This window comes from Vigna umbellata, chromosome 5, assembly GCF_029865625.1.
Source record: "Vigna umbellata cultivar VRB3 chromosome 5, Vumbellata_1.0, whole genome shotgun sequence".
Taxonomy (NCBI): Eukaryota; Viridiplantae; Streptophyta; class Magnoliopsida; order Fabales; family Fabaceae; genus Vigna; species Vigna umbellata.
The window spans coordinates 33,240,124-33,292,765 of NC_142169.1; the positions used below are offsets into that span (position 1 = coordinate 33,240,124).

At 29.6% G+C, this 52,642-nt stretch overlaps 4 protein-coding genes across 5 annotated transcripts; all 4 read left to right on the forward strand.

Moving 5' to 3' along the window:
- Positions 1-7,763: 7,763 nt before the first annotated feature.
- Positions 7,764-9,521, forward strand: LOC124834125 (nudix hydrolase 18, mitochondrial-like). The gene is made up of 5 exons (XM_047308739.2): positions 7,764-8,011; positions 8,357-8,468; positions 8,591-8,674; positions 8,770-8,898; positions 9,006-9,521. The coding sequence occupies exons 1-5, from the start codon at positions 7,914-7,916 to the stop codon at positions 9,162-9,164; spliced, it is 582 nt and encodes a 193-aa protein (XP_047164695.1). The 5' UTR covers positions 7,764-7,913; the 3' UTR covers positions 9,165-9,521.
- A 4,670-nt stretch (positions 9,522-14,191) lies between these two features.
- On the forward strand, positions 14,192-17,177 carry PDLP7 (plasmodesmata-located protein 7). 2 transcript variants are annotated; one of them, XM_047308709.2, is made up of 3 exons: positions 14,196-16,170; positions 16,493-16,606; positions 16,690-17,177. In XM_047308709.2, exons 1-3 carry the CDS (start codon positions 15,441-15,443, stop codon positions 16,695-16,697), a joined length of 852 nt encoding a protein of 283 aa, XP_047164665.1. In that variant the 5' UTR covers positions 14,196-15,440; the 3' UTR covers positions 16,698-17,177. The 2 variants fall into 2 exon arrangements, with proteins under 2 accessions (XP_047164667.1, XP_047164665.1); XM_047308711.2 differs by lacking the exon at positions 16,690-17,177 and having other exon boundaries at positions 14,192-16,170; positions 16,493-16,614.
- Positions 17,178-32,415: 15,238 nt separating this feature from the next.
- Positions 32,416-34,511, forward strand: LOC124834144 (transcription factor MYB20-like). The gene is made up of 3 exons (XM_047308771.2): positions 32,416-32,714; positions 32,964-33,093; positions 33,679-34,511. Exons 1-3 carry the CDS (start codon positions 32,582-32,584, stop codon positions 34,397-34,399), a joined length of 984 nt encoding a protein of 327 aa, XP_047164727.2. The 5' UTR covers positions 32,416-32,581; the 3' UTR covers positions 34,400-34,511.
- A 14,945-nt stretch (positions 34,512-49,456) lies between these two features.
- On the forward strand, positions 49,457-52,641 carry LOC124834140 (glucan endo-1,3-beta-glucosidase 2-like). The gene is made up of 4 exons (XM_047308762.2): positions 49,457-49,775; positions 50,764-52,017; positions 52,183-52,210; positions 52,296-52,641. The coding sequence occupies exons 1-4, from the start codon at positions 49,706-49,708 to the stop codon at positions 52,450-52,452; spliced, it is 1,509 nt and encodes a 502-aa protein (XP_047164718.1). The 5' UTR covers positions 49,457-49,705; the 3' UTR covers positions 52,453-52,641.
- Position 52,642: the final 1 nt, after the last annotated feature.

Sequence of the window (52,642 nt, forward strand, 5' to 3'; positions counted from 1 at the left end):
TACAAAGTAGAACGAGTCATGTGGTGAGAGATGCAAAAGATCTTGTCATTAACAATAGTTGCAAGGTTCTTATGACGATTAAAGGGACTAATCTAGTGTATGGTAGGGTGAAATCCATTGACAATGACTTTAGAGATAGTAGAGATCATCACAAGTGCAAAAACCATTGAGAACCATACATCAATGTTTAGATGTGATATGATATTTTTTATGAAAATATGATGAATGATAAATCTCTATGTTAATTTTACATCTCTATTTATTTTATAAATAATCTTTTTGCATATTAACTTACGTTTTTTTTGTTATTCTCTATGTTTGCAATGTTCACCTAAATGGTGTGAGTTAGGGATGACAACGGTTCGAGTCGGGTACGAATAATGTATACCCCTTTACTCGACCTGCAACAAAAAAATTCACCCGCTATCTATCCGCTACTCATGTGGATACCTGTTTTAAAATACTCGTGGGTATTTTAAAATCCGTAGGTATCCACAGATACCCGCGAATATTTAATAAAATATATTTTATAAATTTTAAAAATAAAATTACAAAAGATATATAAAATATAATATAAATTAAAATTTAATTTTAATTAAATTTAATTTGATACAATATAAATTAATTTTAGTATTAATTAAATTTTTATTTTTATTATTTGCGGGTAGCGAATACCCGTGGGTATGGATAGTATAATACTCGCATATGACCCATTTATAAGCGAATATTAAATACTTGTTATCCACGAATATTTATTCTCATATACCTACAAACATCAATACTTTTGTTATCTCTAGTATAAGTATATGATAAGATAGTGATTAATCCGTCTAAGATAGAAGTGATACCACAGTTTAATTATAGATTCATCTAGTCATAGTTATAATCTTATTTTTGAAAAACTTTGTCATTCTCTACATATAAATACATTGTATATATTTTTGGTATTATAAATATACTTTATGTAAATGTAATACTTTAAATATATGTGATATTTTAGTAGTGGTATGTTATTACTTAAATGTTTACAAGCAAAAAAAGAATAAAATATAATGAATAAATTTGAAAATTAAAAGACATTAATAGAATTAGTCAGTGTTGTAGAAATAAAAAATTAAAGTGTAATTTTGGCCTAAAATTGTGTATAAACAATATTAATAAGTAAAGATTATTTCTGACGTAGTTTTATTCAATGTCTTTAATAAATAAAAACTTTAAAATTATATTTTTTAATATAAATTTTATCAAAAATAATTAAAATGTAGATAATATTTAACACAGTTTTAAAATATTATAATTTATTCGTGAAAAAAAAAACCTAGTAACATGTAAATCATTTCAAATGTATACATATACATATTAAAAGTAAGTGATTTGAATGTGTTACATTAAGTAAAGATAAAAGATACGATTAATATATATAAGTACAAACTTTTAAACTCATTGGATTAAGGTTTGTAAGAAGTTTGGGGAGCCATACTCCTCTCTACCTACGAAGCTCTGTCGTCGGTTTCAATGTGATGTTTGTCCCAAAAACACTAGACAATGATTTGCCACCGCACAGGGTGGTTTCCGGTCGATTCTCTAACATTGCTCTGGTCTCCTTGGACAGCTGGCACGTAGATGAGCTCTTCATAGCCAACCCCACCCGCCAATGCAGTCTTTTCAGTGTTTGCTATACGTAACAGCAACAAATGTTATATCATCAAATTTCAATCCTTGTTGTACCATGTTTACGGGAACATTGGTTTTCTCACGTTGTTGGCTACAGAAGTAACTCAAGGATCAGATATGATTAGAACATAGGTCTATCTAATCATGTCTAATTGTTGTTAAATCCTCCAACGCTCTGTGCGTAACTGGCTCCAGATGAAGTCTGGGAACAGAGAAAGAAGAAAGAAGAAAGAAGAAGCTTTTTTACAGCACTAATTTATCTATTTTGTTTTCGGTATTCATTTTTTACAGTGTTAAAATTTTATAATTATATTAACTAATAAATAAATAAACGTGTATTGTTCTTATGTTAAAAAATAAAATTGTTTCCAGTATTTTTAGGTGAGTTAAGATTTTGTTTTGAGTTTTTTATTCTACGTTTTGTTTACTTTATTCTTTTTACTTTTTAGCCATTGATTATTATTTTTTAACTCGGGATAATTTTTCAAAAGAATATGATTACTTTATTGAGGCATTAAGATTTGTTTATTAAAAGTTTATACCAATATGAAATCAAACTTAATATCATCATATTATTAAATATTTAAAATACAACATTATTGTTCAAAGTAAGACCATGAAAAATATTTACTTTAATAGTAACAATTTTATTACTAGTAGTAATAAATTTTTTTTAATGGAAAATATAATAAGTTTATGTAAAAATAAAATGTGGAAAGCTAAATAAGAAATTTTGGTAGCTTAAATGGTAGAAAATTGTGGTGATTTCAAGAACATGAGTTCAAACTCTTTTCTACCTTTTTGTTTTAAAAAAAATTAAAATATTGGGAGGCTATTCTGCACAAAGAGAGGAAGAATCAAGTGAGAAATCTTGAGAAATAGAGAACAAAAGAGTTAGGAAGAAATTTTTAGTTGCAAGAAGAGTAGAGGTTTTGGAGGGTTTTCGGGGAAACAAATTCTAAGCAAGAGATTAAGTCTGGAATAGAGGTAGGGGAGCTAACCTTTCGAAGCTTTTATATTATGATTTAGTATTGTTTTATTATTATTCATGTCTTGAAATTCTGTGTAATATTGTTAATGAAAAACATATGTGCTTACTGTATATCTATCTATGTTGAATTTCCGTGTTAATATTATATGTTGTTGTTTTGAATCTGTAAATAAGAAATTTGTTAAAACTAGTTGAGGAACACTTTGGCTAAGGAAAGACTTGGTACTTAAGTTGTCCATTGTGACACACCTTTCTTTCCTGGAAGTCTACTCGACCAGTTTTTAACTTAAATCTTGTTGAACAGATTATGTACTGTTAAATTATTGTGCAATATATCTTGTTGGAATGAAAATTTCTGATGAATTCATGTTATTGTGGTAGATATGGAATTATGAATTATAATTGTGATGGTAGGATAGAAGAATCTTAAAAACTGGAGTTGGTACATCCTGATCATAGAGCAGCCCTGGTCAAATCCAGTAAGTTGTGACTAGTCATATGTACTGGCGTTTATGGTGACTTTGATTCGTCAAACATTTGATTCTTCTCCAATGACCATTTATGGGGATATTTTAGTATTGTTAATTTATTTTGTGATATATTCATTTTGTATGAATTCTGTGATGATTGTATTTTATTATATTGGATTTGAATTTATGCATCTGAACATGATATGAGTATTATGGGGAGATTTTGTAATGGTATAATATGAGTTGAGGAATATGAGCATGGTATGAGTCTCGTGGAGAGATTTTGTAAGGATATGATATTCGTGTATATGTTGATGTTGAGGGTCCTGTCGTTGGAGGTTATCCTGATACTCTAATAATCATCAAGTCTTAAGTAGAGAAGGATGAATTATGTGGTGAGAGGGGCAGGAGGTCCTGATCTATGTGCCGATTTTGGACATAGTATTGAGGACTAACCTTGTGGATGGTATGGAGTATTTTGGAAGTGTATTTGTAAGAAGAATTAGAAGTCATCACAAGTGCATAACCTCCCGTGACCGCTCATCAACGTATCATCCGAATGAGTGTCTATTGAGTATTGTGGGATGAGTGTCTATTGGGTATTGTGGGATGAGTGTCTATTGGAGATTGTGGGATGATGGGATGAGTATCTATGATGCGATTGTTGTATGATGGTATGAGGGTGTCTGACATAATTATTATATGAGGTTTGTTGAGTGTATCAAAATAATTATGCATGTTGTATAAATGATTGGTTGCATGTTAGCTCACCCTACTTGGGATGAGTGTCTATTAGGGATTGTGGTATGATGAGATGAATATCTATGATGCGATTGTTGTATGATGGTATGAGGGTGTCTGACATAATTATTATATGAGATTTGTTGAATGTATCAAAGTAATTATGCATGTTTGTGTTTCTGTATGTGCGATGATCTTACGGGAGCAGACGAATGAATGTCGTCTGATTCAGTGCCAATGAAAAAAGAGATAGAAGAATAAATTAGAAGAATTGGAGTTATAATTATGAGTTTGTAGTTGAAATCTGAGTTTAAAACATATATACATATCAACTATGAATTTTCAAGTATGAGATTATAGGATGTTACCTTAAATGTAATGCTACAATATATGAATTATGAAATCTTAAATGTAATGCTACAATATATGAATTATGAATTTTTAAACGTGAGATTATGAATGTTATTATCACATAATATTCATCTAACTAGTCCAACTCTTAAAAAGAAGTGAAGGTAGCATTCTCGGCCTAATAAAACAAATGAAAACAATAAAATATATTTATGGTCTATGTATCTATATCTATCTATTTACAATAATATAAAAATAATATTATTATAGTTATAAAGTATAAGAATGGTGTTTTTTTTTTCGAAAAAGAATTCATTGCAAAAATAAACAATGAAACATGAGTCTAATTTAAATAAAAGATTAATATCATCTTTTATCTTGTATATTGTTTAATATACATTTATATATCACAATAATAATATACACTTATTTGAAACTTCTTATTAAAAGGAAGATAATGGCTTTTTTAGAAACTTCATCGAAAAGATGAACATCAATAAAACTTTATTTTAATCACATAAAATATTAATACTACTTTCAACTCAAATATTTTTTCAATATAAGACTTAAAAAATATCATCAAAATTAAAAAATAATATATATATATATATATGTATATATGTATATATAATATTGAAAGTTTTCTTTTTTTAAATATTTCTTTTCATTTTATTTTCGTAAAGACATTATTTTAATATTTATAGAAAAAGAGGAAACATATGTAAACTAATTTAAATCATTTCACATAACTAAGACCAATCCTCTTTACTATTTACATTTAAATATATATAACAAAAAATTTGGAAGTTCAAACTTAAATATGACACCTATAATTTATCTCTAATATGTGTAAAAATAATAAACATATTTACTTTAGGTTATATATATATCTTTCCGCAACTTCTACCAATAAGATAATATTATATTATAACGAATATAGGTGCTCCCGTTTATGATCACATGATAGAATATCTTAGATTATTTGAGTGTAAGTAAAATTTATATTGAATCTCCTAACTTAATATTCACAACACACAATTAATTTAATAGTATTTATTAGTAACTACTAACTTTACATTTTTATCATTACAAATTACCTTAATATTCGCATTTTATCATATCATCACCACCACTGATTTTTTTAACACATAAATATCATTTTTAACAATTCATTTAAATAATTTACACGGAGGTTTTTTTATGGTAATAGATATAATTTGGATAAGCGTTCCTCACTTAAATAATATTTTTAGTAAGAAAGAAAATTAATTTACTTTTTTTCAAACAATAAACTATCACACAAACACAGCTTGTGAACGCTCGAGTGATATTTTAATAAAAGAGGAAAAAAATTATTTTATCTTTTTCATTCTTAAGTTATTAACCATCGGTGTGTTAACTTGAGAGAGTACATCGATTTCAGAGGTTTAAGAATAAATTATGTATTATTTTTTGGGTTAAATATGTTTTTAGTCCCTAAACTATTGGCCGTTTCTGGTTTTCGTCCCTCTTCCAAAGTAAGGTACAATTTGGTCCTCATTCTTTAGAAAAACGTTCGTTTTAGTCCTTAAAATTTTGTTTTTAGTCCTCGTTTTAGTCCTCAAAACGTTCGTTTTTTCGACTAAAACGAACGTTTTTTAAAGATTGAGGACTAAATTGTACCTTACTTTGGAAGAGGGACGAAAACCAGAAACGGTCAATAGCTTAGGGACTAAAAACATATTTAACCCTTATTTTTTTAAAGAAGGAGATTTCAGAATAAATTGTGTGTTATTTTTTTAAAGAAATTGAAAGTGATTGAAAAATGGATTTTGAGATAGTAAAAATTTAGGTAGGATTTAATCGATGTGATAAATAAATAAAATATATTTTAATTGATAGAAAATGAAGATTACGAAATTGTTCTTAGTTACTGATAATAGTACTATAAAAATTATATTTATAAATAACACATTTGTTGACAAAAAATATTTTAAGTAATAGAAAAAAATAAATTTTATTAAAATAATTAAAACGATATGTTATTTAAGTCAATTTTTTGTTTAAAATTTATTTTTTTAAATATAATTTAATCATAATGGGATTTGAAATTACTCATCAATGAAATCGGTTATGGACAATGAATACACTACTTAGAATCTGTATCACAGGTGAATATGAAATCGGTTACAACAGGATGAGTTACAATGATATGTGGAGTGAATTATGTTGTATTAGAATCAAATACACATTCATCCTCAACCTCTCATGAATATGAAAACGAGTTCCCTAACCCACCAGTAATTATTAGAGTACAACTCTCTGAATTTGTATAGTATATGAAATTCATTCAACCTCTTGTAATTGTACTATGAAATCTATTACAATTATTTGAAATTGATTACAACTATTTATGTTCTCAAAATTATAAAAATTATAGAAGAAAAAATAAGTAAAATTTAGTCTTAAATCAACTCAAATATAAGCATATCACCAATAATTAAGAAAAAAACACGTCTCTCGCAAGCCATTGCTTGCGTCACTTTAAATATCTCAAACCGAACACTTTAGTATTTACATATTTAGTGTTTAAGGTACATAATAGCAGATGAGAGAGGAATTTCCAACCAAATTAATTACATTGTGCTGGTAACTCTTACCCCATTAACTCATTTTTTAAGTGATATAAGTATATAGTAGTAATTCACAAAGTCAATGTAAAGCAACAGTTTTCTCAAATGTTACGAAATATTAAATTCATATTAAATTGTAGAAGTGTCTGTTTTTTTTATCATAGTTAAAGATTTATTAAATCATAAATATGCTATTTATTATTGTGATCCAAAAATACTAGAATAAAATCTTTCTCAGTTTCCATACAAACGTATATATTAAAATATAGTTATGTATGTGTCTAATGCAATTCCCCCAACTTGTCTCTATGTATAAAAGTTAAAATAAATGACCTTGATAATTAGCTTATTATTCATTATAATTTACTTTTCTATTAATATTTATATATAACAGTAAACTGTATTAACAACAAAAATGTTAGTTGCTAAGAAAAAAATTGTTCAACTAAAATTTTCCAGATACGGCGTCAATCACTATCAATCAAGTATGAAAAATCACAAAAATAGTCTTATATTTCAAGGAAAAAAAATGAAAATCTACCGAGCCAATGACAGCTTCTAGTAGCTCATATCAATTGCAGGTCTTCACATCTAGATAAACACTGCCGTTTTTTTCTTTTCTTTTTAAAATTTTTATAATTATTTTCAGAAGAAAATGGAAAGTGTTGCGAATTCCCTGCTAGCCAATGGATATTGACAGCCACGTAAGAAATTATTTGACACGTCATAGACACGTGTCGTAGCTTTGCATGCATTTGCGGCAGATCTGTTACTGAGTGAGGCCCAACTCCAATGTCACTACCTTTCTCTGTTTCTTTCTTTCATTTTTTTTATTTTTTAAAATAGTTTTAACATAAAATAAAACATTATTTTCTCTCTCCTACCAAGACACACACACTCTCTCTCTACGGGGTTACCACTATTAAAAGGCATCCCCTCCTGCACCTCCTCTCATGCTAGCTACTGAACACAATTTGCTTTTGTTTGTAGTTGTTTTTCTTTCTCTTTCTGTTCTTGTTCCTTAAACTCTTTGTTTAGAAATTTCCTTAAAAGGGTTAAACAGAAGAAAAAAAAATGGTGGCTGTGGTTGCCCAGGAAAATGTTGTGGCATTGGTTTCTCGTACCGGTAGAGAGTTGCAACGTTATAGAAAAGGTCGTCGCCAAGTTGTGGGGTTCGTGTCTTCTTAACCCTCTCTTGTTCTTTAATTTTGGGCAAATGGGGTTTCATATAATTCTTTTCCTGTCCAACTTTGTCGAAACTATTTTTTATTCCTTTAAACTTTGTTCTGATTTGGGTGAGTTGTGTTTACTGGTTAAGAGAAGAGTAAAGCAGTTGAAGGTTGCTGGTTTGTGGTTACTGGATACTAGGAATTTGAAAATGGGTTTTTAATGAGGGAATTGAAAGTAAATTAGTTTGGTGAATTGAGGATTGCATTGTTTCTGTAGAATTGTAGAATTTCATTTCAATCGTTACTAATTGTGTTTTTAATTTTGTGTGTGGAATCGTGTTCATGCAGATGCATACCGTACAGATTTAAGATTGGGCAGAAAACTTCTTTGGACGTTTCTGATGAATTGGAAGTTCTGGTTATCAGTTCTCAGAAGGGAAAAGGGATGCTATTTCCGAAGGTAGACCCATTATCAATTATTAGTCAATAATCAACACCAACACCAACACCCAAATGGGCCAAGTTACACATTATTTCGATTTATTTTATTCATTTATCATATTTTGGTTGACCGAATACCAGGGAGGCTGGGAATTGGACGAATCAAAAAAGGAGGCAGCTTTGAGAGAAACCATGGAGGAAGCTGGGGTGAGAGGCATTGTTGGGGTAAGCTATTTAATCATGATGTTGGCCAAAAATAATGATTACTAAAAAATGCTTAGTAAATTAACAAAAAGATGTTCCTTTTTGTGGTGGTGCAGGGTAAATTGGGTAAATGGAGTTTCAAGAGTAAGACTCATGACACTTTCTATGAAGGCTACATGTTCCCTTTACTTGTTGAAGAGCAATTGGAGTTCTGGCCTGAGCAAAACGTTCGTCAAAGAGTATGGGTAAGAAAGATGAACAAATTGAATGAATGTTGAAGCAGTATTTTATTATGGTGGGGTTGTACTTTTCTGAAAGGGTCACTGATTTTTGTTTGAAACTTTCCCTTTAGATGAGCGTCACCGAAGCAAGGGATGTTTGTCAACACTGGTGGATGAAGGAAGCTCTAGACAGATTAGTAAACCGTCTTGCTGGTCAAAAAGTCGGTCGTGATAATAAGCAAGTTCTTGGTTCTATGAACTGCACAAGAGATGCCAAATCTGACTTGTAAATAGAGTAGTAGCATCGTGAAGGGTAGAGTTCAACTTCTTTGAGTTTCGGCATAAAGTTGTGTAGGATCCAAAAGAATTGAGCCGAGTCATAGAATATAAATAATATAGTAGTAGTAGATCGCATAGAAATTAGTGATTCCCCAGTTTTTTTTTTTTTTCAAAGAAAAGGAATTTACATCTGTTTGTGGGAATTCACCTTATCTGTATTATTGAGAGACTTGTGGATATCAATTAGTCCACAATCGAATTGCTTTGTTTTTCAAGCAACAGAGTTGTGCTAATGTCAAGCAACGCAATCGATAAGGCTATCTTGAAAAGAAGAAAAAAAATGAGAAGCTGCAACTTGTTTTCTCTTATTTACTGCGCGAATTGATTGTCTTTTGTGGGGGGTTTAGTTCTCTTCCCTTTACTCGGAAGGCATGTTCTGTGCAGGACGAACAAAAATTTGATGTGATAATCGTTTATGGATTCTGTTAAGAAAAACTTTAGGGTTATTCCCTGCCGTCATTAGGTACAAATGTCATTATCAAGCGTGATTAAGTGTCATTATCAAGAGTGATTACTAGATCATGTTGCTTGGCCTATTGTTTGAGATCATACCATCTTGAATTTAAGTATATAGGGTCTTTTTATTTGTTACTCAGTTGTGGCAGCCTGTGTATCAGTTGTTATACCTAACAATATCCCTTGTTTAGTTGTACCTTCAAGAAGGTAGGAGTGTAGATGGAGATATTAAATAGTGTCCTTTTGTCTTTGCATTCTGGTAGACTTTTTCTTGGGGACCTTGGATCTGAAGATTTATGTGAACTTCGATCCTTAATCAGTACGGTTTAAAAGTTATGTCCATAATTCACACTGCTGCTTCAGCAATGGCAATTGATCTTTGTGGCTTGATATCAGAAAGTACCACAAAGTGGCTAATCTATGACCAAATGATCGAATAATTTTGTATTAACAATTCGAGGGAAACGTAGTGGAAAACTATTCATGAGCAAAGAAGCTTTGGCATGACAGAGTGCAGGGATTAACTGATTTTAGAGTCATGACATGTAACTGAAGAGGTTGTGGGGCATAGAGTTAGGCATTATATTTAGCAATGAAGTTGTGGTTGTAATAAGTGGAGAAAGATCGCTGGCATTAGCAAAAAGACCCCACGAAAAAGGTGTAGCTGTGTTGGGAAAACACTCAACACCCACTATAAGTTATGTGGAGGAGTATCAAAGGAAACTCTTGATATATACCAAAAGCCAGCTCAGGAAATGTACACTTTCAAATTTGAATATTCTCTCCTTTATGAAAATAAATAATCAATTAGGAGTTGACCGATTGGTTTAGAAGAATCAAATACGTCTCCCTGGGCCCAAAGGACTATAAACAGGCCCAATAACTTTTGGGACCATGTCATTGAAGAGTAAAGATGGTTCATTTTTCTGAGCCACATGTGATGAAGCAAGTTGTAAACGTGTTTACTGTTTACTTCAATGGACCATGAAATAACTTAGTCACTTACCTTAGCTAGACTGCCCCAGTTACAGCTTTAGCATTAAAAGGATATAAGAGCTTACAAGAGCCTCCATCACACATTGATGCAAAAGTACAACTCAGATAAAGTCGAGTTAGATAATTTGAGCTTCGGTCTTTTGCTATGGGGACTTTTTTTTGCAACACTATGTTTTCCTCCTGGACCACATCGACTTTGTGAAAGACAAAGACCACACGGAGTGTGTAAAAGACTAAATTAACCCTCAACATCCACTTGTGTCTGAATTGTGCAGTTCACAGATCATTTTTGGATTATAGGATCAGAAAGTTACTTTTAGATTATAGAATCTAAAAACCTATTTTAGATTGCACAAGTCTTCCTATAACAAGGACAAAGTAGGAGTTTTAACCTTTATGGTGTGCCGGGAGGAATTATTGAAGTGTAAAAAGAAATACCCGTTTGATATGTCATTCAGTATTAGGGTCCACCAACTGCTAACTGGACCCAGCCCAATAGCGTAGAGTCTAACAAAGAATTGAGTTTATGTTAGAGTATTGCTACTGAAACCCTCAATTTTCTATCAGACATCTAACCTTTTTCAAAACACTCCTACTACACGACGATTCGTTATATATCTCTCGATATAAATATATTTTTTCGCCAATATTTTTTTTGTTTAAACTTATAAATCAAACATGATTTTATAATTATCTAGGCATGATCTTATCAAATTTCAAAATAAAAAATGTTTTTCTGTGTATTATAACAGAATGTTCTCCAGATACATATAAACATATGTTTTTGTTTATGTATTTGGTCGAGATATATTTGGGGGTATTTAGTCGAAATGACTAAAATAGCTTTTTTTTTTAAATAAAATAAGTAAATCTTCCTGAAAACACGCATTGAATAATAACAAATACAGTTAATCTAACGCAACAAACTTAAAAAAAATTGTCTAGTTACGTAACATAACACAAGCCAATCCAAGTTGGCTCACACATTTTTCTGTATTGTGTTCGGCCATGGAGAGATATAACCACAAGTAAAAAAAGGTATATTTGAACAAAATTTTCCATAAAAAGAGAGAAAGTGATAAAAAAAATTAAATGAATTTTCGCTATTAGTTAAAATTATCTTGTACAAAAAAGTAAAAATGAATAATTTAAAGAAGTTATGTTAGAGAATTATTTTTATGCATGAGTTAATTTTAGCTTTTTCTTTTAAAAATGTTAATGAAGAAACTTGTTCAAAGAAATACACAAAAGACCCACTGATTTAAAATGTTGATCTTAGCCATACTGTATTCGGTTTTTAAGTGGAGATGAAGAAAGAAATGAAAATGTGAAGAGGAGGAAGAAGAAGGTTGTGTGATAATAGATGTTTGGATATAGAGGGTTTGGAGTCTTTTGGGCCCATTAATAGTCGTGGGCCGACCGATATGATGCAGTGAAAGACAGAATAAAGACAGTTGGGTCTCTTGTGGTGTAGTGGGGGCAAGACCTCACAATGCATTAATTTTCGAGTGTCTGCTTCTTAATTAACAATGTTACCTATTGATTAGGATTTGAGCCGAACGAAAAAGAGGGAACACCAATTGCAATGACATGAATAATTGCCATACTAAATGGCTTTTTCTTGTGATACTAACAGTTCAGTCTAGACAGAATTTTTGGCTATTTTCGTTACAATATTGTGTGACCTATTTGATTACATCATTTTCAACTTTAGTTGTTTTCCTCTGCTACTCCAAAACATCTTGTTTCGAGCTTAAAGTTACAAATTCATTTTGCACTTTTTAACAGGACAACTTACAGATTCTTTTGTTTGGATTCTCTTAATTACTGCAAATGTCAAGTTCTTGCGTGTACATGCATGATTTATTGGTGGTAAGGCCAAATTTTAGGTTGAAATAAAAAGAGTTATAGGTAAGTGTTTTTTAAAGACAATAATTTAAGACAAGCACACTTTTTGTTTCACATTGATTTATTTCATTTTTTTAAGTCGTGGGAATCGGAACTAGTTAGAAAATAAAAATATTTGTTATTTATTTAAACTTTAATACTAAATTTATAATCCATGATACTTACTTTTACATTTTCCTCTATCATCACGTTAAAAAAATTAAAAAGGAGGTGTGGTGCCCTGATATGTTGTCCATAAGAGTTGGTTAAACAATAGAAAAAAAATTATATATAAATCCATAAATAAAAAGGTGTGATAAACGAATAATATAATGATAGAGCTATATCCGATTATTTCGACCAATCTCTTAAATATTTGAAGTTAAAAATTGTGTATTGATGAACTTATTTATAATTTCATTTAAACATGGTGAAGTTGGTGAAGTGGAATTAGATGGTCACCTTAATTTTAATATCATGATAGAAAACTCCAATAATATCTATTAATTAAACACATTATAGTCAAATTCAAATAAATTCTTCATCTAAAAAAATGTTTCAAAATGAATTCACGTATGTGAGTTGAATTTGTAAATGAGACTCAATTTTATGAAACTACTCAAGAAAATAAAAAACCACTAAAACAACTTAATTAATGACAAAATAGAGGTAAGAGTTTTTGATTATGACAAAACAAATATAAATAATATCTTCAAATGCTTAAAAAAAATAATACTCTAGCATAAAGTTATATCTCAGTTAGAACAAAACATTATCAACATTTTTTCGTTTTCTTCTTTATCTCTTACATGAAATCACTTATCACATGATATTTTTATTAAACAAGTCAAGAAAGATTACCCAAAAGACAAAGACACGCAATAAGCGTAACTTTGAAGGAATACGTATTTATTTTCTCTCTTGATTCTCTTTTAGTAATGAGAGAAAAATATATCACTTTGTATGTTTATCCTTTTCTCTTTCTATTAATTTTTTTTATTTTTTAATTTCATGTTTGCCCCTCCTCCTTTTGTCCAATATATAGATGGGTACTGTACATATATATTACCAATTTGATTAGAAAAAAAAACAAGTATTAATGAGGGGATACGTATAGATTCAACATTATCTTGTTTTGGTTTGAAAGCATATTAAACCAGTGTTTGCAGCACTATCAAATATTGGTTTATTTAGGAACAATGCAAATGTGATAAGGTGCAGTTTATTTAGTTTGTCATCGACTTTCCATTCCTTCTCCTCTAATTAGGTCAAAACGTACAATTGAGAGTGTGAGTCTTATTCGCCTAATGGATCTAAACTTCTTGAGTATATGATCAGTTCCGAATATTGTTTAAGAAGAAGAAATTTCATATTAGTGGTTACTAAGGGACCTATTGTTTTGGTTGTACCTTTATATGCTGGAACAGTTAAAGGTGATATCACTAGGGGACCATTTTCAAACTAGAAACCCTAACTCACTAACTGCAATAGACATGAGGTTAAAACCCTTTTTGGGATTTTGCCACTATTCTAAACCTTCTCGTGACTTTCATGTAGTGTTCTCAACATTTATGCCATTATTTAAGGCCCACTACGTTTCTCTTTCAACTTCACACGAGAAACAACTTTCCATAAACTTTCATGCTGCTATATAAAAACTCAATGTTCAATGCTATATTGCAATGTCCGGTAATATTAGACCTGGCTATAGTATTGCAAACTGAACGTGAGATCGATGAAGATATGGTGTAGTGCGATGTCACAGTTGTACTCTTGCGTCTTCACTTGAAAAAAAAAGGTATCGTGTGCCAATAGGGCAAAAGGTGTTAAAAGCCCGTTCCTACGTGAGTGTATAGGCTTACTTTACGATCAATACATATATTAATGCATGATAAAGCCCCTTCTTATGAACTGTGTCGGTTTGTGTTCTTTTTGAGAGACTCTGGATTCGATACATGCCAATGGATCAATATATGGCATTCAATAAAATCATTTTTAATATTTGGCATTAGATTTTAGAAATTGATTTTAGTGCGTGCGTACGTGAGATCTTGGTAATAGTGAACCGACTTCATCCTTATTTCTTCTTGTTTTCTCAACCTTCCTTAGTAACGAGAAGTGTAAGTTATGTCTTACAGACTTTAATTTAAAATGATGATATCATTATTTATCATTCATCTCCAGCCATGCTGTGTTCGTCACTTTGTTTCTGGATACGTAACATGCACCTTTCCCTTTCGACTTTCGTTATCTTATACCATTAGTATATTCAAACTGAAACTGAGTATACTGATTGATACAGCAATAGCCACAATCATTAGGGTTACACTTAAAGCTACAAAAGGGTTTAGCATTATTCTTTTAATTCAAAAGAAAAGGGAAAAAAGTTCCTCGAGATTAAGTAATGGCACCAAAGTAGACGACGAACAGGATTAAGAGATGAAAAAAAAAACACAATACAACAATTATTTTACAATAATCAACAACCATTATCCGACATTTCATTTTGAAATAAATTTCATTATATTTGCCCACATTACATGACATGAAGATGATTCTTGAAAAGGTATATAGAGCCCACATGCTGGGCAGTAAATTAAGAAGGAAAAGTTGTGTTTTATTCAGCACGGAGATAACATGGCTATGGCGTGGCGTGCTTATTTAAAGCAACTCCATGTCCAAACTCGCAGGTCTTCCACTCTTCACTCCTCCACTCCCAAGCAATACCAACCCATCATTTATATCACCAAATCAAATCAAATCCCCCATGACATACACGCACATAACATCACCATCTCCTTCTGACATACACATGCATTAACTAAAACACATCTTCATCAACCTCGTACGTCAACCAAACCAACCCAGTAGTACTTCTCAGAAAACAAATGGCGAAAACGAAACAAACCCCTACTGTCTTGTTAACCTTATTCTCTCTGGCCACCTTCTTCGTTCTCTCTCTATCTTCTGCCGCGGATTTCTTCCTCTACGGCGGCTGCACGCAGCAACGGTACGCCTCCAACTCGCCCTACGAGTCAAACCTGAACTCTCTCCTCACCTCGCTGGTCAACTCGGCCACGTACTCCTCCTTCAACAAGCTCACCGTGGTGGGCTCCAGCCAGAGCGACGTCGTCCACGGCCTCTACCAGTGCCGTGGCGACCTCGCTATGCCGGAATGCGCTGCCTGCGTTACCCGGGCTGTCGCTCGAGCCGGCCAGCTCTGCCCTGCGGCGTGTGGCGGCGTGGTACAACTCGACGGGTGCCTCGTGAAGTACGACAACTCCACGTTCCTGGGCGTGGAGGACAAGACGGTGGTGCTGAAGAGGTGTGGGCCCTCCATGGGGTTGGGGTCGGGCACGACCGGCGAGAGGGATGCAGTACTGGGTGGCTTGGCGAGTTCGGGTGGGTATTTTCGGGTTGGCGGGTCGGGTGAGGTGAAGGGCGTGGCGCAGTGTTGTGGGGATTTGAGTTTTGCGGAGTGTCAGGATTGTGTGGGGGATGCGATCCGACGGCTGAGGAGTGAGTGTGCTGCTGCCGAATATGGGGATATGTTCTTGGGGAAATGTTACGTCAGGTTTTCGACAAATGGGGCTCATGCATACAACAATAAAGCCCATGGTAAGGCCCAACTCTTAAAAAAACGTAGAAACATTTTACAAACGCCAGAAGTAAATTTTTCAAAATTGCTTTTTTATTCATCCCGTTATTCTTTTGTTAAAAAAAAAACTTATTTGAATTGAAAAGGTTATTATTTTAAATGTTTAATATATTATATCATTTTTGAACTGTTAATTACTTTTCTCTACGATGTTCATCTAAGAAAATAAAATGAAAAATTTATTGATTATGGTGGATCTATATAAAAAGTATCATTAAGATTTGTTTACTAAAATAGTACAGTAAGGTAGGTAATTTAGTTTGTTGGATTGGTGTTGAGCAGGAAAATCAGACAACGAAGGTGAAAAAACATTTGCAATAATTGTTGGATTATTAGCTGGAGTGGCCATACTCATTATTTTCCTTGCTTTCTTGAGAAGGATGTGTGAGGGACACGGTAAATAACTAGTCATTTTTATCTAACGTTTCTCTTTTATTTAATTAATAATTGACACGATTTATTTTATTTTTGTCATGCAGGTAAATAAATTAATAAAATGAGTGGGACGACACTGAGCTGCAAAAAATCTGAGCCTTCTCATTGGATTGCTTTTGGGGCCTCTTTTGTTTTCCTTTTTATCTTGACAACATCTTTTTCTTTTCTTTTCCTTTTTTCTTTGTTGCCCTCTCTCTTTATCATTCACTTTATTACAAACTTCAATTCAAAAGAGGACCTTCATGAGGATTCATATGGGAACACTCAGTCGAATGCAAAAGGAAAAAGCGAAAGATGAACAAAAGATTCTGTTTTCCTCACTCCACTTAACAATTTGCTTTGTCTCATCTCCTTCCAAACAATTATTTACATAATTCTTCTTTTTTCATTTTAAAATTGCATGAGATTTCTCACTTTGTGTATGGTTAGTATATGCAGCCATGGAGTTTTGGTTGAGTGTATCTTATATACATACTACTTTTGGTGTTATTCTGCTTTTGGTGCCAAACAAATGCCTTGACAGTTCGTGATATATAGCTTTTTTGTTTTTTCAAAGCTATGCTTTTAAATCTGTGTTTGACTTCACCAGGAAAATTAAAGCATTATATTCAAGGAATCCAAGATTTCAACTAGGGTTATTCTTCAAAACACAAAGAGTAGTACTCAACTATCGAGATTTCAAATTTTAATTCTTGAACGTCGAAAAGACTCTACCTTGTATGTCTCCATCTCTTCATAAATTATTCTCAATGACTACAAATACTTTTTACAATTTTATGAGTATAAAACTAAATTAAGAATACAAACATTTATTACTTTTAGGTACATATTACTAAATTACTTAGGGAAATAATATTTAAATCTCCTAAAATTTTGCCTTTTTATAAATCCCCTAAACTCTATTTTGTCTTAATTGATCCTCACTTTTATCTCATTTACTCAACATTATTTATACATTTTCATCTTACTCTATTTTAGGTTGTGTTAGATTTAATTTTTTATTACGTTCTAACTAAATAGACATTATCGAGTTGGTGCGTGAATAATAATATAAAATTACCTTTTTAATAGATTTAAGAAAGCACTCTAATATTGTGTTCGAACATAAATGTGTACTTACTTTAAGAAAAAAACCCGTTTTGTTTTTTTTTTTTTTTGTTAAACAGCTACTCGACAACTATTTAATAATAAACTAAATTAAGATATCCAATTCAAATATAAATTAAGTTATTCAATAAAAATAATTATAAGATAACTGTATATATAATAATAAAGTTATTAATATATCATAAACTCTTCCTTTAATTTTATAAAATCTTGTTATCTACTTTTTTTTTAAGTATTGAATGAATTTTTTAAATAACTGTAGTAGAAAATTAAAAAAATATATTAAACTTATCCTCCCATAAATTTAAAAAAGATTTAATTTATCTTTCTCTTTCATTTGAAGTTATAAAATTGTTCTACCAAATTTATCCAAATCTGACTGAATTTGTTTGAGTATCATCTAATGCTTTTTCGATTGAGGTGTAAAGACGTGTCCAAGTAGACTTCATGCTTCACGAAAATAGAGAAAGGAAGAAAAAAAAGTGATTCCAAATGCTTCGTTGCTCAAAAGACCAAACACGTTTCACTTTTCCTTTTCTTATTTATGTTTTGACATTAGCTTTTTGACTAATATGCAGTCGGAAAGGTAATTTCTTAACTGATGTTAAAAATTAAATTTTTAATAGTAACATAAACATTTTATTACGTGATTTTAAATTTCTAAGAATAATTTTATATATAATTAAGTTATTAACATTTCATTTCTTTTTTACTAGTTTTAATGATAAAATAAAATTGCTATACATTTTTATATCTAATTAGAAATAATAATTTCAGCACATTAGTTATAAGATAGACGTGTCAATAATTATGAAAATAATACATAAGGAAAATAATAAAAATAACATCCTTTAGAAAAATATATCAAATTAATAATCCTTTTAATAATATAATAATATATGTTAGAATTTTAAATTAAAAAATATATAATAAAAATAATCATGTTTTAGGTTGTAATGTGAGTGTATTCTTTTCTTTAATGTCAATATATAACCACTACACAAAAAAAGTAATTGTTAGATCAGATTTTTCAAATGACCAATTTGCCTTTTTGTTTATTATTTAGAAAAATATAAATTATCCTTTTAATAATATAATAATATATGTTAGAATTTTAAATTAAAAAATATATAATAAAAATAATCATATTTAAGGTTGTAATGTGAGTCTATTCTTTTCTTTAATATCAATATATAATCACTACATAAAAAAGTAATTGTTAGATCAGATTTTTCAAATGACCAATTTTTCTTTTTGTCTATATTTTGTATATTGTGAGAATTTTTTGAGAGACATAATTTATTAAAAGATATTATATGAAGAAGGTGTTGAGGGGGTCAGCTTCACATGATTGAGACATGGTAACTGAATATTTTGGGTGTTGCTTCCTACACCACCCTACTTTGCTCCCTGTACCACCACATTTTTCTAAAATTCCAAAACTATCCTTTATATTTTAAAATATCCTTTTTTTGTTTCCTACACCACCCTACGTTGCCTTTTTTTGCTTTTTTGTTTTTAATTTTTTATATTTTAAATTAATATATAAATGTTATTTAATTTTTTAAAAATTATTATTTAATTATTTATAAATTAATTTTATTTTATTTAATAAAATAATTATTATTAATTTAATGTATATATTATTATTTAAATAATAAATAAAATACTTTTTAAAAATTTATTAAACGGATGTGGCACATTCGTTGAAGGTGAAACGGATGTTGACATCCGTTTTATAGAAGGGCAAATTAGGTATGGAGAGGTGCAGGGAGTGGTTGGTGGTGGTGGAGGGAGCAACTCCCGAATATTTTTTTCTCATTTGTTCAGGAGTTGGTTTTTGTCTCCGTGATTAAGGTAGTTTCTTTTTGCAGCCCATGTTTTCTTCTTCATGCACCCCCAACTTTTGGACTCCTTTAAATTCTACCCCTACAAAATATATGGGGTAGATAATCGAATGAAGTCCTGAATTGGATTTTCGAATCCGAGGTGTGTTTGTGATATGAGAGGTATTCTACTGATTCTTCCACAGGCTTGATAAAATTACATTTTAAAACTCTTCTTTTTTTTCATGCTCAGTTCCTATGTCCAGCTATTGTATCCGATGGTGGTGAGGTCGCTATCAGGGTTAGAATCTGGGTCGAGGTTGCAGTTCAGAAATACATTTCAGAATATCCATTTTAAAAAATAAAAATATATTCTGAAATATTTGTTGCTTAAGTTATTTTGAAATATCTTTCAAATATTCAATCCAAAATATATTTTTATTTTTTTAGAATGAGTACTTTAGAAAATATTTTCAAATATATATTTTTATTTTTCTTTTGAATAAATACTTCACAAAGTATTTCTAAATCCAAAAATATCTTTCTAAGAACATCTATTTTAAAATGTATAAAAAATATATTCTAAATTATATGTTTTGGGAGATAGATCTGAAAACACTTTTCGGAACACAATGAAAAATAATAAAATAAAGGTGATTTTTTTTATCTTTTTATTATAATTTTAATCAAGGATAATTTGGGATTTATAGATTTTATGGAGACGGAAGAGGAAAAGGAGGAGGTGTAGGAAGAAATAGTGTGGTTATTTTCACTAACAAATCTGTGTTGGACTACTCTATTAGTTTATAGAAAAAATGAGTGTACTGTGCTTAATAACTTTTAGTTGGTCCTCGGGATTTTTGTGTAAAATACCACCAAAATCAGTAAAAAATGGTAAATCGGTAAAATACGATATAAAAGTAACTATCAAAATCGGCTTTTATATTTTGTAAGTAAGAGTATGTTTATGTGCTTTTATATTTTAAAAATATCATGAATTAATACGTATTAAAAACTAAATCACAGATTAAAAAAAAATTATGTATGTGGGCAGATATAACTTTCTTGTTTGAAAATTGATATACCTTTAATTTATTAGGTTGATGTGTTTTCTGGCACAGTAGTTTGCACACACCAGACATACGTGAGGATGACCTCAAAATTTTATTTTAAAGAATGAAGAAAGGGAAGAAAGAATAGCACGTGCAGTGATATAAAAATGTGCATGTGGCATTAGTTTGTTCTACTATTAAATTAAATATTGAATTGAGATGCAAGGTGGCTACATTCCATTAGACAGAGGAAAAAGCCAAATTTCACCAATGAAAACTATTCTTTTTTAGAGCAACTCACTCAAATAAGCTCTTCATGCAATGTTATATAAAGTATTTGTTTAAAAGCTTCAACCAAAATAGTTCACGCAAGGCTATACAAAGAATATATATATATATATATATATATATATATATATATATATATATATATATATGTATGTATATGTATATATGAAAATTCTAATGACATTATTGTATTGTATCGCCTGTACTCATAGGTAGTCAAGTATGAAATAAAGAAACAACTTTCATTATTTAATCCTTATTTGTATGTTCATTTTGGTAATATATATACATAAAAATAAAAAAGATAGCTTGTCTAATTAGTTGATATTGGATCACGAACAAATGTAGGGGCCCAGTTACGAAAAGAAAAATAAAAATGAAAACAATAATGTAATCAGTCTGTTCTAAAACACGCAATTTTATGATAAACTTCTGTAAGTTGAATTCTATAGATATATTTAAAATATGGTGTTGTTATAGCAGAAAAAAAATGTGATTTAACTTTTAACAAGTTGGATAAGAAATCAATTTCATTCCTCCTCTTTGTGAAACACACATTTGATGAAGCTATAATTAATGTTTGATGAAATAAACATATAAGCATGCTTTTCCTTACATGGTATGTTCTTATTGGAAGCTTTCCTTGTCTAAATAATTTATCATTTGAAAAATATATATAAGAAAAGACTACACGGCAATTCAAGCAACACTGCCAATATAATTTCTGCCTAAGTGAATGCAGTCACTCTATACAAAACGATACTGTCACCAGTCAAACCCATTCAAAAAATTTGTGCATATATCAAATTCCAAACGCTACTGCCTTCGTAGTTCATGTTTCATTTTCTTCTACAAGGACAGATCAAATTGGATTTTCCTTTGAAAAAAAAAATTAAATATAGTTTATAAAGACTTTCATCTTTAAATATTTTTAAACATCTTTCCAGAAAAAAAATGATATCAGAATCACTTAATATCAAAACAAATACTATTACAAGTATTGTGATCGTCATGAAATGTAAATAAACTTAACATCAAGCATGACGCAAGAACATAATATGTATAGTTTTTTCAACTCTAAACGGATTAAAAATAAAAGATATATACAAGGAGAAAAGAGAGTGATAATTAAACTCAAAGTCATTATTTTTTTTACTTACATAGCCTTTTATTTGTTATAACTTATTAATATGGTATTTTTTTAATATATGATTATTTAATATTTATCAGATTGAAATCTCAAGGACTTTTTTTTTATCATGACATGAACTCATTTGTTTTTAAATTTTTAAATTTGAATAATAATCGACAGAAAAATTGATAGTGTTGTTTTGTGAATATAGACCCTATGAATCTATGCTAATATAGAGGCATTGTATAGATATTGTTGTAGAACATATTTTATATTTTTTTTTTTCTGGTTTAGATAGACATTACTATGCTATAATAGCAACATTTTGTAATGACATATAAAAGGGTTATAATATAGAAAAATTATATACATCTACATCATACTTTTCGTGTAATACATTTGTTATATTGACACACTTTGATTTTCGCTGGAAAAAAATATATATTAAATGGAGGTAACCAAATCATAAATTGTACAAACATGCTAATTTTTAATTTATTTTTCTTCTAAATTTCGGATTTTTTTTTTTTACTTTCAAAGCAAGATACTCTCCGGTTTCAAGTCAAGCAACACCATGAAGAATTAACAAATTATCAAATTTTAATGAAGTCATCTGTGTTTTTAAAGACTCAAATTGAGAGTATATTAAAGTTATTAATGACTTCCTGTCAACTAATAGATAAGAATCATACTTATGAAAATATAATTTACTAGGACTTGCATAAATTACTAATATATAAACCCGCAAAGTTAATTTAATGGATAAGATAGGTGAAACATTAAGAATTAAGAGATGTATAGTTTTAGTTCAACCATTAATTTTAGCTTTTAGTGTGGTGTAATTAGTTGAAAGATTGAGATCTTAATTCCATTTAAACTTACATATACAATATTTTTATATATATTTATTAAATTTATTGTACTGTATGGTCGTCTGACCAACTGTTGATCGAGTAACCTAAGACGAATGTATTACGACAATTGTTCGGTTAAGCCTCTAGAATGACCGAATGGTCATAAACTCTAAAAAATCAAGTATTACTCGTAATCAAGTTTATAGGTAAAATATAATTATCATGATTACGATTGTGTTAATCACAAACCTATCTCAAAATCTGTAAATATAAGTATAAGATCAGAAGTATGAAGAAGTATTTTAATGGTAATCCCAACTCCATACCCAAAACACTTGTAACTTTTAGTTTATCCAATTAACAAACTAGCATTTTGTTGGAATGATAACATAAAGAAATAAATGCATGACATATAATAATCTAGTTATGTCATTAACTTTATTGATAGAGAAAATCTACTCCAAAAACTGATGTTTTTAATCTTGTTATCAAATTTCTTGATTAGCTTTATTCTAATAAAGGAAATAACTAATGCCTAAATAAAAAATAAATATTGAATTATTTTTATTATAAAAAAATAATTAATAATTAATAATCATAAGATTGCTTAAAATGCTATATTAAGTTGAAGGAGAAAACGTAACGTAAATACATTTCATTTTAAATATATTAAGTTTGACCATTTGCTTTGTTGACTCACACTTTGTCAGGTTGCATATATATAAAACCCCATAAGTACGATTATAGATATCTAACACACTCCTAATCGATTTTATAAATATAGAGAAAAAGATAAAGAAGAAATACTATGATAATGAATATGTCTCCGTGAAATTATATCATCTGCATGGATTACGCAAGCAGTATGCAAATATTAGATCGTTCTAAAAGATTCAGAAAAGAAAGATATATATTTGATGAAAAAAAATAATGAATATTGTGCTTTCAATGAAATAATAATTTCTTTTAAGAAATTACGAGCTTTACGCTATGCAATTCTATTGGCCGAAGATTACACCATCCAATAAGGAATACTAAGTGTGTAGTCATTTTATTTGTTGACCATAGAAAGGGTGTACCTACGGTAGAAATTTAATTAGAATGTAATTATTAGATTTAGGTTTGATTTTTAATTTTTCATAATTTTGTTGTCCTACTTATTATTAATAAACACATTCAGTTATAAAAAAAAAGTTAGTAAAAGTATTTACATACGTTAATTCAGTTGCAACTTTCTTTTTCTCTTTTTACTTAACCTCCTTATTCTATAACATATCAATTTGTGTTGTTACCATGTCTCAATCATATAGAAAATAAAATTAAAGTAACAAATATTATCTAATATTGAATTATAAATGTAGACAAATTGGCTATAAGAAGAAAGGGCCCTATATAATATTTATATACCATGCTATCGTTTCAAACTTTTAGCCACAACATATACAAATTGATAAAAGAAACACACACTAATTACTTGGCATTTGCTTGAATAAAATGGTAGGCAAATGATTTGATACCTAACTACCCTGATTTAACCTGCAAAGAGATTGTAAATATTAATAAATATTGAGATAGTATGCGTTAATTTAATAAAATTAAATCACAACCACTCCCTTAAATGAACTAAATTTTAATTTGAGTAATGTATATTTGATTATGTTAAGTACTTAGATGAAGAGTTTTGTCATTGTAATATAGTTTTTATATAAATTGAACAACACTGTCTTGAATAAAACAAATATTTATGATCTATAAATTGTTTTATTAAAAGGCATATTTACGATAACAAATAATTGGGAATCTGTGGTTTCGTGATGGCCAACAATGTCCGTGATGAGGTTGGGCTAGGTTTTGTGTAAATAGATATGAACTCTTTTAAAAAGACCGAGTTCTTTTTTTCATTTTACACATGTAAATAGATTAACAAACTAAATTTTAAATAGGCCAATAATATATCAACATATAATAATAGATTGACGGACTTAATTACAAAATATAAATTTAATGCAATATAATAAAACTGATTTTATTAATAAATTATTTTTATCTTAAATAGTATTTATTTTAATCATAATACTTGATTTAATTTATAAAAATATTAAATCTAAAGTTATTGATCATAAAAACATTAACAAAAATAAAATTACTTACAATTCAATTTTGTAAATTTATATTTTTATTTAAATTTATAAATTTAAAATATTTTTAACAAGTTTATTTAAATTTACATTTTACATTAAACTTTATTTATTTTTAGTTTCAAAATTTTTAAATTATTTAAATATTTTATTATATAAATTTATTTACATCATACTTTAATATTGTTTTTCTAATTTAATTTCATATTTAAAATAATTGTATATAAGTTTAAAAAATATATATAAAAAAAATTACCAGCACCTACATGCATATAAATTGAAAACACTTTACAAATATGTTTTAATTTTTTATTTATAAACTAACATCATATGTTTAATTAATAAATTTTAATCCTTTATATCATCAACAACTGAAATAATATATCAAATTCAAAGTCTTAAAATTACTAATAAATAAAGTTTTATTCTTATATATAATTTTTATTAAGTACTTAATTTAATTCCAGGATCAAGAGACATTTTTCAATACCTCAAGAATCACAAGTAAACCATAGGTGTTCAAGCCACAAGAACCATTAAGCATATAAATCAACACTAACATTGAATTGGAAAAAACATATGTATTAAACCCCACAAAATACCCAATAAATCAATTTATTACATCTAATATCAATAAATAGGTTTAATTAATTATTTATTGTGGAGGACATAAGGTTTACAAAATTGAAGAATACGGAAGAAATTGAAATCATAGATCAAAATCAAGTCTATCCCAAGGTTTTTGGTATTCACATCTTGACCTTCAATTTCCTGACTCATCTCCCTTTTCAACTAAAAAAGGACAAAACATCAATGGATAAATGGATAAAGATGAAAACCCAAGGAGGAGACGAGAGAGCTTCCTAGCAACTCAAACAACCTCCAAGAGCCTCTCTCCAACATCATAAACAATTTCTAGTCATGAAAACGTGAAAGATGATGAAACCTTTTGAAAACATGTTTAAATACCCAAATTTGCAATGCACACTCGTTGAGCGAATTAGACCAAACTAAATGAACGTAAAAAAATGTACTTAAATAAATCATTGATATGTTATTCAATCTCATGGGATTTTCACATATCCACAAAATATCTCACAAATAAAACTCAAATTCTTATCTTCTCAAAAAATATCTAATAAAATATTAATTATAGTAAAGTCTTAATTATCTAATAAAAGATAAAATACTTATTTTTTATATTTTTTAATAAAATCTTAATTATCTTTTTTAAAATTATTTAAGAATAATAATAATAATAATATCAAATAAAAGAAAAATAAATATAATAAAAAAACATCATAATATCAATTATTCGTACATTTTTTTGTAACGGTTTATCTCCATTAAACATGTTGTTTGATCTTTGTCATAAATACTTTTATACAAAATATCGTTTGAGTGAACTATCAAAATTAATAATTGACTTTGAAATTACCAATAAATCGGAAAATCACAAAAAAAATACAAAATGAATATAATATGAAATCCACTCCTCTAAAAAAATTGATAAAACAATAAATTTATAACTTTTATTCCTTATATAATATTCAAGTTTTCGTTACCAATGTAATATTTAGATTCACCTTATCTCCAACACTATATGTCAATAAGTAAAAGAAAGTAGTATCGTGTTGAGTGATAAAAATAGAAGAGTGTTATTTGGATAAAAGAAATCTATGTTCGAAAGTGGTATTGAAAAAGCAATAGGGTTTATCTTTCACCGAGGGAACAGCCCATAGCTGATAGGTGTTGGTGTTTTGGGGTGCGGTTTTGCAGTGGGGACATGTTCCATTCCACATTAGACCAAAAATATAAATTTTTTAGTTATTTTTCACTTTGATTCATTATTATTCGTTAAACATGTTAGAAGTGAACTTTAAGCCTAACTCAATCTTATAAAATCGTTTTGTAAGGTGAGGTTTGCACCCACTTATATATTATGAATTGGTCTTATTTTTAGTCGATGTGTGACTTCCAACACACCCCTCACTCAAACCGTCTTGTAGGGTGAGGTTTTCACCCACTTATAAATTATGTCGAGGTATATACATCTCGAATGTGTGATTAAACATTTTTAGTGGATGGTCTAATAGCGACTCGATAACAGGTGGAACAATATGCCCAACAAACAACAAATATCGCTAGGATAGGCTCTAACCATGACTCTGATACCATGTTAGAAGTGGACTTTAAGCCTAACTCAACCTCACAAAATCGGCTTGTAAGGTGAGGTTTGCACCCACTAGTATGAATTAACCTTATCTCTAGTCGATGTGAGACTTCCAACAAAACCCATTTTGTTACAAAATGTTTATAACTTATGAAATCAAACATATCAATAAAATTAATAAAATTATGTATTATAATAAAATTTACATGAAAGAATAAAAATAATATAATATAAAAGGTATATGAAACAATAAAAATAATATAATATGTAGAGTCCATAAAAACTTACTCTAACGAAGAATATTATCTAACTTATTAAGGTAGCATACGACACTCTACTAAATGATAAATATATTTTTAAAATTATATTATTTGCTAATACACATACTATTTTATTAAAATAACCATGATTTTGAAAATAGATTAAAGTTAGAAACTAATATGATATATACAATTAATCAAACTTTGAGTTTGTTAGGTTATTAAAGCAAAATCAAAATAGTGAACTGAGTCAGATAAAAAAAGGGAAAAAAAGTATTTTGCGATCCCTATAGTACTACCTTATGTAATTTATTGACCAACAAGCATCAATAAAGTAAATCATTAAATTGACATAGTAGGGTAGTGTCCCTATTAAAATATAGTGTTTTAAGTGTCTCCTCGACTTTAGATTATTAATTAGTATTTCCTTAATTACAACAACATAGTTTATAAACAAAGTCTAAATTATCATATTTTATAGATGTAGAAGGTAAAAAGCATGATGCTCCCTATGGAAGTTCCAACAATACCTATTAGGAAACTAAGATTCTTCTCAATAACAAACAAAACAAAACTAAATCTGTGTAATCATATAATAATGGGTCAGATTTTGTGTAAGGTAATAGTCTAATAGTTGGTGTTTGACCAATAACAATAAGAAATCTTTATGATTAAAATTAAAATTATTAGCACTTGGTCATGACTTTGAATTATTTTTTCTATCAGATGTAAATTGCCAAACCCAAATAATACTTTTTTACTCCATTCAAATTCAATAAATTGAGTATTCTTACATCCAAAACTAATTAATAAAAGAATGTAAACAGATGATTAAAAATGGGATTGACAAATACTATTCTTTAGTAAGAGAGAAAATTTCAACTCTATCAAAGAGTATAGTAATTCACATTTTACATTATTTGTGTATCTCAACAATAACTTCACCTCCTAAAATTAATTATACAAATCTTCCTACAATAATACTTTTTAATTAAAAAATATGTTTATTTAATTATATATTTTTATTAGAGTTAAGTGTAACTTGAAATCTTACATTATGTAATAAACAAGTCCAACTACATGCATGGTAAGAAGAAGTACAAAACTTATATATTAGCATTTTAAATTGAAAATAATAATATACTTTTGTTTCTTCTCAAATATACTATTTAGTTAAAGTATCCTTAATATTTTTATTTTTTATATTGCTAAAATAATAATTTCAAAGTTGATAATTAATCTTGTTTTGGTGGGGTTATTTCTCTAAACATGAATTACTATATTATATTATAATAATAATAATAATAATAATATATAATATATAATATAGTATATAAAGTAGGTAATTATCTTTGAAATTTCAGAATTTACTTTTTTGTTTGTCAATACAAGATAAAATAAATCAAACTACTTTAACGTATATATAATATGAGGTTGAACAGCATTGTCAACAAATTTGTTAACTATACAACTACTAAAGTAAATCTACATCCACCATACCTAAATTATTTAATGTTCATCCCAACAATATTGACCAAATATGAAAAATCTACCACTGAATATGTCCAATGCAGGGTAGAATTTATTGTTGTGCTTATCAATTTTAATATCTTGTGTATATAAACTTATTACAATAGAATACCATTCTGGAAGTATATTTTTTTTATTGCTGATCAAACAAAAGTATCCATTCATAACCACAATTGATGGAATTTTTATATTGACAGATATTCAACCATATTGGAATGACTGAATGAATATTCCACAAATGATCTTAATGCATAGATATTGGTTCAATCTGCTTTTAGAGTGAGTTAGGCCAAGTACATATATCAAATAAGGAAAAAGATGTTCACAGTTGAAGGCAAAATTTTTATAATATATTATTCAAACATGTTATAGGTCAGATACCCTACTAGACTCCCGAGAGGTTATATTTCTGACGAGGTTATTGTCAAATATTAAATCAAAGTTTGTCAAAGTCTGTATAAAAAGAATGCATATAAGGCACTAACTTCACCAGTTCTTGTGAATCATGATAGAAATCAAGGGTTCCAGGACCTTGAAAACCTAGCTAGAATAAGGTTCCATACTTGCACCTGATCATCAAGTATGAATGAATAAGCTATATTAGTTACTGTTGACCAATCCTCATGAAACTTATACCTTTCCAACATGATCAGAAGACACTGAGTTTGGTTAGAAAATAAAAGAAAATTAACCATCACCTCGCGGGAAGCAGCAAGATGGTTGACTATTATTTGCTTAACCGAAGCAAGCAATAATCCATTGTGCCTTTCAGTGAGTCCATGTGACAACATAATACTCCCATTAGTCGAAAAGAATTTCTGGTTTTGCTGCTGCAGGTTTCTGGGTTCTGCACTTTTTCTATCCCCTCTTAGTTTTATAGAAGGTCCTTGGTTCATCTCAGCTATATTTAGTGCTGAACATATTTTGTCTATAGTATATTCAGTATGACATACTTACAATATTGTTAAAATATAAGTAACTATAAAGTCAATTTGTCTATGGCAAATCATTCTTCACTTAAAGACAGCTTATCTAAAAGGCAACTTCAAACAAAGGCCAAAGGGCTCAAAAGGAAGAAGGTTGATAGAGTACTGGAATTTTAATAAAGATTTTCATCAGTCATGAATTACTGTAAAATCATTACAAACAGACAACGATGTTAAATAGTGCAAGGGAGTATTGGAACAAATTAATAATTAATAAAAAGGGAAAACTAAGAGGCTTATTAAGTGACTTTTTTGAGTGTATGTGATTTTAAATCAAGAATGTATGTTGATCACCCATAGAGTAAGCTAAGAGGTTTATTAAGTTAGTATAATAATATGGAATTGTGAACTATATTGATGTTTTAGTAGTTAAATTATTGTAACATAAACTTTTTATTTTTTGCATTATGCTTGGTTGTACATAGTTTGAGATATTTCTTGTGTTGGATGATTATACCCATAGTTTCTTTCCATAACAAAAAAAAAAGTAAATACATAACTGTTATGTGTACAATCTTGTACACCTATTGAAGGCTGTGCTGCCACAGTAAAAACTTTTATGCTGCTAATCAATTACAAAATATTATTAGCACGATTTATTGAGTAGCTATTGTAAGATCTACCTAAAACTTATGCATAACACCTTTTTTATAATTTATAAGTTTACTCTGGAGAAAAGATATTGGAGCTGTTATAGCAAAGTTTGACATTTACTACTGATCATGGAACTTTGCGAAAATATATGTTTCCACCAACCACGGTTGAAAAGAAAAAAAAAAGTTATGTTGAGAGTTGTTTCGTGTCAGGTGTCTCAGTTTTGGAGTCATTTCATATATTATAATCTCACTTAAGTCACCTGTTATTGCATATATGATTAATAAGCGAGATTAATTCCGATATAAAATATCAACAGGTGAATGCATACAGTGATAACTAATAAATCATTGACATATGTTGAGTTTTTTCTTTTCATACTATTTTAAACACACATTTTGATGCAACTTATTTATTGCTTCTGTAAGGTGTCCCAACCTGACTTTAATTACAAAAATGGAGAATAGGGAACAAGATGTGGATATTAATAAAAGCTGATTACATGTCATACATACATATATATATATATATATATATATATATATATATATATATATATATATATAATATTGTAGATAATTAAGGGAGCAAAGTATATGTTTTGGAAGGTAAAGTTATGGTAATTTTGCTTTTAAGGGAAAACAAGTGTATGGACCAAATCAGTTGGGTGTGCTACATGCATTTTGTTTGTTTCAACGCGTATGCAGTAACTCTGGTAATTATAGGCTGTTCATTATTTCTGACTTGTTATTAATAATGGCTTCAATTGAATTGACTTGGTTGGGAACTTCCTGTATTGGGTTTAATGAGTTTAGCGCTTACCTATTCTCAGAAACAATGTCTAACTTTTAGTAATAGAAACATTTCCTTCAAATGTTAGAATAAAAAGAAAAAAAAACTAATTTCATTTCGTAATTTGTATAGGAAATCACACATAATGATGTAGAAATTATTATACGCATAACATTTCTCGTTATAAAAACAACTCAGGAGTTTATATTTGTTTAGACACAGGTGACAGTCTTTTCATTTGTTTTTATTTTTTTTTCCAAGTGGTTCTGACTTAAGCAATGTTCTGAAATTCCAAATACAACAAAAGTAACTCCTGTAAAAAAAAATTAATAATTCGCTAATTTCTTTCTTCTTTTTTTATCTCCTTAAAAAATACAATTGATGATAAGAACCTCATAAATTAACTTTTAGTTATGTTTCATAATAACATATTTAAAGACGTGATGTACTTGAGTAAAATATTAAAATTTGTGTTAAGTGGATTGACAATTTTGAAGGGACAGTAACACAAGAAAGAAAAGAAGTTGTCGAAGAGTTTTGCATTTACATTGATTGTGTAGATTAATGGATTTTTATATTACCAGAATGAGGGTGTGAACCCTAATTTTACAGACTGGCGTAAATTTGATGGTTGTTGTGTTGGTGATAACGACGGCAGTATAAACGAAAATGTCAACAAAAAAAAGGGAATGGGAAAAAGAGTTGGTGATGTATGTGGTGCCATTATTTATGGAATTTAAGTGTTATTTGTTGTATTACTGTTTTTGGAGAGGATTGAGTTAGTGGAGTATCTCACGCTTCCAACCAAAGCAAAGAAGTTTGATGATGTGGTGTTTTCTGAAGAAGACGTAGCACGTGTGGACCGTGTCACATCCCTGCAGAACACGTGTCAGTCTCCACTGATAATAAAATAAAAGGTAAATAAATAGGTAGTAAAGAAAGTTAATAAAAGAGAAATGAGAAATTGTGGTGGTGGGGTAAGGGGAGTTTTGGGTTAAGAGGGCGTTGAATTTTATATATAAATAAGTAGGTGGTGGTGCTCTATCCCACCTTGTTATGTGCATATTCTTAGGAACTCTAAGTCTTCCTCTGTCTCTCTCTCTCTCTCTGTGTATATCAATACTCATCTGAAACCTCTGGTTTGAGGGATCAATTGCAGATTCCAGGTACACTTTCTTGGCATTTGAGTTGTGGGGAACACAAAATGGGAAGACAACCTTGCTGTGACAAAGTGGGGTTGAAGAAGGGCCCATGGACTGCAGAGGAAGATAAGAAACTCATCAACTTCATCCTTACCAATGGCCAATGTTGCTGGAGAGCTGTCCCTAAACTAGCAGGTCCCCTTTCTCTTCCTGCATGTCTTTATTCTTCAACACACTTTTTTCCTTAATGTCTTTAACCATTTGCCTTTCCGAACATTTTTGTTTTTTGCATGTCTTTTGAGCATTCTAATCGCAAGTAATCAAGAAACATTATGGCTTGTGTTGTTTCTTGAACATAATGATTTCAGTATAGCTTGATTTCACTGGCATGTTTTGTAATCACTGCATGCTGACTTAACAAATCTGTCTTGTGTCTTCATGCAGGGCTGTTAAGGTGTGGCAAAAGTTGCAGGCTCAGATGGACAAATTACCTAAGGCCAGACCTCAAGAGAGGCCTTTTATCAGAATATGAAGAGAAAATGGTCATTGATCTCCATGCTCAACTTGGCAATAGGTTCTTCCTCCACCCGCTCTGTTTCCCCTGTCTCTTCTGCATGTTTGGCTTTTTCCTTAATCAACGTTTTTTTTTAATTGATTAAATAACCGGTACAGTGTTCTTCTGAAATATTAGACTAGGCTAATCTAAAAACATTGTTTTATATAAAATTAAAACATATCTCAATCATGTCAAAAGCAATAACTAAAACAAAGTTATCATTTCTATTATACACGCCCTCAAGTGGCAATTTGTTTATTCATCAAAAACACAAAACAAAACATGGTCCCATGGTATCACACTCCCACAAGAAAACGTATAAAAATTGCAGACCAACTCTATTTCTTCCTTAGTATTTTTTAAAAGGAAAGGAACTGTATGATTGTAGTTATTTCATGTTGACTGTAAGGGGAATCATTAATATAGAAATGATCCCCAAGTTTGTCTTACGAGCAAATTTTCTGATTTTGTAACTTCCATGACGTAGTTATTTTTCCTTGTAAACATTCCAAGTAGGAACTTTTTTACGGAACCACTTTTTTTTAATATAACTGGGTTCCTTCCTGTACTGATTTCTGATGTTTTGTTTTCTCACTTGTGCAGGTGGTCTAAGATTGCTTCTCATCTTCCAGGAAGAACTGATAATGAGATCAAGAATCACTGGAACACTCACATAAAGAAAAAGCTCAAGAAAATGGGAATTGATCCTGTTACCCACAAGTCACTTTCCATTACAACTGAGCAAAGCCAAGCCCAACCAGATCAAAAACCCAATCAGCCATTGCAAGAACCACAAGATCAGCAACAAGCTATCCAAATTGAGGAAGACCCAAAATTTGAGCCTGAAAATGGGCAAAACAAGGAGCCAGAGAAGGCAGAGACTTCATTTGATGTATCAACCATCACCGAAGAAGCTAAGGAGGAAGACCAAATCATGATACCCCTTTTTGAATCGATAATGAATGAGTTATTCACTGATGAAGTTCCCATTATAGAGCCCAGTGAGATATTAGTTCCATCTGCGACTTCCACTTCACCAACCACTACATCATCTTCAACGTCATCGTCTTCATATTCAAATTCCCCCAACTTCTTTGAAGACCTGCAGCTCCCAGATTTTGACTGGTCTGATGATTACAATGATACTAAGATTGACAACAACAATAGCAGTGTGGCCTTGTGGGATGATGACTTGATTAGAAGTTGGAATATGCTTATTAACGATGATGGTGATGGTGACAGAAAGCAAGTGTTTGACACTTCTGCTAATCAGTACCCAAGACTCATCATGGATTCAGAATCTTGGGCATATGGGTTGTTTTGAGTTGAATTTTTTTTCTCTCCACTTCTTACTTGTAATGTGCTTGTAAGTTGTTGCAAAGAATAAAAAGTTAATCAGAATTCAAACAGAACCGCAACTCTTGTTTAGTGTGTTATCCACTTTTTATGCCCCAACTTTTCACTTTATAATCAAGGGAAAAAGATATCAGTATAAGGTAGTCCAATATGTCCTCATTTCTTGCTGCTGCTCAGGGCATACTTGATTATACTGGAAACTTGAAGCCCTTGTTATCAATTAAATGAAACTTTACCTTGTTTCTTACTATGTAAACAGTAGGAAAAAGAAATTAAAATAAAGAAAAATAAAATTATATTCTTGAATTTGTGGTAATATTAAAAATAATATGTGCGCATTGTAAAAACTTTGTTGTCTTTTCGCTTCCGGTTAAGCAATACTGACTTTTTCCGTATTCATCCTTTTTTTTAGTTGCTTTCTAAGTCTACATTTCTGTAGCAATCAGTATTATTTTATTCAGGCAATTTGGTTCTTTCCATTTCCGATAATTTAAATGAAAAGTTGAACTACTCTAAATTACTACGAGGTAAAACGATAGAAAAAAAATAGAGGAACTTTTCCAATTAAATTTCAACATTCAAAGGTAGAAATTTGTCGTTTTTATAACTTTTTTAAGACAATAAATATCATTTACGAAAGTCAATTGTGTTAGGATAATTATAGTATTGTCTTTCTAATTAATTGCAAATGTATGTTTGGAGCTTCAACTTAAGAAATATTGTTTCAGTTAATGTGTACAGAATGATTTGTCTTTTTTCCTTTTTACTTGAAATAGTTATAATTTTGATATAAAATAATTAACAGTATTTATTGGATTCAACGCACTCTGAAGCAAGCATGTTATGTTGTATTTTTAATTATCCATATTCTGTTATTTTTTCCTTTTAATCGCATTCCATTTAACAGCAGTCATTTTATTACAGTTTTAGAAGGAACCTTAAATGTTTGGTAAAAAGGTTGAGGTGTGGGAAGACAGAGATAGGTTTAGGATGATGGTGGTGGGTTAAGGGGTTATGACAACGACTGCCCAATGCTTCTCTTTCACTGCTTAAAATCTACTCCGCTCACACAGTATTAACTACAAATAGTAAAATTAATAATAATAATAATTATTATTATTATTATAACTTCATCCAGAATTTAGTTACACATCACCTTATTAAATGAAATTAAAAAATTAATAAATAAGTTAAAGTAGCATAAAAATCAACTATAACTTTACATGCAGATACTGCATAATTATGTTATTGATTCTGCTGCACTGCACTCTTGATGGATGTTCCATTGGGCTTGCTTGGGTGGAGGTTTTATTACTTGGTTCTGAAGGTAAGATTCGCAAAACCCAATCATAAAATACGTCTCAAATACGAGCATCTACGATTGTCTATACGTTACACATGACAGCCACCATATCTTATTTGTAAGCTAAGATTACTGTTTCTTTCAAAAGCTGTCCATAATAGGAACAAGATTGTCAAGCTTAATTATGATGTATCATATGTCATATCTTTATTAAATAAATGATTTATTAGAGAAAATGAAATGAGAAAAATATATGTTCTAAGACACAGAGGAGTTTATTTGATAGCATGTAGTGACGTAGGTAAATAACTGATAGAGTAGAAAATCGAAATATATATAAGTTGAAGTCAATGAATAAGTGTGAAGAAGAGGAAGAACGGAAGGTTAGAAGTGAAGGAAGAAGGAAGGTCTCGTGTGCATTCAGTCAAACATGTAACCTGCAAGCCGCGTTGTTATAACATACATTGTCACAGATATTTTCTTTACATTCCTCATAATCAATCCTCTACTTATTCATCACTCAAAATTTGACTCCTACTTCCCACTTTATATTACATCTTAAAAGAATTCAGTTCATCAATTTGTATATATATAGAAGTAATTTTTGTTTTAAGTTTTTAATAACTTTTTCAAAATTACAAAAGTAAACATTTCGATCCAGTTAACCTTGATTGGTTCTACTTTCCTTTTATTCATTCCACTTAAAACACACATGTTAAACATTCTATAACAAAAAATAATATGCATTGTTACTTGTAGGAAACAATGTATGATCTTATATTAGAAAATATATTAATTATTATTATAAAAAATATTAGCGGATCATTCTATCTATACGTGTCCATTTTTTATATTTTTATTTCGTTTTATTTTAAAAAAATCAATTTAATATCATGTTAATTTTATTTTTATATATTTATTTAAACAAAAAATGTAGTTTTATTTTTATATATTATATGTATTCTGTAATTTGAATGAAAATAATATTGGAAAATTAATATAAATTACATATTTGCTTAAAAACGAAAGAGAAAAAAATACGTAATTATATTATAAAATATTATTGCTTCTTGTTATTTTAAGTAGATATATTATTTTCACTACTTTTTTCTCTTTATTTTTATGTAGGTATTAAACAATAGTGGTCAGATTTAAAATATTGAAACTTTTATGTATAATTAAAGATAAAATAAAAATATAAAATATGTATACAAAATAGAAAACAAAGATCTACCAATATATTACAAATCAATTAAAATGGTCAACTTAGTAGAAGACATAAATACAAGATACATATATTCTTTCAGAGATTTAAACAAAAGTTTTATATTATTAAATATCCAAATTTAAAAATACATTAAATATTTAAAATAAAATATTGTTCAAATACACACACACACACACATATATATATATATATATATATATATATATATATATATATATATATATATATATATATATATATATATATATATATAGTGGTGAGGATAAATAGAGCTACAATATATAGCTCTTTTATTAAAAAGAAAATAAAAAACTTTGTAAAAAGTTTCACTTGTAGTTGACTCGGTCTTCCGTTGACATGTACGACTTTTCATTTTCAAAGGCCTGCATAATATTGATTTTCACAGTATAAAAAGGATCTTAGATATTTGTAAACAAAAAATAAATAGAAAACATTTTAAGTTTCTAAAGTATTAAATGTTATACTTTTCGTAACTCTAAAATCATCATACATTTGAAATATTTAATATATAACAAAGAAAAATACAAAAAAAAAAAACTCATTAAACAAAATAAAACTAGTAATTTTGAATAAATTAAAAAAATTATATATGTTTAAAGGAGTGTATTTTTAATATTCCAGATTGAGAACATTTAAGAAGGGGTCTAGTGATACCTCCATAAAAGAAAATAAAAAAGTGATTTAAGGAATAATGTATGATTTAGAATGTTAACTAATTAAAAAAGAAGAAAAAGTAAAGACATTGATTATGTTTGTGTGTGATAATTTATGATTTGACAAAGTGTTTCTTCCTTTTACTTGAGATGACGGCAGGTGGAGAAGATTAAAAAATGTAAATAATTACCACTTCCTTTTGAAAGATGATAGTACACGCCTAGCATAAAGGCACAAACATCAGTTCCAATTTCTAAAGGAGGCTCAAAACGCGTATGAGATAGAATTATTGTAATATTTTCCCAAAATTTGAGGAAGATATACAGAAAATGAAGGAAACCTTAGTTGTTTGATAGTGTAAGTACAACATTATTCAAATAGAATTGACCTGAGAAAGTGGAATAACTGAAAGAGTTGAATTCTGTATCGCACATTGTTTTGTTTTGGTCATAGTCCTTGGTTACAGGGTCTTTGAAAATGGAGTTATGGATTTTTTACGATGGGTTCAAATTTTTGGACTTTGATGAAGGTATTGCAATGAGTTCACACACTCTTTTTGGCACTTATTGTCTTTGCCCCGACGACAAAACCTTAATTTCATGGCCCTCGCATTCATATTGCCACTTCGTATGTCAAAGGTTGTCCTTCTGAATGTGCCAAGATTCCGCGTTCTCTCCATTTCATACTTTAGTCTATGGCTTCTTTAAATGATTGTATAAAACCTTTTAATATTGACAGTTATGTAAAATTCTACTTATTCCTAATTACTCTATTTACGAATAAGACTTTATTATGCTAAAATTCGACTCTTTAATCAAATGGCTATATTAAAGGATTATTTGATATGAAGGTTCTCTTACATTTTTTTAAAAGCCAGGTTATTTTATATTTTTTTGGAAAGACAAGTTCTTTTAAGAAAATCCAATAACTCATGATTGCCAAAACTCACTTTTCAATTAAACTTTTCACTGTTTTCTTATTGGGTGAAGGACATTTCTTCAAAAGTTGCCAAGAGTACTTAAAATGTGAAAATATATAAATTAGTTTTTTTAATGATGGAAAATAGTTAGTGTTTTGATCACAAATTTATTACATGTATTTAAGGTTACATGATGGATGAGTTATATACTTTTGAGTGAGACTTTTCAATGTCCACTTTGAAATTTTGTGACCTCGTTACGATTTTATTTGGAAAGAGTACATCAATAGGTTAAGAAATAAACTTGTTTATAAACTACTCGTTTATTTAAATTATCAAGGAATAAAAGTTACATAAATCCTCTTTCTTTCTACAAATATCATGAATGTTATGAGACTGAGTTAATTACCTATTTTTCATATTTTATAAATATCATTGAAATAATTAAAAGATTACTCAATTTTAAGCTATCGACTAAATATTAAGCTTCTATGAAGATCTTTTACTTTTGTAAGGTTATAATTTTTTTTGTTGATGTAGAAGTGTGTATGAGTTTGGATTTCCAACCCACAACACTCGCAACCATACAACATCCGGAACTTAAATTTTGAGTTTGTTTGAATAGTGTTTTTTTTAATTTGATTTATTTAATATATAAGTTAAAGGTATAGTGGCCATCACTTTTAGAAAAATTTTATTCAACCGTTCCCACTTTTCTGTAAAATTTGGCCTGGCTTTATCCTATATGGAGCCAAAGAGTTGTTTTCGTCATTTTAAAATAAAACAAAAAAATATATATAATATTGAAGTCATATTAACGAAATTAATTTTTATTTTAAATATAATGATTTGTTATGTAAATGAATGTAAATTACAATATATTTACGTGTTTTAAAAAGATAATATTACTTTTGCTTTTAAAATATAATCATTATTTAATAGAATGATAGATAAAGTTTATTTGAGGTTGAATTAAACGGAAGAATAAAAAATAACCAAATTCAATATAAGATGCAAATTATTTTTTGTTCTATCTTGTTTTATGAGTTTTTGGAATTAATCGAGGAAAATATCTTTACAGTTCTAGTTAAGCAAGTTCTATAAATGAATTTTGCCACTTGTTTACAATTTAATATAAAATAACAGTGATAATAAAAAAAAGTGTATAAATTAAGTAGTGTATTACATTACTGTTCGATCAATTATAAGTTAGAAGATCAATTGGTGAAAAAGTCCAAAAAAAATTATCATTAAAACTGTACAGTAGAAGAATTAAGTCAATCAATCATCTATCAAGTTAATTAATCAATGTTAAACCTACTTAGGATAAAGTGTGATTGTATACAATTTGATATAATTAGACTTTTATTAATAAAAAAACTCAATTTTTGAATACAAGTTTGAGGTAAATGAGTAGGTGATTTTGTATTTACTACCTCATTAATACTTGAGCTATCAAATCTTTATTGACTTTAATATCAAAATGTCTTCTACATGTAATTTCCAAATTGAATAAATGAACAACATGAATAAACGGTAAAGACAAGTGATTGTGAAAAGATTTGAAGTGAAAGATAATATTCAAACATTTTCATAGTCTATGAAACGTTTAACTGTAACTTTCACCTCAACGTCCAAAACAAGGAAAAGTAATTTTTTAAATATAAATAATTTTTTAATTTTATTAATTTTTTTTTGAAATTCAAGTCAATCTTAAAAAAAAACTACGTAGGAATGGTGCTAATAAACTACAAACAAACTTTTTTAGAATACAAATTTGGGGACGAATTTCATGAATTAATTATGAAATTCAAATTCAAAAAGATATTTTTTAATTACTCATTTAATCCACAATACATCGCCAAACTAGTAGGCCGATCCTACCATAGAATCTTATGCATGAAGATGAAAACTATTTTGCTATTTTAATTTATTCAAACAATATGATGATGCCAAATTTGACAGATAACCCTCTTTCAAAGGGATAGTGACAGCTCTTCAGGTTAGATGAAAAATGTTTATTGTATTTATTTTTCTCTATTTTATTATAGAATTGTAATTATTTAACGATATAAAGATAGGAAATTTCTAATAAATAAAAAAAGAATTTGAAAATAAAATACTCTGAGAGATGAAAGTTGTAGAATTTTATTTTTGAAGTAAGTATTTGAAAATATAGTTTTTTGGGAGCAAATTGGTTGAGAATTGACATTTGTCTGAGCAAGGTTCCGAGAATGGTTCACATTTATATCCACTATAACAAATTAGGACATGAGATCCAACAAGATGTGATAGTAAGTCTTAAATGGCATCGTATCATATCATCAACATCATTCTCAATCCATATCACCCCAAATGTGAAAAAGCTCCAACAAATACAAAGACGAGTGGAGTTGGAAACAGAGTGACACGACACAAAACCATGTTACCAATTTCGAACTCCTAAAAAGCCAGATCGAAAATCACTAATCTTGGTCTTCATACTATAATTACTCACATTATTGCAAATTCTTCATAAAATCATCCTCTCAATTAATTCCTTTTATTCTTCCATTTATGATGCCACGCACACATAAAAATGACATCTTGTATATCGGGATCCATCAAAACCACTATTTCTTAAAAATTTTATTTCTTTTTAATTACCTACATGTTATATTTGTTTTCCGTTCTTAGAATATTTTTTTGAAATGATCACTATGAAAATCTATCTAGAATAATTACTCAACCTCAACATAAAATATATACGCAGTTAATAAATGTTATCCAATATTAAGAATTAAAAAAAATTGAGAAATTAAAAAGGAGAATTCATAAAGACTGAAATTAAAAAATTACTGGTTTTATAAAAATAAACATATATTTAAAAATAATTTATTTTTTATTTAGATTAAATAAAGACCATTGCAGTGTACTTAAGTATATAAAGTAATGATTTATTTTGTAGGATAAAGATGATAGTTTATGCTAAATAGTTGCGAAGAGTAAAGATGTGCCAAATCATGAAAATACGCTTTTTAAGTGCGTGACAACCTGCGCGTACAACAGCACATTAATACCACATCCACGTGTCAATTTAATTTGTCAAAAATATTAATTTCTTTTGCAAGCATCACCATTATTCATAATTAAATATTTATGAAAAATTAATTAATTATCTTTATTTTATATTTAATCAACTTTCATTTATTTTTATTGTCATTAAATTAGTAATGTAAAATAAACTAAATAACCAGTAGTTTTATTTTATAAATTTAAATATACTTTTTCCTTCCGATACTTGCAGTGATTTAAATAAAATATTATTATTGCAGTAACGGTGTTCTGTGTGTCAATAAAAAAAATTAATAATATCTTGAAAAGCCTTATTTTATTTGGACGTTTTAATTAAAATAATTTTTAATAATATATTTAAAATTGGTAATGACCTTTTCAATTCTTTTATTTCATAAAAAATGTATATATCATGTGCACAATAGCATTTTATTTCAGTCACTACGATAATGTTTTTAATTATAGTGTGTTCAATATAAAATTTAAAAATGTTACCGATATTTGATTGTAAATATATTATCATATTTAGCAATATGTCTTCCGTGAAACAAAGAAATAATAATAATAGTAATTATTATTATTATTATTATTATTATTATTATCATTATATATTCACGTAAATATGTAATTAGAAAATATTTTAATTATCTCGTCTTTGACGACAAAAATATGAAGTAGTTATATTTTACATTAAACCTTTTTTCTTCAAACACTATGTCACAGCACGTCATAAAGTTTTAGATTGAATTTCAAAATTGTAAAAATACGTAGAATTAATAAAGCTAGAAAAGTTGAAATAACTTTCTAGATTTCATGAGTAACCAAGGTTAAACAGTTTTTGTCGGAGCAAGATTATTGGTGACTACCACACAAAGTTTCTTATATGAGGTGTAGCTGAGAGAGTGATATGATTGGTCGACGATATATTATTTAGTGAGTCAAATATCTTCATTGCAATCGTTAGAAGGTTCAATCACACATCACTACTATACCTTTATCAATTTCGTTGATTGACTCCATAGTTATAATTACCATCATAATTATAACTTGGTGCGGCTAATCCCTCTTATCCTTCATACGTTGGATTCAGAAAAAACCAGTAGTACGTAATTGTCGATTGATAATCTAAGTGCATTAAACGTAATAAATATTATTTATATTGTGAATCCCTCTAACTATTCATTGTTTTTTTAACAATTTATTTTGGGAGTGGAAAACTACAGTGGAGCAAACTCATTTTCTGTATACTAGGTAATTATTCCATGCATTAGTCAATCTACACATCAGAGGAGGCAAGACTAAGTTAGACGAAGCAGGGTTGTGTGCTAAACTCTCATAGGCACATACCACTCTACAAATACATTTTCTTTTTCATAAATGCTAAGCACAATTTTAATTTTGTCTTATTTGCAAGAATCGTGATGACTGTATTTTAAGAAAGATATTTATGTTTATTCTATTCTAATTTCTTTTATCACTCAAGACATAAAATATACAGTAAATACAAGGACCTGAAATCATTTAAATAGTTACCACAAATGTACAAATTTCAAAGACACTTAAAAAAGAAGCAGGAAACTCTTTCATCTTTTCATACCATGACTTGAAGATAATTAGTTCCATCAAGCAGTAACCTGTAGCAGCTTCTATCAACATTCTACAGCAGTGGACGCATATATATCGGCAAGAGACTATTAATGTAGTAGCTTCTATGATAAGTATTAAGCATTGTTTCAAGGTTTTGTAGGTGAAACAGGCTATTGTTTTAAATATCTGATGTCAACTGGATAATATGAGTTTATAATATATAATTAATTGAGTATAAACTTTATTTTAAATATTAGTTTTGTTAGATAAATTTAGATATAAAATTTATTTTTTTAAATCATATTAGAATTATCCAATTTTTAATTTTTGAGATATCTATCATACTATTCATTATTATATATTGAATCACTCGTTAATATATAGTTTTACGTTTAAAATGTATATGTTATAATATAAACAAATGTATTGAAGATCACACATAAGATAAATATTACAATATAGAAGTGAATTCAATCTCATATATTACCTTTTACTTTTATATTCTATTAATTACATTTCAATAGTAGCATTGCTTGATAGTCTTCAAAGTTTGTAAGTATTGTTTTCACTTAACCAAAATATTATAAATAAGATCAATGAACTAGTTATTAGCTTATTTAACTAATTTATAAATTAGTTTAACTAACATAAAATTGTTTGATATAAATAGCTTATTTTACAAGCTTTTAATAAAATAAACTAGTTTATCAGTTTGAAAAAAAAAAAAGAGTTAGGAGTGCACCATACATAAACTAATTTATTAACTTAACTTGCTACCTAACATCTAATTATTAAGCATTTTTAGCAAAGGCACTGAAATATATATGCAGGTGTGCCTCTCTGAAGAGATGGGACCAACAGAACAGGGTTTTAGAGGATGGAAGCCAAGGCACTAGATAGAGATGAGCTTTTTCGAAAAAATGTCTGTTTTATAATTTCCAGGTGATCAGAAAAGAAGGAAAGTGGATTGAAGATGATGATTGATTGGTGAATGGCTTTATGTGGAGCTTCATTTTCCTGTAAAAAAAGTGCACAAACGAAAGCATAAACAACAGATACAATAATCATAGGATAAGCTTTTTCAAATATATAAATACATAAACTTTAAGATTATGTAAACAATTATTTAGAATCTCACTTATCAGATTTAGTTGGGAAATCTCACCAATTTGTCATGATATATTGTATTCATACATAATATGAAAAAAAAAGGATAACCTTTATTCTTATCTCGTATGAAAAAGGCCCCACATTTGTAAAAGTTGAAACCTTTATACAAATAAAATATAGACTATTTTACTGGTATAACGAATAAATAATAAACAATTTTTAAAAAAACTACACATTTATAAGTTTATATTAGTTTATTAAGAAAATTATTTATTTTATCTTTTTTCTAAAAGTTTTATAAAAATTTAGTTTAAACAAACGTACAGAAATCTTTACAAAAATATATAATTAAATTTAAAACGTGGAAAATTGTATTTATGGTATAATTTTACATTGTAATATCCAAAAATTAGAAGTTAATTGAGAAAGTGAAGAGAATTATGATGAATAAAATAAGGTATATGGTAAGATGGTGTCCCTTGGTTGGGGCGGTGCGACTTGGTGTACCAAAATAGATGGGACAGTGGAGCCAAACACGCATGAATTCCATTGGTGGATGTTGGGTCCCTCCTATTCTATGTGCCTCCAAAGTGAAAGAAAGTGTCCGATGCATGAGAATTCGGAACAAGAGTAACCCTCCCATCCTTTTCATCATTAGTTAAAATGAATCAATGCCCCAATGAGTGCATGTTTACAACTCACCTTTCACGTCTCCAATACCTTCAAATATATATATATATATATTACTATAATCCTACATGCTTCGATTTTTTTATTTTTTATTTTTTCATTTTTTACTTTTATCACTTTCATGCATACCACGTTTTTCTTTTTATAAACCACAAACACCCTCGTATATTTCATATTATTTAATATCACACCATTTCGTAATGCTTTGGTCATTCACAGGGTCATACGTTTCCTTTTAGGTTTAGAATATAGCTTGCAAATTCAACGTTCCTAATGAATGTCTCAAGCAACAAATTAATAGCTTGTCCTATTAGTTTGGTTGGAATCACATTTTGGTATCTTCATTCTTCTCATTAACAGTTTGTATGAAAAGAATATATAATGAGAAAATTTTATCTAGCCGTGTAGTTTATAAAGAATCCAGAATTCCAAGTCAGTGGGTAGAAAGGGAAAGTTATGAATCAAACTTTGGCGTAGACTTTCCTTATTTTGTAGTTTAGATAGAACTGCCATGGCCATGGAATTCTTACTTACACTAGGTCCACATATCCACTACCATACCACTCATGTGTGAACGGGACAATACCCCAGACTCTAAAGTTGAAGGTTGAAAAACTTTAGACATTCTTATCACCTAATGCTATGAAATTATAATGATCTTGGATTCAAATTTTACACAAACAACTTGTTATAATTCAAATAAATACTCAATGACCGTAATAATTTTGTTCGGCTTAAACAGGATTTGATTCTGTACAGAATAATAGTGATAAAAAGAAGCTGTAATGATCCAAATGGTAGGGTAATAACAGTTGTGAACGCACAGCAGGAACAAAAAGAAGACAAAAGAGGTCAACGTTTTGTAGGGAAGCTTTTTTAATGAACGAAAAGTAAAAAAGACAAGAAGAAAAGGAGAATATAAATTCTTAATTTGAGGAAATTTTGCACCATATTAATTATGTATATATTAGTATATCCCAGACTTTAACCAATGAGCACATGATGAATGGATAGCTGGAGATTTGATTGTTACATCCATTAATTTTAGGAAAAAGGTTATGTTGTGCAGCCACATACATTATTATGGGTTCTACAATGTTCTGAAGGTGCCACGGTGTCCCATATTGGGCACGGGAGCATTAGAGTATACGAGGAACAGACATGATGTTTTGGAGGGTACCCAACACAGCAATATAACAAATACATATGTGGGTGCTAGAGATACATAGCCATTCGGGCCAGACATTTTCTTTTGCCTTTTCATTTTAGTCTCTCACATTATCATTTCTATTTTCTATTATCTTCTTGCTTCAATAATCTTTCGACACATGTTACCATTTTCGATTAGTTGCCACACCAAACATCATGTGCTTTCCAGAAAACCTATTGGTCAGTTTTGTTGCACCCCTCACTTTTTATTCATATGTATATGTTTCATTCTGTGCTGTGGCTTGCTTCCATTCGATTTTTCTTATCAATTGAATTCGACATGACGTGAGAACTTGATCATGGTACAGTCATACATATATATATATATATATATATATATATATATATATATATATATATATAAGACAGTTGAAATCTGTTGTTAGAAGACGCACTTTTGGAGGAGAAATTGCCAGAGGACATGACGCTGATGATGAATGAATAAGCATAGGCTGGTAATCATTAACTTCAAAACTGTACTGTGTGATGAGTGGAAGTTACTGTAGAAAAGGAGAAAGGGAAAATGAGAACTTTTAAAAAATCAAACATTACAAAAATATTAAAATATATTCTACCTAAACACTAAAAAGTATATATATTCTTTTATTTATATTTCTCAATTCGTTTTCTTTTGGACAAAACAAAGGGTCCTTAAATACAGCGGCGAATACTGATATTTTTCTGAATTTCTTTTGGGCCATAAAAACCCGTTGGAAATTATGAGTTGAGTGTTGCTTCCTCCACCATCATACCTTTCTTTCTCCACTTCCCTTTATTATTTTGTCCTTCGGTAAAATTTTATTTTTAGGGTTATTATTTTTTAATTTTATCCATTTACAACCTATTTCATTAATAATCTATTATAGTCTCATGAATAAAATATTTTTATTTCATTTTAACATTATATTTCTTTCTCTCTTTCTTTCGTCGTTGTGAGATACTACAAGTTGCAAAGGTTGGTGGTGGTGGAAAGAATTATCAAGCAGTCTCCCTCTCGTGGTGCAGTGCGTGGAGTGCTTCCTCGTATTCGAATAAACCTTGAAATAAAATCCTAAAATAAAAAACGTAACCTTTAAACAGAGGTGACATCCGTTTTACCTTAAACGGATGTCGACATCCGTTGAAGATGTCACCTCCCGTTTAAAGGTCACGTTTTTTATTTTAGAGTTTGTTTTATTAGGGGACATCTGTTGAAGGATGTCACCTCCGTTGATGTATACTTCCTCACGCTGGTTGATGCTCTGGACGTTCCTTGATATTCCTCCACACCACGGCGGTGACGCTCCTTCACATCACGGCGGCAATGGAAGCTTTCAAACCAAAAAAATAATTGGAAAGAAAAAGGAATGGAAGTGCGAGAGGTGGGGTGGTGAAATGAAAATGGGAAAAGGGAAAGAGAGTTCCATGGGTGGGTGCTGGAAAAGTAAAATTAGGGTTTCAAATTATTTAAAATAGGGTAAAAGTAAAAATCTTTTTAACTTAAGGATATAATTGTATTTAAAATAATGTGGGAAGGTGGAGGAAGTATAGGGTGGTGGTGGAGGGAGCAACACCCTTATGAGTTGTGTTTTTCGGAAAAAATGTGGGCTTTTTTGTCTTCTGGGCCTTTATGTCTGTTCAAAAGTGGATAAAAATATTTGAGTTGGCTCAACTCGGCCAGCATGAGTGGGCTAGACTCAAAATTTTGTAAAACCTCGAAATGAAGATAATAAAAGAAAGCAAATTTGCACTTGTTTTTTCTTAAAAAAACAAAATAGGTTCTTATTAATTAAAGTAAAGAGATTTATGCTTCTTCGTGTGTTTGTCTAATCTCTTTATTTTAAAAATATAATAAATTTGATTTTTAATGATCAAATCATATTTATTTGTTAAACAAATAATTATTTAAAATTATTTGCTTAAAAAATATTTATTATAGATTTAAACAATTCTATGTTAAGTTTTTTAATTGTATAAATATGTGTGAAAACCACAAGACATTCAAAAGTGACCGTTGGCTCTGATGCTGGCCCTTTTTATGCCTTCGAGGATGATAGGCCCCACCTTCCTCTTTCTCTTCCTTTTTGTGTTTTCGAAAGGAGTATTTTTTTTATAAAATAAAATATAAAATTCTTTTTTAATTATAAATATCTTTTTTTTGAAATATGTGTTTGTATAAAGTAAATAAACAAGTAAAATAAAATTGATTGTGTGCAATATAATAAATAGTGCTACTTTATTGTTGAACTAATATTAGGATTTTGAGAAGCCCTCGAACTTTTGATTGGTTTGAAGTCCCTATCTCATTAACACACCAACCAAGTACAAACAAAAATCCTATCTTTAACTTTACAACCAAAGACTGATAAAAAAATAAAATTATGCTTCCTACTTTAACGACTAGGACACAGTAAACCAACTAAGTTTTTAAAACTTTTTTATGACCGTTTACTACAAAATTTCTTTTAGATTCATTAACAAACTATTAAACAGCATAGAAAAAATCACCTTTCGTCTTTTGTTTGTATTATTTTTCAATAAGTAAAACTTGTTTATATATTTTCTATGTTACTTTTTCAATATTTTCTTTCATGCTCCTTCGTCATGTTGCTTGTACGTTTTTTATTCCAATTCTAGCCAACTTTGATTCATCAAAATTTCTCATTCCAATTAAATTTAACTGATTTCTAAATAAATATTTTTGCTTAGATAAAATAATTTAAATTTTTATTATTTTAATAAAACACTTCGATTGTTATTAATTATAAAAAATATTTTAATATTTAACAATTCGAACGTTTGGGTCAAATTTTAATGAATATGATCCCGTCAGACCAAACCAATAAAAGAAATTAATATAAATAAAAAAATGTAAAAAATCTCAAATTAAAAACTAATACTCAAATGATTAAACAATTTACTAATTGTACAACTCAAGGAATGCAAAAATAAAAACAGTTCAATGTAATCAATAATTTTTTAATATTGATGTAATGAATTGATAAAGCTATTATTTTTCTAGTACTTTTTATTTTCAATCCTTTAACCTATTGTATGTGAATCAGAAAAACCTGGTATATATATATAATAGAAAAGTAATTTATATACAATATATTAGGGATAAATAAATGTCCCATACTTAGATTGAAGGTGAAGAATAGCAAGAGATGGAAGAAAAATTAATTAATGCGGATTATGGTTAGTCAATTGTAAGGTATATATATTCTTAGTTTCTCTTATTTTCTATAAATTGTTAAAATATAAAAAGAAGGCAGCAGAGAGTTTGTTTGCCTCATTCCTCGGTCCTTGTCTTGTTTTTTCTGATACCTTTGCCTGTGCTTTGTTGCAGTGAAAATCCAAGACACATCTTGATCTTGCTCTCTCTTCTTCACTTCACTCTCTCTCCCTCTCTCTTACAGCATTTACCCAACTTCACTTTCCATTTTTCTGGCCTGCTCCTTTTCTCTTTCAAGCAGTTCATACGTGAGTTTTCACCAAGTTTGTTAGGGAGATTTACACTATGGTCAAGCACTTTCCTCTTCTTCTTCTTCTTCTTCTTCTTGCAGTATATGTCGCTGCAACTGATGAAGGTGAGTAGTAAGTTTTAGTTTCCTGTATAATAGTACTATTTGTTATTGTGCTTTCTGTCCCTTTCGTACAAACATGAGTTGGCATTGTTCAGTTTGCACTGATGAACTACATTTACTTGAACTGCATGGAGTACTCTTCAGCATTCGCTATTGAAAAAACCCATTTTAGACCCTTCCTGGCTGTTAAGAGTGTTCGTTGATATGTAGGGGTGGGTTTGCTTGGTGGGAGTGAAATTTTGCCGAGTAACAAGACATTAACACAGACACACCCTTACTTGCTGTCCATTTTTCACTCCTCACATAAGTAGCATAACATCCTAAGCCTGGCTGTTGAAAATATTTTCTGTTATATTTAGTTGGTGTTGATGTTCAAATGCAAGGGTTTCTGAGCCCTGAGAGGCATGGTATGGAGTTGCTTAGAGTGATGGATTAGTCCATTGTTCTCGTTTACCCCTTTTCCCCCCTCTTAGTCTCAAAGCATGAGTGTTTCTGTACATGTTTCTTATTTTTGACTGAAAGAAGTTGAGGTAGCAATTAATGTGCATGTGTAAGAAAAACTGAAAAAGGAAGAGGGTTGATGTGCTTTTATTAATCGACCTTCTTGAATGGTGATGCAGTCCACCAGTGCTATTCCAATATATTAAATGTGGTAGGACGTCTTTGTAGTCCTTTTCCTCCACATTTGGTTAAGTGTATACTCTGACACTTTTTAAATGTCTAAGCTATTTTGGAATAAGTCTATTTCATTTTTACTGAATTTACTATCTTGTTAAAAGTTCCCGTGACACAATATTTAAAACTTCAGAACAAAGCAAATTAGCCATTTCTTATTTCAAATGCATACGTTATATTTCCCCCCAAAATCTGAATTGTTTTGAGGAATCCGCCTGCATATGCTTCTATGCCAGTCTTGATTATCTAACCAGTTAGCCAGTGATGACTTTAGTCTGAAAATAGTTTAATGGATCTTTATGTTTGTTACTTGCAGAACCATTCATTGGGGTGAACATTGGAAGAGATCTCTCAGATATGCCTCACCCCACTCAAGTAGTGGCATTACTTAAAGCTCAGCAAATTCGACATGTTAGGTTGTATGATGCTGACCAAGCCATGCTCATTGCCCTTGCAAACACAGGAATACAAGTTGCCGTGTCTGTTCCTAATGAAGAGATCCTAGCAATTGGTCAATCAAACACCACAGCTGCTAAGTGGGTTTCGCGTAATGTGGTGGCTCATTACCCTGCCACTAACATAACATCTATCTGTGTTGGTTCTGAGGTTTTAACTGCCCTCCCCAATGCGGCAAAAGTGCTTGTCAGTGCCCTTAAGTTCATTCATTCGGCCCTTCTGGCGTCAAATCTTGATCACCAAATTAAAGTTTCAACACCCCTTTCCTCTTCCATGATCCTTGACTCATTTCCACCTTCACAAGCCTTCTTCAACCGCTCGCTGAATCCAGTCTTGGTTCCAATGTTTGATTTCTTGCAAACCACTGGCTCTTTTCTAATGCTCAACACCTACCCTTACTATGATTATATGAAGTCAGATGGTGTGTTTCCGTTGGACTATGCACTCTTCAAACCCCTCCCTCCAAACAAAGAAGTCATCGATTCTAACACTCTTCTCCACTACTCCAACGTGTTTGATTCTGTGATTGATGCAGCCTACTTTGCCATGGCTTTTCTCAACTACACTAACATTCCTGTGGTGGTGAGTGAAACAGGTTGGCCCTCAAAAGGTGACTCTAATGAACCAGATGCCACAGTAGAAAATGCCAACACTTACAACAGCAATTTGATCAAGCATGTGCTTAACGTAACTGGAACTCCCAAACACCCCGGCATTGGTGTTAGTACTTACATCTATGAACTCTACAATGAGGATGCAAAGGCAGGTTCATTGTCTGAGAAGAACTGGGGTTTGTTTGACGCAAATGGGAAACCTATTTATATTTTACGATTAACAGAATCAGGAGGAGTGCTGGCAAATGACACCACCAATCAAACTTACTGTGTTGCAAAAGATGGTGCCGATCCCAAGATGCTGCAAGCTGGAATAGATTGGGCATGTGGACCTGGCAAGGTGGATTGCTCGCCTTTGCTGCAGGGACAACTATGTTATGAACCAGACAACGTAGTTGCACATGCAAATTATGCTTTTGACACTTACTATCATCAGATGGGAAAGTCTCCTCAGGCTTGTGATTTCAATGACATGGCTACAATCTCCACCACCAATCCTAGTAAATTGCTAATTCCTTTAAGATTATGGTTCATTTGATATGTCCAGTTTTAGCTTTTTGTTTCCTCGTTAATTTTGAGTTTCGTTTGATCTATTTTAGCTGCAAAATTTCTAGAGTTCTATTGCTGATTTCTAGTATAACTAAGAACATTTTGAATGAATGCAGGTCATGGATCCTGTGTGTTTCCAGGAAGGTAAGACATTTTCCATTTAGGTTCATTTCGTTAGCTGTGATGTTTATCTGTGACGTTAGTAATTAACACGTGTGAACATGTGCAGTCTTGGCAAAAATGGCACCTTCCCTAACGTCACATTATCATCGATGAATTCCACAAATTCAGATTCTTCTGCCTGGAATATACATCATGGTGAATTAGGAATCAGAAACCCTGTAATGATGATAGTAGTTCTGCTCATGGGAGTGGTTTGGCTATAAATTTTATGTACCTCATTTGTATTGTTCAGTTTAAAAATTAGCGGTAGATGAGATGAGGATGTTATGTGCTAGTTCCTTTGCATGTTCCTATTTGCTCGTGCAATTTTCTTCCGGAGGAACGGCAGTGTAACATGTTTGGTCGTGTAATACAATCCTTTTGTTATTATAATTTTTTAGAAATTATAATTAT

Bases quoted from the DNA above. Each gene is read 5' to 3' on its own strand.
- LOC124834125 (XM_047308739.2), top strand. From the start codon at position 7,914: ATGGTGGCTGTGGTTGCCCAGGAAAATGTTGTGGCATTGGTTTCTCGT. The intron at 8,012-8,356 runs GTTCGTGTCTTC...GTGTTCATGCAG, and splicing joins GGTCGTCGCCAAGTTGTGGG to ATGCATACCGTACAGATTTA. The intron at 8,899-9,005 runs GTAAGAAAGATG...CTTTCCCTTTAG, and splicing joins ACGTTCGTCAAAGAGTATGG to ATGAGCGTCACCGAAGCAAG.
- PDLP7 (XM_047308711.2), top strand. From the start codon at position 15,441: ATGGCGAAAACGAAACAAACCCCTACTGTCTTGTTAACCTTATTCTCT. The intron at 16,171-16,492 runs GTAAGGCCCAAC...GGTGTTGAGCAG, and splicing joins ATACAACAATAAAGCCCATG to GAAAATCAGACAACGAAGGT.
- LOC124834144 (XM_047308771.2), top strand. From the start codon at position 32,582: ATGGGAAGACAACCTTGCTGTGACAAAGTGGGGTTGAAGAAGGGCCCA. The intron at 32,715-32,963 runs GTCCCCTTTCTC...GTCTTCATGCAG, and splicing joins AGCTGTCCCTAAACTAGCAG to GGCTGTTAAGGTGTGGCAAA. The intron at 33,094-33,678 runs GTTCTTCCTCCA...TCACTTGTGCAG, and splicing joins CATGCTCAACTTGGCAATAG to GTGGTCTAAGATTGCTTCTC.
- LOC124834140 (XM_047308762.2), top strand. From the start codon at position 49,706: ATGGTCAAGCACTTTCCTCTTCTTCTTCTTCTTCTTCTTCTTGCAGTA. The intron at 52,018-52,182 runs GTAAATTGCTAA...GAATGAATGCAG, and splicing joins AATCTCCACCACCAATCCTA to GTCATGGATCCTGTGTGTTT. The intron at 52,211-52,295 runs GTAAGACATTTT...GAACATGTGCAG, and splicing joins TCCTGTGTGTTTCCAGGAAG to TCTTGGCAAAAATGGCACCT.